Raw genomic sequence first — 71,619 nt, forward strand, 5'->3', positions numbered from 1 at the left:
CTATTTCAGCCTGCTTATAGCTGTGGTCTTCATACTTTAATTTAAACCATTTAACAAAATAGATGCAGGACCTGGATTTTTAAACTCATATGGTAGAGATATGTTTTAAGGAGTCCTGTATCATTCCGCAATTAACTGGTACAATGGGTAAATAGCATTTTTTGGATCCAGGTTAGGTAGTTGTTTTTTTTAACTCTGAATGGACTAGCACTATATTACCCAGATATATTTGGCATGAGTAGGTAAGCAATGTCATCTGACTACTGACATCTGTGTTCAAGGGGAAGTGGAAGGTAATGCAGACAAGAGTTTACTTTACAAAAAAGCATGAAATGGGAAATATTCATTGTCAAACCTGAAGGTAAGAGAGGTGGAAGCAAGTTTAGAAGGAGGACATAAAGCAAAGTCTATGTTAAATTGATTGTGTTGTAGATCAGTTGGAAAAAATTTGATGAATAGAGAAAAAGTACTACAGCTGATTCCAAGACCTATTTTGTTAGAAGCAAGGAACGTCTCAACTGTGCCGAAAGCCGGGATTGAACCAGGGACCTTTATATCTTCAGTCTAACGCTCTCCCAACTGAGCTATTTGGGCCTTCTGATAGCTGGGGTCTTCATACTTTAATTTGAACCATTTAACAAAATAGATGCAAGACCTGGATTTTTAACCTCATATGGTAGAGATATGTTTTAAGGAGTCCTGTATCATTCCCCAGTTAACTGGTGCAATGGGTAAATAGCATTTTTGGGATCCAGGTTAGGTAGTTGTTTTTTTAACTCTGAATGGACTAGCACTATATTACCCAGATATATTTGGCATGAGTAGGTAAGCAATGTCATCTGACTACTGACATCTGTGTTCAAGGGGAAGTGGAATGTGATGCAGACAAGAGTTTACTTTACAAAAAAGGACGAAATGGAAAACATTCATAGTCAAACCTGAAGGCAAGATAGGTGGAAGAAAGTTGAAAAGGAGGACAGAAAGCAAAGTCTATGTTGAATTGATCATTTTGTAGATCAGTTGATAAAAATGTTAATAGAGAAAAAAGTACTACAGCTGATTCCAAGACCTATTTTGTTAGAAGCAAGGAACCTCTCAACTGTGCCAAAACCCAGGATTGAACCAGGGACCTTTAGATCTTCACTCTAACGCTTTCCCAACTGAGCTATTTCGGCCTTCTGATAGCTGGGGTCTTCATACTTTAATTCGAACCATTTAACAAAATAGATGCAGGCCCTGGATTTTTAACCTCATATGGTAGAGATATGTTTTAAGGAGTCCTGTATCATTCCCCAGTTAACTGGTGCAATGGGTAAATAGCATTTTTGGGATCCAGGTTAGGTAGTTGTTTTTTTAACTCTGAATGCACTAGCACTATATTACCCAGATATATTTGGCATGAGTAGGTAAGCAATGTCATCTGACTACTGACATCTGTGTTCAAGGGGAAGTGGAATGTGATGCAGACAAGAGTTTACTTTACAAAAAAGGACGAAATGGAAAACATTCATAGTCAAACCTGAAGGCAAGATAGGTGGAAGAAAGTTTAAAAGGAGGACAGAAAGCAAAGTCTATGTTGGATTGATCATTTTGTAGATCAGTTGATAAAAAATTTGATAGAGAAAAAAGTACTACAGCTGATTCCAAGACCTATTTTGTTAGAAGCAAGGAACCTCTCAACTGTGCCGAAACCCAGGATTGAACCAGGGACCTTTAGATCTTCAGTCTAACGCTCTCCCAACTTAGCTATTTCAGCCTGCTTATAGCTGTGGTCTTCATACTTTAATTTGAACCATTTAACAAAATAGATGCAGGACCTGGATTTTTAACCTCATATGGTAGAGATATGTTTTAAGGAGTCCTGTAACATTCCCCAGTTAACTGGTGCAATGGGTAAATAGCATTTTTGGGATCCAGGTTAGGTAGTTGTTTTTTTAACTCTGAATGGACTAGCACTATATTACCCAGATATATTTGGCATGAGTAGGTAAGCAATGTCATCTGACTACTGACATCTGTGTTCAAGGGGAAGTGGAATGTGATGCAGACAAGAGTTTACTTTACAAAAAAGGACGAAATGGAAAACATTCATAGTCAAACCTGAAGGCAAGATAGGTGGAAGAAAGTTTAAAAGGAGGACAGAAAGCAAAGTCTATGTTGAATTGATCATTTTGTAGATCAGTTGATAAAAATGTTAATAGAGAAAAAAGTACTACAGCTGATTCCAAGACCTATTTTGTTAGAAGCAAGGAACCTCTCAACTGTGCCGAAACCCGGGATTGAACCAGGGACCTTTAGATCTTCAGTCTAACGCTCTCCCAACTGAGCTATTTCAGCCTGCTTATAGCTGTGGTCTTCATACTTTAATTTAAACCATTTAACAAAATAGATGCAGGACCTGGATTTTTAACCTCATATGGTAGAGATATGTTTTAAGGAGTCCTGTATCATTCCGCAATTAACTGGTACAATGGGTAAATAGCATTTTTTGGATCCAGGTTAGGTAGTTGTTTTTTTAACTCTGAATGGACTAGCACTATATTACCCAGATATATTTGGCATGAGTAGGTAAGCAATGTCATCTGACTACTGACATCTGTGTTTAAGGGGAAGTGGAAGGTAATGCAGACAAGAGTTTACTTTACAAAAAAGCATGAAATGGGAAATATTCATTGTCAAACCTGAAGGTAAGAGAGGTGGAAGCAAGTTTAGAAGGAGGACATAAAGCAAAGTCTATGTTAAATTGATTGTGTTGTAGATCAGTTGGAAAAAATTTGATGAATAGAGAAAAAGTACTACAGCTGATTCCAAGACCTATTTTGTTAGAAGCAAGGAACGTCTCAACTGTGCCGAAACCCGGGATTGAACCAGGGACCTTTAGATCTTCAGTCTAACGCTCTCCCAACTGAGCTATTTGGGCCTTCTGATAGCTGGGGTCTTCATACTTTAATTTGAACCATTTAACAAAATAGATGCAGGACCTGGATTTTTAACCTCATATGGTAGAGATATGTTTTAAGGAGTCCTGTATCATTCCCCAGTTAACTGGTGCAATGGGTAAATAGCATTTTTGGGATCCAGGTTAGGTAGTTGTTTTTTTAACTCTGAATGGACTAGCACTATATTACCCAGATATATTTGGCATGAGTAGGTAAGCAATGTCATCTGACTACTGACATCTGTGTTCAAGGGGAAGTGGAAAGTGATGCAGACAAGAGTTTACTTTACAAAAAAGGACGAAATGGAAAACATTCATAGTCAAACCTGAAGGCAAGATAGGTGGAAGAAAGTTTAAAAGGAGGACAGAAAGCAAAGTCTATGTTGAATTGATCATTTTGTAGATCAGTTGATAAAAATGTTAATAGAGAAAAAAGTACTACAGCTGATTCCAAGACCTATTTTGTTAGAAGCAAGGAACCTCTCAACTGTGCCGAAACCCGGGATTGAACCAGGGACCTTTAGATTTTCACTCTAACGCTCTCCCAACTGAGCTATTTCGGACTTCTGATAGCTGGGGTCTTCATACTTTAATTTGAACCATTTAACACAATAGATGCAGGACCTGGATTTTTAACCTCATATGGTAGAGATATGTTTTAAGGAGTCCTGTATCATTCCCCAGTTAACTGGTGCAATGGGTAAATAGCATTTTTGGGATCCAGGTTAGGTAGTTGTTTTTTTAACTCTGAATGGACTAGCACTATATTACCCAGATATATTTGGCATGAGTAGGTAAGCAATGTCATCTGACTACTGACATCTGTGTTCAAGGGGAAGTGGAATGTGATGCAGACAAGAGTTTACTTTACAAAAAAGGACATAATGGAAAACATTCATAGTCAAACCTGAAGGCAAGATAGGTGGAAGAAAGTTTAAAAGGAGGACAGAAAGCAAAGTCTATGTTGAATTGATCATTTTGTAGATCAGTTGATAAAAATGTTAATAGAGAAAAAAGTACTACAGCTGATTCCAAGACCTATTTTGTTAGAAGCAAGGAACCTCTCAACTGTGCCGAAACCCGGGATTGAACCAGGGACCTTTAGATCTTCACTCTAACACTCTCCCAACTGAGCTATTTCGGCCTTCTGATAGCTGGGGTCTTCATACTTTAATTTGAACCATTTAACAAAATAGATGCAGGACCTGGATTTTTAACCTCATATGGTAGAGATATTTTTTAAGGAGTCCTGTATCATTCCCCAGTTAACTGGTGCAATGGGTAAATAGCATTTTTGGGATCCAGGTTAGGTAGTTGTTTTTTTAACTCTGAATGGACTAGCACTATATTACCCAGATATATTTGGCATGAGTAGGTAAGCAATGTCATCTGACTACTGACATCTGTGTTCAAGGAGAAGTGGAATGTGATGCAGACAAGAGTTTACTTTACAAAAAAGGACGAAATGGAAAACATTCATAGTCAAACCTGAAGGCAAGATAGGTGGAAGAAAGTTTAAAAGGAGGACAGAAAGCAAAGTCTATGTTGAATTGATCATTTTGTAGATCAGTTGATAAAAATGTTGATAGAGAAAAAAGTACTACAGCTGATTCCAAGACCTATTTTGTTACAAGCAAGGAACCTCTCAACTGTGCCGAAACCCAGGATTGAACCAGGGACCTTTAGATCTTCAGTCTAACGCTCTCCCAACTTAGCTATTTCAGCCTGCTTATAGCTGTGGTCTTCATACTTTAATTTAAACCATTTAACAAAATAGATGCAGGACCTGGAGTTTTTAACCTCATATGGTGAGATATGTTTTAAGGAGTCCTGTATCATTCCGCAATTAACTGGTGCAATGGGTAAATAGCATTTTTGGGATCCAGGTTAGGTAGTTGTTTTTTTAACTCTGAATGGACTAGCACTATATTACCCAGATATATTTGGCATGAGTAGGTAAGCAATGTCATCTGACTACTGACATCTGTGTTCAAGGGGAAGTGGAAGGTAATGCAGACAAGAGTTTACTTTACAAAAAAGCATGAAATGGGAAATATTCATTGTCAAACCTGAAGGTAAGAGAGGTGGAAGCAAGTTTAGAAGGAGGATATAAAGCAAAGTCCATGTTAAATTGATTGTGTTGTAGATCAGTTGGAAAAAATTTGATGAATAGAGAAAAAGTACTACAGCTGATTCCAAGACCTATTTTGTTAGAAGCAAGGAACCTCTCAACTGTGCCGAAACCCGGGATTGAACCAGGGACCTTTAGATCTTCAGTCTAACGCTCTCCCAACTGAGCTATTTCGGCCTTCTGATAGCTGTGGTCTTCATACTTTAATTTGAACCATTTAACAAAATAGATGCAGGACCTGGATTTTTAACCTCATATGGTAGAGATATGTTTTAAGGAGTCCTGTATCATTCCCCAGTTAACTGGTGCAATGGGTAAATAGCATGTTTGTGATCCAGGTTAGGTAGTTGTTTTTTTAACTCTGAATGGACTAGCACTATATTACCTAGATATATTTGGCATGAGTAGGTAAGCAATGTCATCTGACTACTGACATCTGTGTTCAAGGGGAAGTGGAATGTGATGCAGACAAGAGTTTACTTTACAAAAAAGGACGAAATGGGAAACATTCATTGTCAAACCTGAAGGCAAGATAGGTGGAAGAAAGTTTAAAAAGAGGACAGAAAGCAAAGTCTATGTTGAATTGATCATTTTGTAGATCAGTTGATAAAAATGTTGATAGAGAAAAAAGTACTACAGCTGATTCCAAGACCTATTTTGTTAGAAGCAAGGAACCTCTCAACTGTGCCGAAACCCAGGATGGAACCAGGGACCTTTAGATCTTCAGTCTAACGCTCTCCCAACTGAGCTATTTCGGCCTGCTTATAGCTGTGGTCTTCATACTTTAATTTAAACCATTTAACAAAATAGATGCAGGACCTGGATTTTTAACCTCATATGGTAGAGATATGTTTTAAGGAGTCCTGTATCATTCCGCAATTAACTGGTACAATGGGTAAATAGCATTTTTTGGATCCAGGTTAGGTAGTTGTTTTTTTAACTCTGAATGGACTAGCACTATATTACCCAGATATATTTGGCATGAGTAGGTAAGCAATGTCATCTGACTACTGACATCTGTGTTCAAGGGGAAGGTAATTCAGACAAGAGTTTACTTTACAAAAAAGCATGAAATGGGAAATATTCATTGTCAAACCTGAAGGTAAGAGAGGTGGAAGCAAGTTTAGAAGAGGACATAAAGCAAAGTCTATGTTAAATTGATTGTGTTGTAGATCAGTTGGAACAAATTTGATGAATAGAGAAAAAGTACTACAGCTGATTCCAAGACCTATTTTGTTAGAAGCAAGGAACCTCTCATCTGTGCCGAAACCCGGGATTGAACCAGGGACCTTTAGATCTTCAGTCTAACGCTCTCCCAACTGAGCTATTTCGGCCTTCTGATAGCTGGTGTCTTCATACTTTAATTTGAACCATTTAACAAAATAGATGCAGGACCTGGATTTTTAACCTCATATGGTAGAGATATGTTTTAAGGAGTCCTGTATCATTCCCCAGTTAACTGGTGCAATGGGTAAATAGTATTTTTGGGATCCAGGTTAGGTAGTTGTTTTTTAACTCTGAATGGACTAGCACTATATTACCTAGATATATTTGGCATGAGTAGGTAAGCAATGTCATCTGACTACTGACATCTGTGTTCAAGGGGAAGTGGAATGTGATGCAGACAAGAATTTACTTTACAAAAAAGGACGAAATGGGAAACATTCATTGTGAAACCTGAAGGCAAGATAGGTGGAAGAAAGTTTAAAAGGAGGACAGAAAGCAAAGTCTATGTTGAATTGATCATTTTGTAGATCAGTTGATAAAAATGTTGATAGAGAAAAAAGTACTACAGCTGATTCCAAGACCTATTTTGTTAGAAGCAAGGAACCTCTCAACTGTGCCGAAACCCGGGACTGAACCAGGGACCTTTAGATCTTCAGTCTAACGCTCTCCCAACTGAGCTATTGCGGCCTGCTTATAGCTGTGGTCTTCATACTTTAATTTAAATCATTTAACAAAATAGATGCAGGACCTGGATTTTTAACCTCATATGGTAGAGATATGTTTTAAGGAGTCCTGTATCATTCCGCAATTAACTGGTGCAATGGGCAAATAGCATTTTTGGGATCCAGGTTAGGTAGTTGTTTTTTTAACTCTGAATGGACTAGCACTATATTACCCAGATATATTTGGCATGAGTAGGTAAGCAATGTCATCTGACTACTGACATCTGTGTTCAAGGGGAAGTGGAAGGTAATGCAGACAAGAGTTTACTTTACAAAAAAGCATGAAATGGGAAATATTCATTGTCAAACCTGAAGGTAAGAGAGGTGGAAGCAAGTTTAGAAGGAGGACATAAAGCAAAGTCTATGTTAAATTGATTGTGTTGTAGATCAGTTGGAAAAAATTTGATGAATAGAGAAAAAGTACTACAGCTGATTCCAAGACCTATTTTGTTAGAAGCAAGGAACCTCTCAACTGTGCCGAAACCCAGGATTGAACCAGGGACCTTTAGATCTTCAGTCTAATGCTCTCCCAACTGAGCTATTTCGGCCTGCTTACAGCTGTGGTCTTCATACTTTAATTTAAACCATTTAACAAAATAGATGCAGGACCTGGATTTTTAACCTCATATGGTAGAGATATGTTTTAAGGAGTCTTGTATCATTCCGCAATTAACTGGTGCAATGGGTAAATAGCATTTTTTGGATCCAGGTTAGGTAGTTGTTTTTTTACCTCTGAATGGACTAGCACTATATTACCCAGATATATTTGGCATGAGTAGGCAAGAAATGTCATCTGACTACTGACATCTGTGTTCAAGGGGAAGTGGAAGGTAATGCAGACAAGAGTTTACTTTACAAAAAAGCATGAAATGGGAAATATTCATTGTCAAACCTGAAGTTAAGAGAGGTGGAAGCAAGTTTAGAAGGAGGACATAAAGCAAAGTCTATGTTAAATTGATTGTGTTGTAGATCAGTTGGAAAAAATTTGATGAATAGAGAAAAAGTACTACAGCTGATTCCAAGACCTACTTTGTTAGAAGCAAGGAACCTCTCAACTGTGCCGAAACCCAGGATTGAACCAGGGACCTTTAGATCTTCAGTCTAACGCTCTCCCAACTGAGCTATTTCAGCATTCTGATAGCTGGGGTCTTCATACTTTAATTTGAACCATTTAACAAAATAGATGCAGGACCTGGATTTTTAACCTCATATGGTAGAGATATGTTTTAAGGAGTCCTGTATCATTCCCCAGTTAACTGGTGCAATGGGTAAATAGCATTTTTGGGATCCAGGTTAGGTAGTTGTTTTTTTAACTCTGAATGGACTAGCACTATATTACCTGGATATATTTGGCATGAGTAGGTAAGCAATGTCATCTGACTACTGACATCTGTGTTCAAGGGGAAGTGGAATGTGATGCAGACAAGAGTTTACTTTACAAAAAAGGACGAAGTGGGAAACATTCATTGTCAAACCTGAAGGCAAGATAGGTGGAAGAAAGTTTAAAAGGAGGACAGAAAGCAAAGTCTATGTTGAATTGATCATTTTATAGATCAGTTGATAAAAATGTTGATAGAGAAAAAAGTACTACAGCTGATTCCAAGACCTATTTTGTTAGAAGCAAGGAACCTCTCAACTGTGCCAAAACCCGGGATGGAACCAGGGACCTTTAGATCTTCAGTCTAATGCTCTCCTAACTGAGCTATTGCGGCCTGCTTATAGATGTGGTCTTCATACTTTAATTGAAACCATTTAACAAAATAGATGCAGGACCTGGATTTTTAACCTCATATGGTAGAGATATGTTTTAAGGAGTCCTGTATCATTCCGCAATTAACTGGTGCAATGGGCAAATAGCAGTTTTGGGATCCAGGTTAGGTAGTTGTTTTTTTAACTCTGAATGGACTAGCACTATATTACCCAGATATATTTGGCATGAGTAGGTAAGCAATGTCATCTGACTACTGACATCTGTATTCAAGGGGAGGTGGAAGGTAATGCAGACAAGAGTTTACTTTACAAAAAAGCATGAAATGGGAAATATTCATTGTCAGACCTGAAGGTAAGAGAGGTGGAAGCAAGTTTAGAAGGAGGACATAAAGCAAAGTCTATGTTAAATTGATTGTGTTGTAGATCAGTTGGAAAAAATTTGATGAATAGAGAAAAAGTACTACAGCTGATTCCAAGACCTATTTTGCTAGAAGCAAGGAACCTTTCAACTGTGCCGAAACCCGGGATTGAACCAGGGACATTTAGATCTTCAGTCTGACGCTCTCCCAACTGAGCTATTTCGGCCTGCTTATAGCTGTGGTCTTCATACTTTAATTTAAACCATTTAACAAAATAGATGCAGGACCTGGATTTTTAACCTCATATGGTAGAGATATGGTTTAAGGAGTCCTGTATCATTCCGCAATTAACTGGTACAATGGGTAAATAGCATTTTTTGGATCCAGGTTAGGTAGTTGTTTTTTTAACTCTGAATGGACTAGCACTATATTACCCAGATATATTTGGCATGAGTAGGTAAGCAATGTCATCTGACTACTGACATCTGTGTTCAAGGGGAAGTGGAAGGTAATGCAGACAAGAGTTTACTTTACAAAAAAGCATGAAATGGGAAATATTCATTGTCAAACCTGAAGGTAAGAGAGGTGGAAGCAAGTTTAGAAGGAGGACATAAAGCAAAGTCTATGTTGAATTGATCATTTTGTAGATCAGTTGATAAAAATGTTGATAGAGAAAAAAGTACTACAGATTATTCCAAGACCTATTTTGTTAGAAGCAAGGAACCTCTCAACTGTGCCGAAACCCGGGATTGAACCAGGGACCTTTAGATCTTCAGTCTAACGCTCTCCCAACTTAGCTATTTCGGCCTGCTTATAGCTGTGGTCTTCATACTTTAATTTAAACCATTTAACAAAATAGATGCAGGACCTGGATTTTTAACCTCATATGGTGAGATATGTTTTAAGGAGTCCTGTATCATTCTGCAATTAACTGGTGCAATGGGTAAATAGCATTTTTGGGATCCAGGTTAGGTAGTTGTTTTTTTAACTCTGAATGGACTAGCACTATATTACCCAGATATATTTGGCATGAGTAGGTAAGCAATGTCATCTGACTACTGACATCTGTGTTCAAGGGGAAGTGGAAGGTAATGCAGACAAGAGTTTACTTTACAAAAAAGCATGAAATGGGAAATATTCATTGTCAAACCTGAAGGTAAGAGAGGTGGAAGCAAGTTTAGAAGGAGGATATAAAGCAAAGTCTATGTTAAATTGATTGTGTTGTAGATCAGTTGGAAAAAATTTGATGAATAGAGAAAAAGTACTACAGCTGATACCAAGACCTATTTTGTTAGAAGCAAGGAACCTCTCAACTGTGCCGAAACCCGGGATTGAACCAGGGACCTTTAGATCTTCAGTCTAACGCTCTCCCAACTGAGCTATTTCGGCCTTCTGATAGCTGTGGTCTTCATACTTTAATTTGAACCATTTAACAAAATAGATGCAGGACCTGGATTTTTAACCTCATATGGTAGAGATATGTTTTAAGGAGTCCTGTATCATTCCCCAGTTAACTGGTGCAATGGGTAAATAGCATTTTTGGGATCCAGGTTAGGTAGTTGTTTTTTTAACTCTGAATGGACTAGCACTATATTACCTAGATATATTTGGCATGAGTAGGTAAGCAATGTCATCTGACTACTGACATCTGTGTTCAAGGGGAAGTGGAATGTGATGCAGACAAGAGTTTACTTTACAAAAAAGGACGAAATGGGAAACATTCATTGTCAAACCTGAAGGCAAGATAGGTGGAAGAAAGTTTAAAAAGAGGACAGAAAGCAAAGTCTATGTTGAATTGATCATTTTGTAGATCAGTTGATAAAAATGTTGATAGAGAAAAAAGTACTACAGCTTATTCCAAGACCTATTTTGTTCGAAGCAAGGAACCTCTCAACTGTGCCCAAACCCGGGATTGAACCAGGGACCTTTAGATCTTCAGTCTAACGCTCTCCCAACTGAGCTATTGCAGCCTGCTTATAGCTGTGGTCTTCATACTTTAATTTAAACCATTTAACAAAATAGATGCAGGACCTGGATTTTTAACCTCATATGGTAGAGATATGTTTTAAGGAGTCCTGTATCATTCCGCAATTAACTGGTGCAATGGGCAAATAGCAGTTTTGGGATCCAGGTTAGGTAGTTGTTTTTTTAACTCTGAATGGACTAGCACTATATTACCCAGATATATTTGGCATGAGTAGGTAAGCAATGTCATCTGACTACTGACATCTGTATTCAAGGGGAGGTGGAAGGTAATGCAGACAAGAGTTTACTTTACAAAAAAGCATGAAATGGGAAATATTCATTGTCAAACCTGAAGGTAAGAGAGGTGGAAGCAAGTTTAGAAGGAGGACATAAAGCAAAGTCTATGTTAAATTGATTGTGTTGTAGATCAGTTGGAAAAAATTTGATGAATAGAGAAAAAGTACTACAGCTGATTCCAAGACCTATTTTGTTAGAAGCAAGGAACCTCTCAACTGTGCCGAAACCCGGGATTGAACCAGGGACCTTTAGATCTTCATTCTAACACTCTCCCAACTGAGCTATTTCGGCCTGCTTATAGCTGTGGTCTTCATACTTTAATTTAAACCATTTAACAAAATAGATGCAGGACCTGGATTTTTAACCTCATATGGTAGAGATATGTTTTAAGGAGTCCTGTATCATTCCCCAGTTAACTGGTGCAATGGGTAAATAGCATTTTTGGGATCCAGGTTAGGTAGTTTTTTTTTTAACTCTGAATGGACTAGCACTATATTACCTAGAAATATTTGGCATGAGTAGGTAAGCAATGTCATCTGACTACTGACATCTGTGTTCAAGGGGAAGTGGAATGTGATGCAGACAAGAGTTTACTTTACAAAAAAGGACGAAATGGGAAACATTCATTGTCAAACCTGAAGGCAAGATAGGTGGAAGAAAGTTTAAAAGGAGGACAGAAAGCAAAGTCTATGTTGAATTGATCATTTTGTAGATCAGTTGATAAAAATGTTGATAGAGAAAAAAGTACTACAGCTGATTCCAAGACCTATTTTGTTAGAAGCAAGGAACCTCTCAACTGTGCCGAAAACCGGGATGGAACCAGGGACCTTTAGATCTTCAGTCTAACGCTCTCCCAACTGAGCTATTGCGGCCTGCTTATAGCTGTGGTCTTCATACTTTAATTTAAACCATTTAACAAAATAGATGCAGGACCTGGATTTTTAACCTCATATGGTAGAGATATGTTTTAAGGAGTCCTGTATCATTCCGCAATTAACTGGTGCAATGGGCAAATAGCAGTTTTGGGATCCAGGTTAGGTAGTTGTTTTTTTAACTCTGAATGGACTAGCACTATATTACCCAGATATATTTGGCATGAGTAGGTAAGCAATGTCATCTGACTACTGACATCTGTATTCAAGGGGAGGTGGAAGGTAATGCAGACAAGAGTTTACTTTACAAAAAAGCATGAAATGGGAAATATTCATTGTCAAACCTGAAGCTAAGAGAGGTGGAAGCAAGTTTAGAAGGAGGACATAAAGCAAAGTCTATGTTAAATTGATTGTGTTGTAGATCAGTTGGAAAAAATTTGATGAATAGAGAAAAAGTACTACAGCTGATTCCAAGACCTATTTTGTTAGAAGCAAGGAACCTCTCAACTGTGCCGAAACCCAGGATTGAACCAGGGACCTTTAGATCTTCAGTCTAACGCTCTCCCAACTGAGCTTTTTCGGCCTGCTTATAGCTGTGGTCTTCATACTTTAATTTAAACCATTTAACAAAATAGATGCAGGACCTGGATTTTTAACCTCATATGGTAGAGATATGTTTTAAGGAGTCCTGTATCATTCCGCAATTAACTGGTACAATGGGTAAATAGCATTTTTTGGATCCAGGTTAGGTAGTTGTTTTTTTAACTCTGAATGGACTAGCACTATATTACCCAGATATATTTGGCATGAGTAGGTAAGCAATGTCATCTGACTACTGACATCTGTGTTCAAGGGGAAGTGGAAGGGAATGCAGACAAGAGTTTACTTTACAAAAAGCATGAAATGGGAAATATTCATTGTCAAACCTGAAGGTAAGAGAGGTGGAAGCAAGTTTAGAAGGAGGACATAAAGCAAAGTCTATGTTAAATTGATTGTGTTGTAGATCAGTTGGAAAAAATTTGATGAATAGAGAAAAAGTACTACAGCTGATTCCAAGACCTATTTTGTTAGAAGCAAGGAACCTCTCAACTGTGCCGAAACCCGGAATTGAACCAGGGACCTTTAGATCTTCAGTCTAACGCTCTCCCAACTGAGCTATTTTGGCCTTCTGATAGCTGGAGTCTTCATACTTTAATTTGAACCATTTAACAAAATAGATGCAGGACCTGGATTTTTAACCTCATATGGTAGAGATATGTTTTAAGGAGTCCTGTATCATTCCCCAGTTAACTGGTGCAATGGGTAAATAGCATTTTTGGGATCCAGGTTAGGTAGTTGTTTTTTTAACTCTGAATGAACTAGCACTATATTACCTAGATATATTTGGCATGAGTAGGTAAGCAATGTCATCTGACTACTGACATCTGTGTTCAAGGGGAAGTGGAATGTGATGCAGACAAGAGTTTACTTTACAAAAAAGGACGAAATGGGAAACATTCATTGTCAAACCTGAAGGCAAGATAGGTGGAAGAAAGTTTAAAAGGAGGACAGAAAGCAAAGTCTATGTTGAATTGATCATTTTGTAGATCAGTTGATAAAAATGTTGATAGAGAAAAAAGTACTACAGCTGATTCCAAGACCTATTTTGTTAGAAGTAAGGAACCTCTCAACTGTGCCGAAACCCGGGATTGAACCAGGGACCTTTAGATCTTCAGTCTAATGCTCTCCCAACTGAGCTATTTCGCCCTGCTTACAGCTGTGGTCTTCATACTTTAATTTAAACCATTTAACAAAATAGATGCAGGACCTGGATTTTTAACCTCATATGGTAGAGATATGTTTTAAGGAGTTTTGTATCATTCCGCAATTAACTGGTGCAATGGGTAAATAGAATTTTTTGGATCCAGGTTAGGTAGTTGTTTTTTTAACTCTGAATGGACTAGCACTATATTACCCAGATATATTTGGCATGAGTAGGCAAGCAATGTCATCTGACTACTGACATCTGTGTTCAAGGGGAAGTGGAAGGTGATGCAGACAAGAGTTTACTTTACAAAAAAGCATGAAATGGGAAATATTCATTGTCAAACCTGAAGTTAAGAGAGGTGGAAGCAAGTTTAGAAGGAGGACATAAAGCAAAGTCTATGTTAAATTTATTGTGTTGTAGATCAGTTGGAAAAAATTTGATGAATAGAGAAAAAGTTCTACAGCTGAATCCAAGACCTATTTTGTTAGAAGCAAGGAACCTCTCAACTGTGCCGAAACCCGGGATTGAACCAGGGACCTTTAGATCTTCAGTCTAACGCTCTCCCAACTGAGCTATTTCGGCATTCTGATAGCTGGGGTCTTCATACTTTAATTTGAACCATTTAACAAAATAGATGCAGGACCTGGATTTTTAACCTCATATGGTAGAGATATGTTTTAAGGAGTCCTGTATCATTCCCCAGTTAACTGGTGCAATGGGTAAATAGCATTTTTGGGATCCAGGTTAGGTACTTGTTTTTTTAACTCTGAATGGACTAGCATTATATTACCCAGATATATTTGGCATGAGTAGGTAAGCAATGTCATCTGACTACTGACATCTGTGTTCAAGGGGAAGTGGAATGTGATTCAGACAAGAGTTTACTTTACAAAAAAGGACGAAATGGGAAACATTCATAGTCAAACCTGAAGGCAAGATAAGTGGAAGAAAGTTTAAAAGGAGGACAGAAAGCAAAGTCTTTTTTGAATTGATCATTTTGTGGATCAGTTGATAAAGAAAAAAGTACTACAGCTGATTCCAAGACTTATTTTGTGAGAAGCAAGGAACCTCTCAACAGTGCCGAAACCCGGGATTAAACCAGGGACCTTTAGATCTTCAGTCTAACGCTCTCCCAAATGAGCTATTTCTGCCTCCTGCTAGCTGTAGTCTTCATACTTTGATTTGAACCATTTAACAAAATAGATGCATGACCTGGATATTTGACCTTATAGGTTAGAGATATGTTTTAAGGAGTCCTGTATCATTCAGCAGTTAACTGGTGCAATGGGAAAATACTATTTTTGGGATCCAGGTTAGGTCATTTTTTTTTTAACTCCGAATGGACTAGCACTATATTACCCAGACGTATTTTGCCTGAGTCGGTAAGCAATGTCATCTGACCACTGACATCTGTGTTCAAGGGGAAGTGGAAGGTAATGCAGACCAGAGTTTACTTTACAAAAAAGCATGACATGGGAAACATTCATAGTCAAACCTGAAGGCAAGAGAGGTGGAAGCAAGTCTAGAAGGAGGACAGAAAGCAAAGTCTATGTTAAATTGATTGTGTTGTAGATCATTTGGAAAAAAATTGATGAATACAGAAAAAGGACAACAGCTGATTCTAAGACCTATTTTGTTAGAAGCAAGGAACCTCTCAACAGTGCCGAAACCCGGGATTGAACCAGGGACCTTTAGATCTTCAGTCTAACACTCTCCCAACTGAGCTATTTCGGCCTGCTGATATCTGTGGTCTTCATACTTTAATTTGAACCATTTAACAAAATAGATGCAGGACCTGGATTTCTAACCTCATATGGTAGTGATATGTTTTAAGGAGTCCTGTATCATTCCCCAGTTAACTGGTGCAATGGTTAAATAGCATATTTGGGATCCAGGTTAGGTAGTTGTTTTTTTAACTCTGAATGGACTAGCACTATATTACCCAGATATATTTGGCATGAGTAGGTAAGCAATGTCATCTGACTACTGACATCTGTGTTCAAGGGGAAGTGGAATGTGATGCAGACAAGAGTTTACTTTACAAAAAAGGACGAAATGGGAAACATTCATAGTCAAACCTGAAGGCAAGATAGGTGGAAGAAAGTTTAAAAGGAGGACAGAAAGCAAAGTCTATGTTTAATTGATCATTTTGTAGACCAGTTGATAAAAATGTTGATAGAGAAAAAAGTACTACAGCTGATTCCAAGACCTATTTTGTTAGAAGCAAGGAACCTCTCAACTGTGCCGAAACCCGGGATTGAAACAGGGACCTTTAGATCTTCAGTCTAACGCTCTCCCAACTGAGCTATTTCGGCCTGCTTATAGCTGTGGTCTTCATACTTTAATTTAAACCATTTAACAAAATAGATGCAGGACCTGGATTTTTAACCTCATATGGTAGAGATATGTTTTAAGGAGTCCTGTATCATTCCCCAGTTAACTGGTGCAATGAGTAAATAGCATTTTTGGGATCCAGGTTAGGTAGTTGTTTTTTTAAGTCTGAATGGACTAGCACTATATTACCCAGATATATTTGGCATGAGTAGGTAAGCAATGTCATCTGACTACTGACATCTGTGTTCAAGGGGAAGTGGAATGTGATGCAGACAAGAGTTTACTTTACAAAAAAGGACGAAATGGGAAACATTCATAGTCAAACCTGAAGGCAAGATAGGTGGAAGAAAGTTTAAAAGGAGGACAGAAAGCAACGTCTATGTTGAATTGATCACTTTGTAGATCAGTTGATAAAAATGTTGATAGAGAAAAAAGTACTACAGCTGATTCCAAGACTTACTTTGTTAGAAACAAGGAACCTCTCAACAGTGCCAAAACCCGGGATTGAACCAGGGACCTTTAGATCTTCAGTCTAACGCTCTCCCAAATGAAATATTTCGGCCTGCTGCTAGCTATAGTCTTTTTACCTTAATTTGAACCATTTAACTAAATAGATGCATGACCTGGATATTTGACCTTATATGTTAGAGATATGTTTTAAGGAGTCCTGTATCATTCAGCAGTTAACTGGTGCAATGGGTAAATAATATTTTTGGGATCCAGGTTAGGTCATTTTTTTTTTATCTCCGAATGGACTAGCACTATATCACCCAGACGTATTTGGCATGAGTAGGTAAGCAATGTCATCTGACTACTGACATCTGTGTTCAAGGGGAAGTGGAAGGTAATGCAGACAAGAATTTACTTCACAAAAAAGCATGAAATGGGAAATATTCATTGTCAAACCTGAAGGTAAGAGAGGTGGAAGCAAGTTTAGAAGGAGGACATAAAGCAAAGTCTATGTTAAATTGATTGTGTTGTAGATCAGTTGGAAAAAATTTGATGAATAGAGAAACAGTACTACAGCTGATTCCAAGACCTATTTTGTTAGAAGCAAGGAACCTCTCAACTGTGCCGAAACCCGGGATTGAACCTGGGACCTTTAGATCTTCAGTCTAACGCTCTCCCAACTGAGCTATTTCCGCCTTCTGATAGCTGGGGTCCTCATACTTTAATTTGAACCATTTAACAAAATAGATGCAGGACCTGGATTTTTAACCTCATATGGTAGAGATATGTTTTAAGGAGTCCTGTATCATTCCCAAGTTAACTGGTGCAATGGGTAAATAGCATTTTTGGGATCCAGGTTAGGTAGTTGTTTTTTTAACTCTGAATGGACTAGCACTATATTACCCAGATATATTTGGCATGAGTAGGTAAGCAATGTCATCTGACTACTGACATCTGTGTTCAAGGGGAAGTGGAATGTGATGCAGACAAGAGTTTACTTTACAAAAAAGGACGAAATGGGAAACATTCATAGTCAAACCTGAAGGCAAGATAGGTGGAAAAAAGTTTAAAAGGAGGACAGAAAGCAAAGTCTATGTTGAATTGATCATTTTGTAGATCAGTTGATAAAAATGTTGATAGAGAAAAAAGTACTACAGCTGATTCCAAGACTTATTTTGTGAGAAGCAAGGAACCTCTCAACAGTGCCGAAACCCGGGATTGAACCAGGGACCTTTAGATCTTCAGTCTAACGTTCTCCCAACTGAGCTATTTCGGCCTCCTGCTAGCTCTAGTCTTCATACTTTGATTTGAACCATTTAACAAAATAGATGCATGACCTGGACATTTGACCTTATAGGTTAGAGATATGGTTTAAGGAGTCCTGTATCATTCAGCAGTTAACTGGTGCAATGGGTAAATACTATTTTTGGGATCCAGGTTAGGTCATATTTTTTTTAACTCCGAATGGACTACAACTATATTACCCAGACGTACCTTGCCTGAGTAGGTAAGCAATGTCATCTGACCACTGACATCTGTGTTCAAGGGGAAGTGGAAGGTAATGCAGACCAGAGTTTACTTTACAAAAAAGCATGACATGGGAAACATTCATAGTCAAACCTGAAGGCAAGAGAGGTGGAAGCAAGTCTAGAAGGAGGACAGAAAGCAAAGTCTATGTTAAATTGATTGTGTTGTAGATCAGTTGGAATACATTTGATGAATAGAGAAACAGTACTACAGCTGATTCCAAGACCTATTTTGTTAGAAGCAAGGAACCTCTCAACTGTGCCGAAACCCGGGATTGAACCAGGGACCTTTAGATCTTCAGTCTAACGTTCGCCCAACTGAGCTATTTCGGCCTTCTGATAGCTGGGGTCTTCATACTTTAATTTGAACCATTTAACAAAATAGATGCAGGACCTTGATTTTTAACCTCATATGGTAGAGATATGTTTTAAGGAGTCCTGTATCATTCCCCAGTTAACTGGTGCAATGGGTAAATAGCATTTTTGGGATCCAGGTTAGGTAGTTGTTTTTTTAACTCTGAATGGACTAGCACTATATTACCCAGATATATTTGGCATGAGTAGGTAAGCAATGTCATCTGACTACTGACATCTGTGTTCAAGGGGAAGTGGAATGTGATGCAGACAAGAGTTTACTTTACAAAAAAGGACGAAATGGGAAACATTCATAGTCAAACCTGAAGGCAAGATAGGTGGAAGAAAGTTTAAAAGGAGGACAGAAAGCAAAGTCTATGTTGAATTGATCATTTTGTAGATCAGTTGATAAAAATGTTGATAGAGAAAAAAGTACTACAGCTGATTCCAAGACTAATTTTGTGAGAAGCAAGGAACCTCTCAACAGTGCCGAAACCCGGGATTGAACCAGGGACCTTTAGATCTTCAGTCTAACACTCTCCCAACTGAGCTATTTCGGCCTGCTGATATATGTGGTCTTCATACTTTAATTTGAACCATTTAACAAAATAGATGCAGGACCTGGATTTTTAACCTCATATGGTAGAGATATGTTTTAAGGAGTCCTGTATCATTCCCCAGTTAACTGGTGCAATGGGTAAATAGCATTTTTGGGATCCAGGTTAGGTAGTTGTTTTTTTAACTCTGAATGGACTAGCACTATATTACCCAGATATATTTGGCATGAGTAGGTAAGCAATGTCATCTGACTACTGACATCTGTGTTCAAGGGGAAGTGGAATGTGATGCAGACAAGAGTTTACTTTACAAAAAAGGACGAAATGGGAAACATTCATAGTCAAACCTGAAGGCAAGATAGGTGGAAGAAAGTTTAAAAGGAGGACAGAAAGCAAAGTCTATGTTGAATTGATCGTTTTGTAGATCAGTTGATAAAAATGTTGATAGAGAAAAAAGTACTACAGCTGATTCCAAGACTAATTTTGTGAGAAGCAAGGAACCTCTCAACAGTGCCGAAACCCGGGATTGAACCAGGGACCTTTAGATCTTCAGTCTAACGCTCTCCCAACTGAGCTATTTCGGCCTCCTGCTAGCTGTAGTCTTCATACTTTGATTTGAACCATTTAACAAAATAGATGCATGACCTGGATATTTGACCATATAGGTTAGAGATATGTTTTAAGGAGTCCTGCATCATTCAGCAGTTAACTGGTGCAATGGGTAAATACTATTTTTGGGATCCAGGTTAGGTAGTTGTTTTTTTAACTCTGAATGGACTAGCACTATATTACCCAGATATATTTGGCATGAGTAGGTAAGCAATGTGATCTGACTACTGACATCTGTGTTCAAGGGGAAGTGGAATGTGATGCAGACAAGAGTTTACTTTACAAAAAAGGACGAAATGGGAAATATTCATAGTCAAACCTGAAGGCAAGATAGGTGGAAGAAAGTTTAAAAGGAGGACAGAAAGCAAAGTCTATGTTGAATTGATCATTTTGTAGATCAGTTGATAAAAATGTTGATAGAGAAAAAAGTACTACATCTGATTCCAAGACCTATTTTGTTAGAAGCAAGGAACCTCTCAACTGTGCCGAAACCCAGGATTGAACCAGGGACCTTTAGATCTTCAGTCTAACGCTCTCCCAACTGAGCTATTTTGGCCTGCTTATAGCTGTGGTCTTCATACTCTAATTTAAACCATTTAACAAAATAGATGCAGGACCTGGATTTTTAACCTCATATGGTAGAGATATGTTTTAACGAGTCCTGTATCATTCCGCAATTAACTGGTGCAATGGGTAAATAGCATTTTTGGGATCCAGGTTAGCTAGTTGTTTTTTTAACTCTGAATGGACTAGCACTATATTACCCAGATATATTTGGCATGAGTAGGTAAGCAATGTCATCTGACTACTGACATCTGTGTTCAAGGGGAAGTGGAAGGTAATGCAGACAAGAGTTTACTTTACAAAAAAGCATGAAATGGGAAATATTCATTGTCAAACCTGAAGGTAGGATAGGTGGAAACAAGTTTAGAAGGAGGACATAAAGCAAAGTCTATGTTAAATTGATTGTGTTGTAGATCAGTTGAAAAAAATTTGATGAATAGAGAAAAAGTACTACAGCTGATTCCAAGATCTATTTTGTTAGAAGCAAGGAACCTCTCAACTGTGCCGAAACCCGGGATTGAACCAGGGACCTTTAGATCTTCAGTCTAACGCTCTCCCAACTGAGCATTTTCGGCCTGCTGCTAGCTGTAGTCTTCATACTTTGATTTGAACCATTTAATTTGACAATTTTTTATTAATAAACTGCATGATTACTTAAAATCTTTACAGTATAAAAGTGAAAAAAAGAATAAAAAGCTTTATGAACGTCCCGACTCCCCCACTCTCAAGTCCCATTCAAACATAAAAGTGAGAGTCACTTTAAGTTAAAATACTAACATATTAGTCCTGATTAGCTGTCCTAAACATGGTTCTTTTAAAAGGAGTGATGAATAGATTGTACAAGTGTTTCCCAGCTGATAAAGGGGGGCACATGAAAGTTTGGTAGAGTCAATTCATGTACCAAGGGCTGTTGACGAAAGATGGATTCTTCGTGGATCTTTAAACCAGCCCAAGTTAGGTAACTGCGGCAGGAGGCTTCCAGTTACTTTGCAGACAATGCCGTTAAGTGGGAGTCGAGTGCCATTTTTACCTGGTGTATACATTTCCCAACTCTGGCTATCAAACAGGTCGTGGAGACTGAGAGGCACCAGTCCGAGGCCTCTCTACAAGTTCTATAGGCCGTGTTACGTAAAATCGGAAGCAGCAAGCGATGGCGGTCATTGGCCAGCTTTGTGCAGCAGCACAGCAAGTGTAGCCAGGATTCTCTACGGTAATTGCATAGACGACAGGCCAAGGTGCCATCCGTACGGGCCCATTTGGGGTTGAAGTCCATGATCCTGAGGGCCAAAAGTCGAAAGTACAAAATTTTCTTTCTCGCGTAAGTGGATACTGGATCTTGCAGGTAAGGTTGGGGTTTACCTGGAATATATGATTTGTCCAGGGCCTGGGTTAGTGGATTTTGCCGAAGAGATGCAAGGTCAAGTCCAAAGGAGATGATCCGGACTTGGCGCTTAACAGCTTGGGCCCAGGCTGAGAAAGGAATTTCGTGCAGGGGCAAACTCCTTCTTTCGATTTTCAATGCTGCAATAGCTTGTCCTACCTTTGAGTACCAGGGGGAGCCCACCTCATCAAAGATTGATTTTAGGGAGTGCTTTAGCGAATGTTCTGGTGCTTTCAATACTCTAATATAGAGTTTTAAAAGGTCCCCCAATAATACCAGCTCCGGTCGCTTAAGGCCTATTTCTAGCCTTAATCTAGTGTTCCTTGCATATCTAGGGGCCTGTAGCACCAACTTGTAGGCTTTCGCCTGGGCTGCGTTGACCACTTTGTCAAATGCACCAGGGTAGGCTATGTGCCCATATGCAATGGCAGGGATCAGTTTTGCCCTGAGCACTGTCAACATTGGTTCTGCTGAGGGACTGTCCAAGCGGTGGCATAAGCGTCTTAGCGACAGAATGGTTTTGTCAATTTTAGGTTTAAGCTCCTTCAGATGTTTGGCTGCAGAGGCACTCTCAGAGACCCAGGTGCCCAGATAGTTGTAGGATGGGGCAGTGACGATACGGTGCTCCCCCAGGGACCATGAAGCTTCTTTTTTGTGGGGGTATTTGCCAAAAATGACAATTTTGGTCTTGCCCACATTGATCCGTAAGTCATTTGACTTATTGTATAATGCCAAACTGCTTAAGGCTCTTTGGAGCCCCACCCTAGTGTGGTCCATGATCACCGTGTCGTCTGCATACTGGAGTGTTCCCAAGACGAGCCTCCCCAGTTTTAACTAAATAGATGCATGACCTGGATATTTGACCTTATATGTTAGAGATATGTTTTAAGGAGTCCTGTATCATTCAGCAGTTAACTGGTGTAATGGGTAATTAATATTTTTGGGATCCAGGTTAGGTCATTTTTTTTTTTTACTCCGAATGGACTAGCACTATATTACCCAGACGTATTTGGCATGAGTAGGTAAGCAATGTCATCTGACTACTGACATCTGTGTTCAAGGGGAAGTGGAAGGTAATGCAGACAAGAGTTTACTTTACAAAAAAGCATGAAATGGGAAATATTCATAGTCAAACCTGAAGGTAAGAGAGGTGGAAGCAAGTTTAGAAGGAGGACATAAAGCAAAGTCTATGTTAAATTGATTGTGTTGTAGATCAGTTGGAAAAAATTTGATGAATAGAGAAAAAGTACTACAGCTGATTCCAAGACCTACTTTGTGAGAAGCAAGGAACCTCTCAACTGTGCCGAAACCCGGGATTGAAGCAGGGACCTTTAGATCTTCAGTCTAACGCTCTCCCAACTGAGCTATTTCGGCCTTCTGATAGCTGGGGTCTTCATACTTTAATTTGAACCATTTAACAAAATAGATGCAGGACCTGGATTTTTAACCTCATATGGTAGAGATATGTTTTAAGGAGTCCTGTATCATTCCGCAGTTAACTGGTGCAATGGGTAAATAGCATTTTTGGGATCCAGGTTAGGTAGTTGTTTTTTTTAACTCTGAATGGACTAGCACTATATTACCCAGATATATTTGGCATGAGTAGGTAAGCAATGTCATCTGACTACTGACATCTGTGTTCAAGGGGAAGTGGAATGTGATGCAGACAAGAGTTTACTTTACAAAAAAGGATGAAATGGGAAACATTCATAGTCAAACCTGAGGGCAAGATAGGTGGAAGAAATTTTAAAAGGAGGACAGAAAGCAACGTTTATGTTGAATTGATCATTTTGTAGATCAGTTGATAAAAATGTTGATAGAGACAAAAGTACTACAGCTGATTCCAAGACTTACTTTGTGAGAAACAAGGAACCTCTCAACAGTACCGGAACCCGGGATTTAACCAGGGACCTTTAGATCTTCAGTCTAACGCTCTCCCAACTGAGCTATTTCGGCCTGCTGCTAGCTGTAGTCTTCATACTTTGATTTGAACCATTTAACTAAATGGATGCATGACCTGGATATTTGACCTTATATGTTAGAGATATGTTTTAAGGAGTCCTGTATCATTCAGCAGTTAACTGGTGCAATGGGTAAATAATATTTTTGGGATCCAGGTTAGGTCATTTTTTTTTTTTAACTCCGAATGGACTAGCACTATATTACCCAGACGTATTTGGCATGAGTAGGTAAGCAATGTTATCTGACTACTGACATCTGTGTTCAAGGGGAAGTGGAATGTAATGCAGACAAAAGTTTACTTTACAAAAAAGCATGAAATGGGAAATATTCATTGTCAAACCTGAAGGTAAGAGAGGTGGAAGCAAGTTTAAAAGGAGGACATAAAGCAAAGTCCATGTTAAATTGATTGTGTTGTAGATCAGTTGGAAAAAATTTGATGAATAGAGAAAAAGTACTACAGCTGATTCCAAGACCTATTTTGTTAGAAGCAAGGAACCTCTCAACTGTGCCGAAACCCGGGATTGAACCACAGACCTTTAGATCTTCAGTCTAACGCTCTCCCAACTGAGCTATTTCGGCCTGCTTATAGCTGTGGTCTTCATACTTTAATTTAAACCATTTAACAAAATAGATGCAGGACCCGGATTTTTAACCTCATATGGTAGAGATATGTTTTAAGGAGTCCTGTATCATTCCGCAATTAACTGGTGCAATGGGTAAATAGCATTTTTGGGATCCAGGTTAGGTAGTTGTTTTTTAACTCTGAATGGACTAGCACTATATTACCCAGATATATTTGGCATGAGTAGGTAAGCAATGGCATCTGACTACTGACATCTGTGTTCAAGGGGAAGAGGAAGGTAATGCAGACAAGAGTTTACTTTACAAAAAAGCATGAAATGGGAAATATTCATTGTCAAACCTGAAGGTAAGAGAGGTGGAAGCAAGTTTAGAAGGAGGACATAAAGCAAAGTCTATGTTAACTTGATTGTGTTGTAGATCAGTTGGAAAAAATTTGATGAATAGAGAAAAAGTACTACAGCTGATTCCAAGACCTATTTTGTTAGAAGCAAGGAAACTGTCAACTGTGCCGAAATCCGGGATTGAACCAGGGACCTTTAGATCTTCAGTCTAACGCTCTCCCAACTGAGCTATTTCGGCCTTCTGATAACTGGGGTCTTCATACTTTAATTTGAACCATTTAACAAAATAGATGCAGGACCTGGATTTTTAACCTCATATGGTAGAGATATGTTTTAAGGAGTCCTGTATCATTCCCCAGTTAACTGGTGCAATGGGTAAATAGCATTTTTGGGATCCAGGTTAGGTAGTTGTTCTTTTAACTCTGAATGGACTAGCACTATATTACCCAGATATATTTGGCATGAGTAGGTAAGCAATGTCATCTGACTACTGACATCTGTGTTCAAGGGGAAGTGGAATGTGATGCAGACAAGAGTTTACTTTACAAAAAAGGACAAAATGGGAAACATTCATAGTCAAACCTGAAGGCAAGATAGGTGGAAGAAAGTTTAAAAGGAGGACAGAAAGCAAAGTCTATGTTGAATTGATCATTTTGTAGATCAGTTGATAAAAATGTTAATAGAGAAAAAAGTACTACAGCTGATTCCAAGACCTATTTTGTTAGAAGCAAGGAACCTCTCAACTGTGCCGAAACCCGGGATTGAACCAGGGACCTTTAGATCTTCAGTCTAATGCTCTCCCAACTGAGCTATTTCAGCCTGCTTTTAGCTGTAGTCTTCATACTTTGATTTGAACCATTCAACAAAATAGATGCATGACCTGGATATTTGACCTTATATGTTAGAGATATGTTTTAAGGAGTCCTGTATCATTCAGCAGTTAACTGGTGCAATGGGTAAATAATATTTTTGGGATCCAGGTTAGGTCTTTTTTTTTTTTAACTCCGAATGGACTAGCAATATATTACCCAGACGTATTTGGCATCAGTAGGTAAGCAATGTCATCTGACTACTGACATCTGTGTTCAAGGGGCAGTGGATGGTAATGCAGACAAGAGTTTACTTTACAAAAAAGCATGAAATGGGAAATATTCATTGTCAAACCTGAAGGTAAGAGAGGTGGAAGCAAGTTTAGAAGGAGGACATAAAGCAAAGTCTATGTTAAATTGATTGTGTTGTAGATCAGTTGGAAAAAATTTGATGAATAGAGAAAAAGTACTACAGCTGATTCCAAGACCTATTTTGTTAGAAGCAAGGAACGTCTCAACTGTGCCGAAACCGGGGATTGAACCAGGGACCTTTAGATCTTCAGTCTAACGCTCTCCCAACTGAGCTATTTCGGCCTGCTGCTAGCTATAGTCTTCATACCTTAATTTGAACCATTTAACTAAATAGATGCATGACCTGGATATTTGACCTTATATGTTAGAGATATGTTTTAAGGAGTCCTGTATCATTCAGCAGTTAACTGGTGCAATGGGTAAATAATATTTTTGGGATCCAGGTTAGGTCATTTTTTTTTTAACTCCGAATGGACTAGCACTATATCACCCAGACGTATTTGGCATGAGTAGGTAAGCAATATCATCTGACTACTGACATCTGTGTTCAAGGGGAAGTGGAAGGTAATGCAGACAAGAATTTACTTCACAACAAAGCATGAAATGGGAAATATTCATTGTCAAACCTGAAGGTAAGAGAGGTGGAAGCAAGTTTAGAAGGAGGACATAAAGCAAAGTCTATGTTAAATTGATTGTGTTGTAGATTAGTTGGAAAAAATTTCATGAATAGAGAAAAAGTACTACAGCTGATTCCAAGACCTATTTTGTTAGAAGCAAGGAACCTCTCAACTGTGCCGAAACCCGGGATTGAACCAGGGACCTTTAGATCTTCAGTCCAACGCTCTCCCAACTGAGCTATTTCCGCCTTCTGATAGCTGGGGTCTTCATACTTTAATTTGAACCATTTAACAAAATAGATGCAGGACCTGGATTTTTAACCTCATATGGTAGAGATATGTTTTAAGGAGTCCTGTATCATTCCCAAGTTAACTGGTGCAATGGGTAAATAGCATTTTTGGGATCCAGGTTAGGTAGTTGTTTTTTTAACTCTGAATGGACTAGCACTATATTACCCAGATATATTTGGCATGAGTAGGTAAGCAATGTCATCTGACTACTGACATCTGTGTTCAAGGGGAAGTGGAATGTGATGCAGACAAGAGTTTACTTTACAAAAAAGGACAAAATGGGAAACATTCATAGTCAAACCTGAAGGCAAGATAGGTGGTAGCAAGTTTAAAAGGAGGACAGAAAGCAAAGTCTATGTTGAATTGATCATTTTGTAGATCAGTTGATAAAGAAAAAAGTACTACAGCTGATTCCAAGACCTATTTTGTTAGAAGCAAGGAACCTCTCAACTGTGCCGAAACCCAAGATTGAACCAGGGACCTTTAGATCTTCAGTCTAACGCTCTCCCAACTGAGCTATTTCGGCCTGCTTATAGCTGTGGTCTTCATACTTTAATTTAAACCATTTAACAAAATAGATGCAGGACCTGGATTTTTAACCTCATATGGTAGAGATATGTTTTTAGGAGTCCTGTATCATTCCGCAATTAACTGGTGCAATGGGTAAATAGCATTTTTGGGATCCAGGTTAGGTAGTTGTTTTTTTAACTCTGAATGGACTAGCACTATATTACCCAGATATATTTGGCATGAGTAGGTAAGCAATGTCATCTGACTACTGACAGCTGTGTTCAAGGGGAAGTGGAAGGTAATGCAGACAAGAGTTTACTTTACAAAAAAGCCTGAAATCGGAAATATTCATTGTCAAACCTGAAGGTAAGAGGGGTGGAAGCAAGTTTAGAAGGAGGACATAAAGCAAAGTCTATGTTAAATTGATTGTGTTGTAGATCAGTTGGAACAAATTTGATGAATAGAGAAAAAGTACTACAGCTGATTCCAAGACCTATTTTGTAGAAACAAGGAACCTCTCAACTGTGCCGAAACCCGGGATTGAACCAGGGACCTTTAGATCTTCAGTCTAACGCTCTCCCAACTGAGCTATTTCAGCCTGCTTATAGCTGTGGTCTTCATACTTTAATTTAAACCATTTAACAAAATAGATGCAGGACCTGGATTTTTAACCTCATATGGTAGAGATATGTTTTAAGGAGTCCTGTATCATTCCGCAGTTAACTGGTGCAATGGGTAAATAGCATTTTTGGGATCCAGGTTAGGTAGTTGTTTTTTTAACTCTGAATGGACTAGCACTATATTACCCAGATATATTTGGCATGAGTAGGTAAGCAATGTCATCTGACTACTGACATCTGTGTTCAAGGGGAAGTGGAAGGTAATGCAGACAAGAGTTTACTTTACAAAAAAGCATGAAATGGGAAATATTCTTTGTCAAACCTGAAGGTAAGAGAGGTGGAAGCAAGTTTAGAAGGAGGACATAAAGCAAAGTCTATGTTTAATTGATTGTGTTGTAGATCAGTTGGAAAAAATTTGATGAATATAGAAACAGTACTACAGCTGATTCCAAGACCTATTTTGTAAGAAGCAAGGAAACTCTCAACTGTGCCGAAACCCGGGATTGAACCAGGGACCTTTAGATCTTCAGTCTAACGCTCGCCCAACTGAGCTATTTCGGCCTTATGATAGCTGGGGTCTTCATACTTTAATTTGAACCATTTAACAAAATAGATGCAGGACCTTGATTTTTAACCTCATATGGTAGAGATATGTTTTAAGGAGTCCTGTATCATTCCCCAGTTAACTGGTGCAATGGGTAAATAGCATTTTTGGGATCCAGGTTAGGTAGTTGTTTTTTTAACTCTGAATGGACTAGCACTATATTACCCAGATATATTTGGCATGAGTAGGTAAGCAATGTCATCTGACTACTGACATCTGTGTTCAAGGGGAAGTGGAATGTGATGCAGACAAGAGTTTACTTTACAAAAAAGGACGAAATGGGAAACATTCATAGTCAAACCTGAAGGCAAGATAGGTGGAAGAAAGTTTAAAAGGAGGACAGAAAGCAAAGTCTATGTTGAATTGATCATTTTGTAGATCAGTTGATCAAAATGTTGATAGAGAAAAAAGTACTACAGCTGATTCCAAGACTTATTTTGTGAGAAGCAAGGAACCTCTCAACAGTGCCGAAATCCGAGATTGAACCAGGGACCTTTAGATCTTCAGTCTAACGCTCTCCCAACTGAGCTATTTCGGCCTCCTGCTAGCTGTAGTCTTCATACTTTGATTTGAACCATTTAACAAAATAGATGCATGACCTGGATATTTGACCTTATAGGTTAGAGATATGGTTTAAGGAGTCCTGTATCATTCAGCAGTTAACTGGTGCAATGGGTAAATACTATTTTTGGGATCCAGGTTAGGTCATTTTTTTTTAACTCCGAATGGACTAGCACTGTATTACCCAGACGTACTTTGCCTCAGTAGGTAAGCAATGTCATCTGACCACAGACATCTGTGTTCAAGGGGAAGTGGAAGGTAATGCAGACCAGAGTTTACTTTACAAAAAAGCATGACATGGGAAACATTCATAGTCAAACCTGAAGGCAAGAGAGGTGGAAGCAAGTCTAGAAGGAGGACAGAAAGCAAAGTCTATGTTAAATTGATTGTGTTGTAGATCAGTTGGAATAAATTTGATGAATACAGAAAAAGGACTACAGCTGATTCCAAGACCTATTTTGTTAGAAGCAAAGAACGTCTCAACAGTGCCGAAACCCGGGATTGAACCAGGGACCTTTAGATCTTCAGTCTAACACTCTCCCAACTGAGCTATTTCAGCCTGCTGATATCTGTGGTCTTCATACTTTAATTTGAACCATTTAACAAAATAGATGCAGGACCTGGATTTTTAACCTCATATGGTAGAGATATGTTTTAAGGAGTCCTGTATCATTCCCCAGTTAACTGGTGCAATGGGTAAATAGCATTTTTGGGATCCAGGTTAGGTAGTTGTTTTTTTAACCTTGAATGGACTAGCACTATATTACCCAGATATATTTGGCATGAGTAGGTAAGCAATGTCATCTGACTACTGACATCTGTGTTCAAGGGGAAGTGGAATGTGATGCAGACAAGAGTTTACTTTACAAAAAAGGACGAAATGGGAAACATTCATAGTCAAACCTGAAGGCAAGATAGGTGGAAGAAAGTTTAAAAGGAGGACAGAAAGCAAAGTCTATGTTGAATTGATCATTTTGTAGATCAGTTGATAAAAATGTTGATAGAGAAAAACGTACTACAGCTGATTCCAAGACCTATTTTGTTAGAAGCAAGGAACCTCTCAACTGTGCCGATACCCGGGATTGAAACAGGGACATTTAGATCTTCAGTCTAACGCTCTCCCAACTGAGCTACTTCGGCCTGCTTACAGCTGTGGTCTTCATACTTTAATTTAAACCATTTAACAAAATAGATGCAGGACCTGGATTTTTAACCTCATATGGTAGAGATATGTTTTAACGAGTCCTGTATCATTCCGCAATTAACTGGTGCAATCGGTAAATAGCATTTTTGGGATCCAGGTTAGGTAGTTGTTTTTTTAACTCTGAATGGGCTAGCACTATATTACCCAGATATATTTGGCATGAGTAGGTAAGCAATGTTAGCTGACTACTGACATCTGTGTTCAAGGGGAAGTGGAAGGTAATGCAGACAAGAGTTTACTTTACAAAAAAGCATGAAATGGGAAATATTCATTGTCAAACCTGAAGGTAAGAGAGGTGGAAGCAAGTTTAGAAGGAGGACATAAAGCAAAGTCTATGTTAAATTGATTGTGTTGTAGATCAGTTGGAAAAAATTTGATGAATGGAGAAAAAGTACTACAGCTGATTCCAAGACCTATTTTGTTAGAAGCAAGGAACGTCTCGACTGTGCCCGAAACCCAGGATTGAAACAGGGACCTTTAGATTTTCAGTCTAACGCTCTCCCAACTGAGCTATTTCGGCCTTCTGATAGCTGGGGTCTTCATACTTTAATTTGAACCATTTAACAAAATAGATGCAGGACCTGGATTTTTAACCTCATATGGTAGAGATATGTTTTAAGGAGTACTGTATCATTCCCCAGTTAACTGGTGCAATGGGTAAATAGCATTTTTGGGATCCAGGTTAGGTAGTTGTTTTTTTAACTCTGAATGGACTAGCACTATATTACCCAGATATATTTGGCATGAGTAGGTAAGCAATGTCATCTGACTACTGACATCTGTGTTCAAGGGGAAGTGGAATGTGATGCAGACAAGAGTTTACTTTACAAAAAAGGACAAAATGGGAAACATTCATAGTCAAACCTGAAGGCAAGATAGGTGGAAGAAAGCTTAAAAGGAGGACAGAAAGCAAAGTCTATGTTGAATTGATCATTTTGTAGATCAGTTGATAAAAATGTTGATAGAGAAAAAAGTACTACAGCTGATTCCAAGACCTATTTTGTTAGAAGCAGGGAACCTCTCAACTGTGCCGAAACCCGGGATTGAACCAGGGACCTTTAGATCTTCAGTCTAACGCTCTCCCAACTGAGCTATTTCGGCCTCCTGCTAGCTGTAGTCTTCATACTTTGATTTGAACCATTTAACAAAATAGATGCATGACCTGGATATTTGACCTTATAGGTTAGAGATATGTTTTAAGGAGTCCTGTATCATTCAGCAGTTAACTGGTGCAATGGGTAAATACTATTTTTGGGATCCAGGTTAGGTCATTTTTTTTTTAACTCCGAATGGACTAGCACTATATTACCCAGACGTATTTTGCCTGAGTAGGTAAGCAATGTCATCTGACCACTGACATCTGTGTTCAAGGGGATATGGAAGGTAATGCAGACCAGAGTTTACTTTACAAAAAAGCATGACATGGGAAACATTCATAGTCAAACCTGAAGGCAAGAGAGGTGGAAGCAAGTCTAGAAGGAGGACAGAAAGCAAAGTCTATGTTAAATTGATTGTGTTGTAGATCAGTTGGAAAAAATTTGATGAATACAGAAAAAGGACTACAGCTGATTCCAAGACCTATTTTGTTAGAAGCAAAGAACCTCTCAACAGTGCCGAAACCCAGGATTGAACCAGGGACCTTTAGATCTTCAGTCTAACACTCTCCCAAATGAGCTATTTCGGCCTGCTGATGTCTGTGGTCTTCATACTTTAATTTGAACCATTTAACAAACTAGATGCAGGACCTGGATTTTTAACCTCATATGGTAGAGATATGTTTTAAGGAGTCCTGTATCATTCCCCAGTTAACTGGTGCAATGGGTAAATAGCATTTTTGGGATCCAGGTTAGGTAGTTGTTTTTTTAACTCTGAATGGACTAGCAGTATATTACCCAGATATATTTGGCATGAGTAGGTAAGCAATGTCATCTGACTACTGACATCTGTTTTCAAGGGGAAGTGGAATGTGATGCAGACAAGAGTTTACTTTACAAAAAAGGACGAAATGGGAAACATTCATAGTCAAACCTGAAGGCAAGATAGGTGGAAGAAAGTTTAAAAGGAGGACAGAAAGCAAAGTCTATGTTGAATTGATCATTTTGTAGATCAGTTGATAAAAATGTTGATAGAGAAAAAAGTACTACAGCTGATTCCAAGACCTATTTTGTTAGAAGCAAGGAACCTCTCAACTGTGGCGAAACCCGGGATTGAAACAGGGACCTTTAGATCTTCAGTCTAACGCTCTCCCAACTGACCTATTTCGGCCTACTTGTAGCTGTGGTCTTCATACTTTAATAAACCATTTAACAAAATAGATGCAGGACCTGGATTTTTAACCTCATATGGTAGAGATATGTTTTAATGAGTCCTGTATCATTCCCAATTAACTGGTGCAATGGGTAAACAGCATTTTTGGGATCCAGGTTAGGTAGTTGTTTTTTTAACTCTGAATGGGCTAGCACTATATTACCCAGATATATTATGCATGAGTAGGTAAGCAATGTCAGCTGACTACTGACATCTGTGTTCAAGGGGAAGTGGAAGGTAATGCAGACAAGAGTTTACTTTACAAAAAAGCATGAAATGGGAAATATTCATTGTCAAACCTGAAGGTAAGAGAGGTGGAAGCAAGTTTAGAAGGAGGACATAAAGCAAAGTCTATGTTAAATTGATTGTGTTGTAGATCAGTTGGAAAAAATTTGATGAATAGAGAAACAGTACTACAGCTGATTCCAAGACCTATTTTGTTAGAAGCAAGGAACCTCTCAACTGTGCCAAAACCTGGGATTGAACCAGGGACCTTTAGATCTTCAGTCTAACGCTCTCCCAACTGAGCTATTTCGGCCTTCTGATAGCTGGGGTCTTCATACTTTAATTTGAACCATTTAACAAAATAGATGCAGGACCTTGATTTTTAACCTCATATGGTAGAGATATGTTTTAAGGAGTCCTGTATCATTCCCCAGTTAACTGGTGCAATGGGTAAATAGCATTGTTGGGATCCAGGTTAGGTAGTTGTTTTTTTAACTCTGAATGGACTAGCACTATATTACCTAGATATATTTGGCATGAGTAGGTAAGCAATGTCATCTGACTACTGACATCTGTGTTCAAGGGGAAGTGGAATGTGATGCAGACAAGAGTTTACTTTACAAAAAAGGACGAAATGGGAAACATTCATTGTCAAACCTGAAGGCAAGATAGGTGGAAGAAAGTTTAAATGGAGGACAGAAAGCAAAGTCTATGTTGAATTGATCATTTTGTAGATCAGTTGATAAAAATATTGATAGAGAAAAAAGTACTACAGCTGATTCCAAGACCTATTTTGTTAGAAGCAAGGCACCTCTCAACTATGCCGAAACCCGGGATTGAACCAGGGACCTTTAGATCTTCAGTCTAACGCTCTCCCAACTGAGCTATTGCGGCCTGCTTATAGCTGTGGTCTTCATACTTTAATTTAAACCATTTAACAAAATAGATGCAGGACCTGGATTTTTAACCTCATATGGTAGAGATATGTTTTAAGGAGTCCTGTATCATTCCGCAATTAACTGGTGCAATGAGCAAATAGCATTTTTGGGATCCAGGTTAGGTAGTTGTTTTTTTAACTGTGAATGGACTAGCACTATATTACCCAGATATATTTGGCATGAGTAGGTAAGCAATGTCATCTGACTACTGACATCTGTGTTCAAGGGGAAGTGGAAGGTAATGCAGACAAGAGTTTACTTTACAAAAAAGCATGAAATGGGAAATATTCATTGTCAAACCTGAAGGTAAGAGAGGTGGAAGCAAGTTTAGAAGGAGGACATAAAGCAAAGTCTATGTTAAATTGATTGTGTTGTAGATCAGTTGGAAAAAAATTGATGAATAGAGAAAAAGTACTACAGCTGATTCCAAGACCTATTTTGTTAGAAGCAAGGAACCTCTCAACTGTGCCGAAACCCGGGATTGAACCAGGGACCTTTAGATCTTCAGTCTAACGCTCTCCCAACTGAGCTATTTCGGCCTGCTTATAGCTGTGGTCTTCATACTTTAATTTAAACCATTTAACAAAATAGATGCAGGACCTGGATTTTTAACCTCATATGGTAGAGATATGTTTTAAGGAGTCCTGTATCATTCCGCAATTAACTGGTGCAATGGGTAAATAGCATTTTTGGGATCCAGGTTAGGTAGTTGTTTTTTTAACTCTGAATGGGCTAGCACTATATTACCCAGATATATTTGGCATGAGTAGGTAAGCAATGTCATCTGACTACTGACATCTGTGTTCAAGGGGAAGTGGAATGTGATGCAGACAAGAGTTTACTTTACAAAAAAGGACGAAATGGGAAACATTCATAGTCAAACCTGAAGGCCAGATAGGTGGAAGAAAGTTTAAAAGGAGGACAGAAAGCAAAGTCTATGTTGAATTGATCATTTTGTAGATCAGTTGATAAAAATGTTGCTAGAGAAAAAAGAACTACAGCTGATTCCAAGACTTATTTTGTGAGAAGCAAGGAACCTCTCAACAGTGCCGAAACCCGGGATTGAACCAGGGACCTTTACATCTTCAGTCTAACGCTCTCCCAACTGAGCTATTTCGGCCTCCTGCTAGCTGTAGTCTTCATACTTTGATTTGAACCATTTAACAAAATAGATGCATGACCTGGATATTTGACCTTATAGGTTAGAGATATGTTTTAAGGAGTCCTGTATCATTCAGCAGTTAACTGGTGCAATGGGTAAATACTATTTTTGGGATCCAGGTTAGGTCATTTTTTTTTTAACTCCGAATGGACTAGCACTATATTACCCAGACGTATTTTGCCTGAGTAGGTAAGCAATGTCATCTGACCACTGACATCTGTGTTCAAGGGGAAATGGAAGGTAATGCAGACCAGAGTTTACTTTACAAAAAAGCATGACATGGGAAACATTCATAGTCAAACCTGAAGGCAAGAGAGGTGGAAGCAAGTCTAGAAGGAGGACAGAAAGCAAAGTCTATGTTAAATTGATTGTGTTGTAGATCAGTTGGAAAAAATTTGATGAATACAGAAAAAGGACTACAGCTGATTCCAAGACCTATTTTGTTAGAAGCAAAGAACCTCTCAACAGTGCCAAAACCCGGGATTGAACCAGGGACCTTTAGATCTTCAGTCTAACACTCTCCCAAATGAGCTATTTCGGCCTGCTGATGTCTGTGGTCTTCATACTTTAATTTGAACCATTTAACAAACTAGATGCAGGACCTGGATTTTTAACCTCATATGGTAGAGATATGTTTTAAGGAGTCCTGTATCATTCCCCAGTTAACTGGTGCAATGGGTAAATAGCATTTTTGGGATCCAGGTTAGGTAGTTGTTTTTTTAACTCTGAATGGACTAGCAGTATATTACCCAGATATATTTGACATGAGTAGGTAAGCAATGTCATCTGACTACTGACATCTGTGTTCAAGGGGAAGTGGAATGTGATGCAGACAAGAGTTTACTTTACAAAAAAGGACGAAATGGGAAACATTCATAGTCAAACCTGAAGGCAAGATAGGTGGTAGCAAGTTTAAAAGGAGGACAGAAAGCAAAGTCTATGTTGAATTGATCATTTTGTAGATCAGTTGATAAAGAAAAAAGTACTACAGCTGATTCCAAGACCTATTTTGTTAGAAGCAAGGAACCTCTCAACTGTGCCGAAACCCAAGATTGAACCAGGGACCTTTAGATCTTCAGTCTAACGCTCTCCCAACTGAGCTATTTCGGCCTGCTTATAGCTGTGGTCTTCATACTTTAATTTAAACCATTTAACAAAATAGATGCAGGACCTGGATTTTTAACCTCATATGGTAGAGATATGTTTTTAGGAGTCCTGTATCATTCCGCAATTAACTGGTGCAATGGGTAAATAGCATTTTTGGGATCCAGGTTAGGTAGTTGTTTTTTTAACTCTGAATGGACTAGCACTATATTACCCAGATATATTTGGCATGAGTAGGTAAGCAATGTCATCTGACTACTGACAGCTGTGTTCAAGGGGAAGTGGAAGGTAATGCAGACAAGAGTTTACTTTACAAAAAAGCATGAAATGGGAAATATTCATTGTCAAACCTGAAGGTAAGAGGGTGGAAGCAAGTTTAGAAGGAGGACATAAAGCAAAGTCTATGTTAAATTGATTGTGTTGTAGATCAGTTGGAACAAATTTGATGAATAGAGAAAAAGTACTACAGCTGATTCCAAGACCTATTTTGTAGAAACAAGGAACCTCTCAACTGTGCCGAAACCCGGGATTGAACCAGGGACCTTTAGATCTTCAGTCTAACGCTCTCCCAACTGAGCTATTTCAGCCTGCTTATAGCTGTGGTCTTCATACTTTAATTTAAACCATTTAACAAAATAGATGCAGGACCTGGATTTTTAACCTCATATGGTAGAGATATGTTTTAAGGAGTCCTGTATCATTCCGCAGTTAACTGGTGCAATGGGTAAATAGCATTTTTGGGATCCAGGTTAGGTAGTTGTTTTTTTAACTCTGAATGGACTAGCACTATATTACCCAGATATATTTGGCATGAGTAGGTAAGCAATGTCATCTGACTACTGACATCTGTGTTCAAGGGGAAGTGGAAGGTAATGCAGACAAGAGTTTACTTTACAAAAAAGCATGAAATGGGAAATATTCTTTGTCAAACCTGAAGGTAAGAGAGGTGGAAGCAAGTTTAGAAGGAGGACATAAAGCAAAGTCTATGTTTAATTGATTGTGTTGTAGATCAGTTGGAAAAAATTTGATGAATATAGAAACAGTACTACAGCTGATTCCAAGACCTATTTTGTAAGAAGCAAGGAAACTCTCAACTGTGCCGAAACCCGGGATTGAACCAGGGACCTTTAGATCTTCAGTCTAACGCTCGCCCAACTGAGCTATTTCGGCCTTATGATAGCTGGGGTCTTCATACTTTAATTTGAACCATTTAACAAAATAGATGCAGGACCTTGATTTTTAACCTCATATGGTAGAGATATGTTTTAAGGAGTCCTGTATCATTCCCCAGTTAACTGGTGCAATGGGTAAATAGCATTTTTGGGATCCAGGTTAGGTAGTTGTTTTTTTAACTCTGAATGGACTAGCACTATATTACCCAGATATATTTGGCATGAGTAGGTAAGCAATGTCATCTGACTACTGACATCTGTGTTCAAGGGGAAGTGGAATGTGATGCAGACAAGAGTTTACTTTACAAAAAAGGACGAAATGGGAAACATTCATAGTCAAACCTGAAGGCAAGATAGGTGGAAGAAAGTTTAAAAGGAGGACAGAAAGCAAAGTCTATGTTGAATTGATCATTTTGTAGATCAGTTGATAAAAATGTTGATAGAGAAAAAAGTACTACAGCTGATTCCAAGACTTATTTTGTGAGAAGCAAGGAACCTCTCAACAGTGCCGAAATCCGAGATTGAACCAGGGACCTTTAGATCTTCAGTCTAACGCTCTCCCAACTGAGCTATTTCGGCCTCCTGCTAGCTGTAGTCTTCATACTTTGATTTGAACCATTTAACAAAATAGATGCATGACCTGGATATTTGACCTTATAGGTTAGAGATATGGTTTAAGGAGTCCTGTATCATTCAGCAGTTAACTGGTGCAATGGGTAAATACTATTTTTGGGATCCAGGTTAGGTCATTTTTTTTTAACTCCGAATGGACTAGCACTATATTACCCAGACGTACTTTGCCTCAGTAGGTAAGCAATGTCATCTGACCACAGACATCTGTGTTCAAGGGGAAGTGGAAGGTAATGCAGACCAGAGTTTACTTTACAAAAAAGCATGACATGGGAAACATTCATAGTCAAACCTGAAGGCAAGAGAGGTGGAAGCAAGTCTAGAAGGAGGACAGAAAGCAAAGTCTATGTTAAATTGATTGTGTTGTAGATCAGTTGGAATAAATTTGATGAATACAGAAAAAGGACTACAGCTGATTCCAAGACCTATTTTGTTAGAAGCAAAGAACGTCTCAACAGTGCCGAAACCCGGGATTGAACCAGGGACCTTTAGATCTTCAGTCTAACACTCTCCCAACTGAGCTATTTCAGCCTGCTGATATCTGTGGTCTTCATACTTTAATTTGAACCATTTAACAAAATAGATGCAGGACCTGGATTTTTAACCTCATATGGTAGAGATATGTTTTAAGGAGTCCTGTATCATTCCCCAGTTAACTGGTGCAATGGGTAAATAGCATTTTTGGGATCCAGGTTAGGTAGTTGTTTTTTTAACCTTGAATGGACTAGCACTATATTACCCAGATATATTTGGCATGAGTAGGTAAGCAATGTCATCTGACTACTGACATCTGTGTTCAAGGGGAAGTGGAATGTGATGCAGACAAGAGTTTACTTTACAAAAAAGGACGAAATGGGAAACATTCATAGTCAAACCTGAAGGCAAGATAGGTGGAAGAAAGTTTAAAAGGAGGACAGAAAGCAAAGTCTATGTTGAATTGATCATTTTGTAGATCAGTTGATAAAAATGTTGATAGAGAAAAACGTACTACAGCTGATTCCAAGACCTATTTTGTTAGAAGCAAGGAACCTCTCAACTGTGCCGATACCCGGGATTGAAACAGGGACATTTAGATCTTCAGTCTAACGCTCTCCCAACTGAGCTACTTCGGCCTGCTTACAGCTGTGGTCTTCATACTTTAATTTAAACCATTTAACAAAATAGATGCAGGACCTGGATTTTTAACCTCATATGGTAGAGATATGTTTTAACGAGTCCTGTATCATTCCGCAATTAACTGGTGCAATCGGTAAATAGCATTTTTGGGATCCAGGTTAGGTAGTTGTTTTTTTAACTCTGAATGGACTAGCACTATATTACCCAGATATATTTGGCATGAGTAGGTAAGCAATGTTAGCTGACTACTGACATCTGTGTTCAAGGGGAAGTGGAAGGTAATGCAGACAAGAGTTTACTTTACAAAAAAGCATGAAATGGGAAATATTCATTGTCAAACCTGAAGGTAAGAGAGGTGGAAGCAAGTTTAGAAGGAGGACATAAAGCAAAGTCTATGTTAAATTGATTGTGTTGTAGATCAGTTGGAAAAAATTTGATGAATGGAGAAAAAGTACTACAGCTGATTCCAAGACCTATTTTGTTAGAAGCAAGGAACGTCTCGACTGTGCCCGAAACCCAGGATTGAAACAGGGACCTTTAGATTTTCAGTCTAACGCTCTCCCAACTGAGCTATTTCGGCCTTCTGATAGCTGGGGTCTTCATACTTTAATTTGAACCATTTAACAAAATAGATGCAGGACCTGGATTTTTAACCTCATATGGTAGAGATATGTTTTAAGGAGTACTGTATCATTCCCCAGTTAACTGGTGCAATGGGTAAATAGCATTTTTGGGATCCAGGTTAGGTAGTTGTTTTTTTAACTCTGAATGGACTAGCACTATATTACCCAGATATATTTGGCATGAGTAGGTAAGCAATGTCATCTGACTACTGACATCTGTGTTCAAGGGGAAGTGGAATGTGATGCAGACAAGAGTTTACTTTACAAAAAAGGACGAAATGGGAAACATTCATAGTCAAACCTGAAGGCAAGATAGGTGGAAGAAAGCTTAAAAGGAGGACAGAAAGCAAAGTCTATGTTGAATTGATCATTTTGTAGATCAGTTGATAAAAATGTTGATAGAGAAAAAAGTACTACAGCTGATTCCAAGACCTATTTTGTTAGAAGCAGGGAACCTCTCAACTGTGCCGAAACCCGGGATTGAACCAGGGACCTTTAGATCTTCAGTCTAACGCTCTCCCAACTGAGCTATTTCGGCCTCCTGCTAGCTGTAGTCTTCATACTTTGATTTGAACCATTTAACAAAATAGATGCATGACCTGGATATTTGACCTTATAGGTTAGAGATATGTTTTAAGGAGTCCTGTATCATTCAGCAGTTAACTGGTGCAATGGGTAAATACTATTTTTGGGATCCAGGTTAGGTCATTTTTTTTTTAACTCCGAATGGACTAGCACTATATTACCCAGACGTATTTTGCCTGAGTAGGTAAGCAATGTCATCTGACCACTGACATCTGTGTTCAAGGGGATGTGGAAGGTAATGCAGACCAGAGTTTACTTTACAAAAAAGCATGACATGGGAAACATTCATAGTCAAACCTGAAGGCAAGAGAGGTGGAAGCAAGTCTAGAAGGAGGACAGAAAGCAAAGTCTATGTTAAATTGATTGTGTTGTAGATCAGTTGGAAAAAATTTGATGAATACAGAAAAAGGACTACAGCTGATTCCAAGACCTATTTTGTTAGAAGCAAAGAACCTCTCAACAGTGCCGAAACCCAGGATTGAACCAGGGACCTTTAGATCTTCAGTCTAACACTCTCCCAAATGAGCTATTTCGGCCTGCTGATGTCTGTGGTCTTCATACTTTAATTTGAACCATTTAACAAACTAGATGCAGGACCTGGATTTTTAACCTCATATGGTAGAGATATGTTTTAAGGAGTCCTGTATCATTCCCCAGTTAACTGGTGCAATGGGTAAATAGCATTTTTGGGATCCAGGTTAGGTAGTTGTTTTTTTAACTCTGAATGGACTAGCAGTATATTACCCAGATATATTTGGCATGAGTAGGTAAGCAATGTCATCTGACTACTGACATCTGTTTTCAAGGGGAAGTGGAATGTGATGCAGACAAGAGTTTACTTTACAAAAAAGGACGAAATGGGAAACATTCATAGTCAAACCTGAAGGCAAGATAGGTGGAAGAAAGTTTAAAAGGAGGACAGAAAGCAAAGTCTATGTTGAATTGATCATTTTGTAGATCAGTTGATAAAAATGTTGATAGAGAAAAAAGTACTACAGCTGATTCCAAGACCTATTTTGTTAGAAGCAAGGAACCTCTCAACTGTGGCGAAACCCGGGATTGAAACAGGGACCTTTAGATCTTCAGTCTAACGCTCTCCCAACTGACCTATTTCGGCCTACTTGTAGCTGTGGTCTTCATACTTTAATAAACCATTTAACAAAATAGATGCAGGACCTGGATTTTTAACCTCATATGGTAGAGATATGTTTTAATGAGTCCTGTATCATTCCCAATTAACTGGTGCAATGGGTAAACAGCATTTTTGGGATCCAGGTTAGGTAGTTGTTTTTTTAACTCTGAATGGGCTAGCACTATATTACCCAGATATATTATGCATGAGTAGGTAAGCAATGTCAGCTGACTACTGACATCTGTGTTCAAGGGGAAGTGGAAGGTAATGCAGACAAGAGTTTACTTTACAAAAAAGCATGAAATGGGAAATATTCATTGTCAAACCTGAAGGTAAGAGAGGTGGAAGCAAGTTTAGAAGGAGGACATAAAGCAAAGTCTATGTTAAATTGATTGTGTTGTAGATCAGTTGGAAAAAATTTGATGAATAGAGAAACAGTACTACAGCTGATTCCAAGACCTATTTTGTTAGAAGCAAGGAACCTCTCAACTGTGCCAAAACCTGGGATTGAACCAGGGACCTTTAGATCTTCAGTCTAACGCTCTCCCAACTGAGCTATTTCGGCCTTCTGATAGCTGGGGTCTTCATACTTTAATTTGAACCATTTAACAAAATAGATGCAGGACCTGGATTTTTAACCTCATATGGTAGAGATATGTTTTAAGGAGTCCTGTATCATTCCCCAGTTAACTGGTGCAATGGGTAAATAGCATTGTTGGGATCCAGGTTAGGTAGTTGTTTTTTTAACTCTGAATGGACTAGCACTATATTACCTAGATATATTTGGCATGAGTAGGTAAGCAATGTCATCTGACTACTGACATCTGTGTTCAAGGGGAAGTGGAATGTGATGCAGACAAGAGTTTACTTTACAAAAAAGGACGAAATGGGAAACATTCATTGTCAAACCTGAAGGCAAGATAGGTGGAAGAAAGTTTAAATGGAGGACAGAAAGCAAAGTCTATGTTGAATTGATCATTTTGTAGATCAGTTGATAAAAATATTGATAGAGAAAAAAGTACTACAGCTGATTCCAAGACCTATTTTGTTAGAAGCAAGGCACCTCTCAACTGTGCCGAAACCCGGGATTGAACCAGGGACCTTTAGATCTTCAGTCTAACGCTCTCCCAACTGAGCTATTGCGGCCTGCTTATAGCTGTGGTCTTCATACTTTAATTTAAACCATTTAACAAAATAGATGCAGGACCTGGATTTTTAACCTCATATGGTAGAGATATGTTTTAAGGAGTCCTGTATCATTCCGCAATTAACTGGTGCAATGAGCAAATAGCATTTTTGGGATCCAGGTTAGGTAGTTGTTTTTTTAACTCTGAATGGACTAGCACTATATTACCCAGATATATTTGGCATGAGTATGTAAGCAATGTCATCTGACTACTGACATCTGTGTTCAAGGGGAAGTGGAAGGTAATGCAGACAAGAGTTTACTTTACAAAAAAGCATGAAATGGGAAATATTCATTGTCAAACCTGAAGGTAAGAGAGGTGGAAGCAAGTTTAGAAGGAGGACATAAAGCAAAGTCTATGTTAAATTGATTGTGTTGTAGATCAGTTGGAAAAAATTTGATGAATAGAGAAAAAGTACTACAGCTGATTCCAAGACATATTTTGTTAGAAGCAAGGAACCTCTCAACTGTGCCGAAACCCAGGATTGAACCAGGGACCTTTAGATCTTCAGTCTGACGCTCTCCCAACTGAGCTATTCCGGCCTGCTTATAGCTGTGGTCTTCATACTTTAATTTAAACCATTTAACAAAATAGATGCAAGACCTGGATTTTTAACCTCATATGGTAGAGATATGTTTTAAGGAGTCCTGTATCATTCCGCAATTAACTGGTGCAATGGGTAAATAGCATTTTTTGGATCCAGGTTAGGTAGTTGTTTTTTTAACTGTGAATGGACTAGCACTATATTACCCAGATATATTTGGCATGAGTAGGTAAGCAATGTCATCTGACTACTGACATCTGTGTTCAAGGGGAAGTGGAAGGTAATGCAGACAAGAGTTTACTTTACAAAAAAGCATGAAATGGGAAATATTAATTGTCAAACCTGAAGGTAAGAGAGGTGGAAGCAAGTTTAGAAGGAGGACATAAAGCAAAGTCTATGTTAAATTGATTGTGTTGTAGATCAGTTGGAAAAAAATTGATGAATAGAGAAAAAGTACTACAGCTGATTCCAAGGCCTATTTTGTTAGAAGCAAGGAACCTCTCAACTGTGCCGAAACCCGGGATTGAACCAGGGACCTTTAGATCTTCAGTCTAACGCTCTCCCAACTGAGCTATTTCGGCCTGCTTATAGCTGTGGTCTTCATACTTTAATTTAAACCATTTAACAAAATAGATGCAGGACCTGGATTTTTAACCTCATATGGTAGAGATATGTTTTAAGGAGTACTGTATCATTCCGCAATTAACTGGTACAATGGGTAAATAGCATTTTTTGGATCCAGGTTAGGTAGTTGTTTTTTTAACTCTGAATGGACTAGCACTATATTACCCAGATATATTTGGCATGAGTAGGTAAGCAATGTCATCTGACTACTGACATCTGTGTTCAAGGGGAAGTGGAAGGTAATGCAGACAAGAGTTTACTTTACAAAAAAGCATGAAATGGGAAATATTAATTGTCAAACCTGAAGGTAAGAGAGGTGGAAGCAAGTTTAGAAGGAGGACAGAAAGCAAAGTCTATGTTGAATTGATCATTTTGTAGATCAGTTGATAAAGAAAAAAGTACTACAGCTGATTCCAAGACCTATTTTGTTAGAAGCAAGGAACCTCTCAACTGTGCCGAAACCCGGGATTGAACCAGGGACCTTTAGATCTTCAGTCTAACACTCTCCCAACTGAGCTATTGCGACCTGCTTATAGCGGTGGTCTTCATACTTTAATTTAAACCATTTAACAAAATAGATGCAGGACCTGGATTTTTAACCTCATATGGTAGAGATATGTTTTAAGGAGTCCTGTATCATTCCGCAATTAACTGGTGCAATGGGCACATAGCATTTTTGGGATCCAGGTTAGGTAGTTGTTTTTTTAACTCTGAATGGACTAGCACTATATTACCCAGATATATTTGGCATGAGTAGGTAAGCAATGTCATCTGACTACTGACATCTGTGTTCAAGGGGAAGTGGAAGGTAATGCAGACAAGAGTTTACTTTACAAAAAAGCATGAAATGGGAAATATTAATTGTCAAACCTGAAGGTAAGAGAGGTGGAAGCAAGTTTAGAAGGAGGACATAAAGCAAAGTCTATGTTAAATTGATTGTGTTGTAGATCAGTTGGAAAAAATTTGATGAATAGAGAAAAAGTACTACAGCTGATTCCAAGACCTATTTTGTTAGAAGCAAGGAACCTCTCAACTGTGCCGAAACCCGGGATTGAACCAGGGACCTTTAGATCTTCAGTCTAACGCTCTCCCAACTGAGCTATTTCGGCCTTCTGATAGCTGTGGTCTTCATACTTTAATTTGAACCATTTAACAAAATAGATGCAGGACCTGGATTTTTAACCTCATGTGGTAGAGATATGTTTTAAGGAGTCCTGTATCATTCCCCAGTTAACTGGTGCAATGGGTAAAAAGCATTTTTGGGATCCAGGTTAGGTAGTTGTTTTTTTAACTCTGAATGGACTAGCACTATATTACCTAGATATATTTGGCATGAGTAGGTAAGCAATGTCATCTGACTACTGACATCTGTGTTCAAGGGGAAGTGGATTGTGATGCAGACAAGAGTTTACTTTACAAAAAAGGACGAAATGGGAAACATTCATTGTCAAACCTGAAGGCAAGATAGGTGGAAGAAAGTTTAAAAGGAGGACAGAAAGCAAAGTCTATGTTGAATTGATCATTTTGTAGATCAGTTGATAAAAATGTTGATAGAGAAAAAAGTACTACAGCTGATTCCAAGACCTATTTTGTTAGAAGCAAGGCACCTCTCAACTGTGCCGAAACCCAGGATTGAACCAGGGACCTTTAGATCTTCAGTCTAACGCTCTCCCAACTGAGCTATTTCGGCCTGCTTATAGCTGTGGTCTTCATACTTTAATTTAAACCATTTAACAAAATAGATGCAGGACCTGGATTTTTAACCTCATATGGTAGAGATATGTTTTAAGGAGTCCTGTATCATTCCGCAATTAACTGGTGCAATGGGCACATAGCATTTTTGGGATCCAGGTTAGGTAGTTGTTTTTTTAACTCTGAATGGACTAGCACTATATTACCCAGATATATTTGGCATGAGTAGGTAAGCAATGTCATCTGACTACTGACATCTGTGTTCAAGGGGAAGTGGAAGGTAATGCAGACAAGAGTTTACTTTACAAAAAAGCATGAAATGGGAAATATTAATTGTCAAACCTGAAGGTAAGAGAGGTGGAAGCAAGTTTAGAAGGAGGACATAAAGCAAAGTCTATGTTAAATTGATTGTGTTGTAGATCAGTTGGAAAAAATTTGATGAATAGAGAAAAAGTACTACAGCTGATTCCAAGACCTATTTTGTTAGAAGCAAGGAACCTCTCAACTGTGCCGAAACCCGGGATTGAACCAGGGACCTTTAGATCTTCAGTCTAACGCTCTCCCAACTGAGCTATTTCGGCCTGCTTATAGCTGTGGTCTTCATACTTTAATTTAAACCATTTAACAAAATAGATGCAGGACCTGGATTTTTAACCTCATATGGTAGAGATATGTTTTAAGGAGTCCTGTATCATTCCGCAATTAACTGGTACAATGGGTAAATAGCATTTTTTGGATCCAGGTTAGGTAGTTGTTTTTTTAACTGTGAATAGACTAGCACTATATTACCCAGATATATTTGGCATGAGTAGGTAAGCAATGTCATCTGACTACTGACATCTGTGTTCAAGGGGAGGTGGAAGGTAATGCAGACAAGAGTTTACTTTACAAAAAAGCATGAAATGGGAAATATTCATTGTCAAACCTGAAGGTAAGAGAGGTGGAAGCAAGTTTAGAAGGAGGACATAAAGCAAAGTCTATGTTAAATTGATTGTGTTGTAGATCAGTTGGAAAAAATTTGATGAATAGAGAAAAAGTACTACAGCTGATTCCAAGACCTATTTTGTTAGAAGCAAGGAACATCTCAACTGTGCCGAAACCCGGGATTGAACCAGGGACCTTTAAATCTTCAGTCTAACGCTCTCCCAACTGAGCTATTTCGGCCTTCTGATAGCTGGGGTCTTCATACTTTAATTTGAACCATTTAACAAAATAGATGCAGGACCTGGATTTTTAACCTCATATGGTAGAGATATGTTTTAAGGAGTCCTGTATCATTCCCCAGTTAACTGGTGCAATTGGTAAATAGCATTTTTGGGATCCAGGTTAGGTAGTTGTGTTTTTTAACTCTGAATGGACTAGCACTATATTACCTAGATATATTTGGCATGAGTAGGTAAGCAATGTCATCTGACTACTGACATCTGTGTTCAAGGGGAAGTGGAATGTGATGCAGACAAGAGTTTACTTTACAAAAAAGGACGAAATGGGAAACATTCATTGTCAAACCTGAAGGCTAGATAGGTGGAAGAAAGTTTAAAAGGAGGACAGAAAGCAAAGTCTATGTTGAATTGATCATTTTGTAGATCAGTTGATAAAAATGTTGATAGAGAAAAAAGTACTACAGCTGATTCCAAGACCTATTTTGTTAGAAACAAGGAACCTCTCAACTGTGCCGAAACCCGGGATTGAACCAGGGACCTTTAGATCTTCAGTCTAACGCTCTCCCAACTGAGCTATTGCGGCCTGCTTATAGCTGTGGTCTTCATACTTTAATTTAAACCATTTAACAAAATAGATGCAGGACCTGGATTTTTAACCTCATATGGTAGAGATATGTTTTAAGGAGTCCTGTATCATTCCGCAATTAACTGGTGCAATGAGCAAATAGCATTTTTGGGATCCAGGTTAGGTAGTTGTTTTTTTTTAACTCTGAATGGACTAGCACTATATTACCCAGATATATTTGGCATGAGTAGGTAAGCAATGTCATCTGACTACTGACATCTGTGTTCAAGGGGAAGTGGAAGGTAATGCAGACAAGAGTTTACTTTACAAAAAAGCATGAAATGGGAAATATTCATTGTCAAACCTGAAGGTAAGAGAGGTGGAAGCAAGTTTAGAAGGAGGACATAAAGCAAAGTCTATGTTAAATTGATTGTGTTGTAGATCAGTTGGAAAAAATTTGATGAATAGAGAAAAAGTACTACAGCTGATTCCAAGACCTATTTTGTTAGAAGCAAGGAACCTCTCAACTGTGCCGAAACCCGGGATTGAACCAGGGACCTTTAGATCTTCAGTCTAACGCTCTCCCAACTGAGCTATTTCGGCCTGCTTATAGCTGTGGTCTTCATACTTTAATTTAAACCATTTAACAAAATAGATGCAGGACCTGGATTTTTAACCTCATATGGTAGAGATATGTTTTAAGGAGTCCTGTATCATTCCGCAATTAACTGGTACAATGGGTAAATAGCATTTTTTGGATCCAGGTTAGGTAGCTGTTTTTTTAACTGTGAATGGACTAGCACTATATTACCCAGATATATTTGGCATGAGTAGGTAAGCAATGTCATCTGACTACTGACATCTGTGTTCAAGGGGAAGTGGAAGGTAATGCAGACAAGAGTTTACTTTACAAAAAAGCATGAAATGGGAAATATTCATTGTCAAACCTGAAGGTAAGAGAGGTGGAAGCAAGTTTAGAAGGAGGACATAAAGCAAAGTCTATGTTAAATTGATTTTGTTGTAGATCAGTTGGAAAAAATTTGATGAATAGAGAAAAAGTACTACAGCTGATTCCAAGACCTATTTTGTTAGAAGCAAGGAACCTCTCAACTGTGCAGAAACCCGGGATTGAACAAGGGACCTTTAGATCTTCAGTCTAACGCTCTCCCAACTGAGCTATTTCGGCCTTCTCATAGCTGGGGTCTTCATACTTTAATTTGAACCATTTAACAAAATAGATGCAGGACCTGGATTTTTAACCTCATATGGTAGAGATATGTTTTAAGGAGTCCTGTATCATTCCCCAGTTAACTGGTGCAATGGGTAAATAGCATTTTTGGGATCCAGGTTAGGTAGTTGTGTTTTTTAACTCTGAATGGACTAGCACTATATTACCTAGATATATTTGGCATGAGTAGGTAAGCAATGTCATCTGACTACTGACATCTGTGTTCAAGGGGAAGTGGAATGTGATGCAGACAAGAGTTTACTTTACAAAAAAGGACGAAATGGGAAACATTCATTGTCAAACCTGAAGGCAAGATAGGTGGAAGAAAGTTTAAAAGGAGGACAGAAAGCAAAGTCTATGTTGAATTGATCATTTTGTAGATCAGTTGATAAAAATGTTGATAGAGAAAAAAGTACTACAGCTGATTCCAAGACCTATTTTGTTAGAAGCAAGGAACCTCTCAACTGTGCCGAAACCCGGGATTGAACCAGGGACCTTTAGATCTTCAGTCTAACGCTCTCCCAACTGAGCTATTGCGGCCTGCTTATAGCTGTGGTCTTCATACTTTAATTTAAACCATTTAACAAAATAGATGCAGGACCTGGATTTTTAACCTCATATGGTAGAGATATGTTTTAAGGAGTCCTGTATCATTCCGCAATTAACTGGTGCAATGAGCAAATAGCATTTTTGGGATCCAGGTTAGGTAGTTGTTTTTTTAACTCTGAATGGACTAGCACTATCTTACCCAGATATATTTGGCATGAGTAGGTAAGCAATGTCATCTGACTACTGACATCTGTGTTCAAGGGGAAGTGGAAGGTAATGCAGACAAGAGTTTACTTTACAAAAAAGCATGAAATGGGAAATATTCATTGTCAAACCTGAAGGTAAGAGAGGTGGAAGCAAGTTTAGAAGGAGGACATAAAGCAAAGTCTATGTTAAATTGATTGTGTTGTAGATCAGTTGGAAAAAATTTGATGAATAGAGAAAAAGTACTACAGCTGATTCCAAGACCTATTTTGTTAGAAGCAAGGAACCTCTCAACTGTGCCGAAACCCGGGATTGAACCAGGGACCTTTAGAACTTCAGTCTGACGCTCTCCCAACTGAGCTATTTCAGCCTGCTTATAGCTGTGGTCTTCATACTTTAATTTAAACCATTTAACAAAATAGATGCAGGACCTGGATTTTTAACCTCATATGGTAGAGATATGTTTTAAGGAGTCCTGTATCATTCCGCAATTAACTGGTGCAATGGGTAAATAGCATTTTTTGGATCCAGGTTAGGTAGTTGTTTTTTTAACTGTGAATGGACTAGCACTATATTACCCAGATATATTTGGCATGAGTAGGTAAGCAATGTCATCTGACTACTGACATCTGTGTTCAAGGGGAAGTGGAAGGTAATGCAGACAAGAGTTTACTTTACAAAAAAGCATGAAATGGGAAATATTCATTGTCAAACCTGAAGGCAAGATAGGTGGAAGAAAGTTTAAAAGGAGGACAGAAAGAAAAGTCTATGTTGAATTGATCATTTCGTAGATCAGTTGATAAAAATGTTGATAGAGAAAAAAGTACTACAGCTGATTCCAAGACCTATTTTGTTAGAAGCAAGGAACCTCTCAACTGTGCTGAAACCCGGGATTGAACCAGGGACCTTTAGATCTTCAATCTAACGCTCTTCCAACTTAGCTTTTTCGGCCTGCTTATAGCTGTGGTCTTCATACTTTAATTTAAACCATTTAACAAAATAGATGCAGGACCTGGATTTTTAACCTCATATGGTAGAGATATGTTTTAAGGAGTCCTGTATCATTCCGCAATTAACTGGTGCAATGGGTAAATAGCATTTTTGGGATCCAGGTTAGGTAGTTGTTTTTTTAACTCTGAATGGACTAGCACTATATTACCCAGATATATTTGGCATGAGTAGGTAAGCAATGTCATCTGACTACTGACATCTGTGTTCAAGGGGAAGTGGAAGGTAATGCAGACAAGAGTTTACTTTACAAAAAAGCATGAAATGGGAAATATTCATTGTCAAACCTGAAGGTAAGAGAGGTGGAAGCAAGTTTAGAAGGAGAATATAAAGCAAAGTCTATGTTAAATTGATTGTGTTGTAGATCAGTTGGAAAAAATTTGATGAATAGAGAAAAAGTACTACAGCTGATTCCAAAACCTATTTTGTTAGAAGCAAGGAACCTCTCAACTGTGCCGAAACCCGGGATTGAACCAGGGACCTTTAGATCTTCAGTCTAACGCTCTCCCAACTGAGCTATTTCGGCCTTCTGATAGCTGGGGTCTTCATACTTTAATTTGAACCATTTAACAAAATAGATGCAGGACCTGGATTTTTAACCTCATATGGTAGAGATATGTTTGGAGGAGTCCTGTATCATTCCCCAGTTAACTGGTGCAATGGGTAAATAGCATTTTTGGGATCCAGGTTAGGTAGTTGTGTTTTTTAACTCTGAATGGACTAGCACTATATTACCTAGATATATTTGGCATGAGTAGGTAAGCAATGTCATCTGACTACTGACATCTGTGTTCAAGGGGAAGTGGAATGTGATGCAGACAAGAGTTTACTTTACAAAAAAGGACGAAATGGGAAACATTCATTGTCAAACCTGAAGGCAAGATAGGTGGAAGAAAGTTTAAAAGGAGGACAGAAAGCAAAGTCTATGTTGAATTGATCATTTTGTAGATCAGTTGATAAAAATGTTGATAGAGAAAAAAGTACTACAGCTGATTCCAAGACCTATTTTGTTAGAAGCCAGGAACCTCTCAACTGTGCCGAAACCCGGGATTGAACCAGGGACCTTTAGATCTTCAGTCTAATGCTCTCCCAACTGAGCTATTGCGGCCTGCTTATAGCTGTGGTCTTCATACTTTAATTTAAACCATTTAACAAAATAGATGCAGGACCTGGATTTTTAACCTCATATGGTAGAGATATGTTTTAAGGAGTCCTGTATCATTCCGCAATTAACTGGTGCAATGAGCAAATAGCATTTTTGGGATCCAGGTTAGGTAGTTGTTTTTTTAACTCTGAATGGACTAGCACTATATTACCCAGATATATTTGGCATGAGTAGGTAAGCAATGTCATTTGACTACTGACATCTGTGTTCAAGGGGAAGTGGAAGGTAATGCAGACAAGAGTTTACTTTACAAAAAAGCATGAAATGGGAAAAATTTATTGTCATACCTGAAGGTAAGAGAGGTGGAAGCAAGTTTAGAAGGAGGACATAAAGCAAAGTCTATGTTAAATTGATTGTGTTGTAGATCAGTTGGAAAAAATTTGATGAATAGAGAAAAAGTACTACAGCTGATTCCAAGACCTATTTTGTTAGAAGCAAGGAACCTCTCAACTGTGCCGAAACCCGGGATTGAACCAGGGACCTTTAGAACTTCAGTCTGACGCTCTCCCAACTGAGCTATTTCGGCCTGCTTATAGCTGTGGTCTTCATACTTTAATTTAAACCATTTAACAAAATAGATGCAGGACCTGGATTTTTAACCTCATATGGTAGAGATATGTTTTAAGGAGTCCTGTATCATTCCGCAATTAACTGGTGCAATGGGTAAATAGCATTTTTTGGATCCAGGTTAGGTAGTTGTTTTTTTAACTGTGAATGGACTAGCACTATATTACCCAGATATATTTGGCATGAGTAGGTAAGCAATGTCATCTGACTACTGACATCTGTGTTCAAGGGGAGGTGGAAGGTAATGCAGACAAGAGTTTACTTTACAAAAAAGCATGAAATGGGAAATATTCATTGTCAAACCTGAAGGTAAGAGAGGTGGAAGCAAGTTTAGAAGGAGGACATAAAGCAAAGTCTATGTTAAATTGATTGTGTTGTAGATCAGTTGGAAAAAATTTGATGAATAGAGAAAAAGTACTACAGCTGATTCCAAGACCTATTTTGTTAGAAGCAAGGAACATCTCAACTGTGCCGAAACCCGGGATTGAACCAGGGACCTTTAAATCTTCAGTCTAACGCTCTCCCAACTGAGCTATTTCGGCCTTCTGATAGCTGGGGTCTTCATACTTTAATTTGAACCATTTAACAAAATAGATGCAGGACCTGGATTTTTAACCTCATATGGTAGAGATATGTTTTAAGGAGTCCTGTATCATTCCCCAGTTAACTGGTGCAATTGGTAAATAGCATTTTTGGGATCCAGGTTAGGTAGTTGTGTTTTTTAACTCTGAATGGACTAGCACTATATTACCTAGATATATTTGGCATGAGTAGATAAGCAATGTCATCTGACTACTGACATCTGTGTTCAAGGGGAAGTGGAATGTGATGCAGACAAGAGTTTACTTTACAAAAAAGGACGAAATGGGAAACATTCATTGTCAAACCTGAAGGCAAGATAGGTGGAAGAAAGTTTAAAAGGAGGACAGAAAGCAAAGTCTATGTTGAATTGATCATTTTGTAGATCAGTTGATAAAAATGTTGATAGAGAAAAAAGTACTACAGCTGATTCCAAGACCTATTTTGTTAGAAACAAGGAACCTCTCAACTGTGCCGAAACCCGGGATTGAACCAGGGACCTTTAGATCTTCAGTCTAACGCTCTCCCAACTGAGCTATTGCGGCCTGCTTATAGCTGTGGTCTTCATACTTTAATTTAAACCATTTAACAAAATAGATGCAGGACCTGGATTTTTAACCTCATATGGTAGAGATATGTTTTAAGGAGTCCTGTATCATTCCGCAATTAACTGGTGCAATGAGCAAATAGCATTTTTGGGATCCAGGTTAGGTAGTTGGTTTTTTTTAACTCTGAATGGACTAGCACTATATTACCCAGATATATTTGGCATGAGTAGGTAAGCAATGTCATCTGACTACTGACATCTGTGTTCAAGGGGAAGTGGAAGGTAATGCAGACAAGAGTTTACTTTACAAAAAAGCATGAAATGGGAAATATTCATTGTCAAACCTGAAGGTAAGAGAGGTGGAAGCAAGTTTAGAAGGAGGACATAAAGCAAAGTCTATGTTAAATTGATTGTGTTGTAGATCAGTTGGAAAAAATTTGATGAATAGAGAAAAAGTACTACAGCTGATTCCAAGACCTATTTTGTTAGAAGCAAGGAACCTCTCAACTGTGCCGAAACCCGGGATTGAACCAGGGACCTTTAGATCTTCAGTCTAACGCTCTCCCAACTGAGCTATTTCGGCCTGCTTATAGCTGTGGTCTTCATACTTTAATTTAAACCATTTAACAAAATAGATGCAGGACCTGGATTTTTAACCTCATATGGTAGAGATATGTTTTAAGGAGTCCTGTATCATTCCGCAATTAACTGGTACAATGGGTAAATAGCATTTTTTGGATCCAGGTTAGGTAGTTGTTTTTTTAACTCTGAATGGACTAGCACTATATTACCCAGATATATTTGGCATGAGTAGGTAAGCAATGTCATCTGACTACTGACATCTGTGTTCAAGGGGAAGTGGAAGGTAATGCAGACAAGAGTTTACTTTACAAAAAAGCATGAAATGGGAAATATTCATTGTCAAACCTGAAGGTAAGAGAGGTGGAAGCAAGTTTAGAAGGAGGACATAAAGCAAAGTCTATGTTAAATTGATCATTTTGTAGATCAGTTGATAAAAATGTTAATAGAGAAAAAAGTACTACAGCTGATTCCAAGACCTATTTTGTTAGAAGCAAGGAACAACTCAACTGTGCCGAAACCCAGGATTGAACCAGGGACCTTTAGATCTTCAGTCCAACACTCTCCCAACTGAGATATTGCGGCCTGCTTACAGCTGTGGTCTTCATACTTTAATTTAAACCATTTAACAAAATAGATGCAGGACCTGGATTTTTAACCTCATATGGTAGAGATATGTTTTAAGGAGTCCTGTATCATTCCGCAATTAACTGGTGCAATGGGCAAATAGCATTTTTGGGATCCAGGTTAGGTAGTTGTTTTTTTTACTCTGAATGTACTAGCACTATATTACCCAGATATATTTGGCATGAGTAGGTAAGCAATGTCATCTGACTACTGACATCTGTGTTCAAGGGGAAGTGGAAGGTAATGCAGACAAGAGTTTACTTTACAAAAAAGCATGAAATGGGAAATATTCATTGTCAAACCTGAAGGTAAGAGAGGTGGAAGCAAGTCTAGAAGGAGGACAGAAAGCAAAGTCTATGTTAAATTGATTGTGTTGTAGATCAGTTAAAAAAAATTTGATGAATACAGAAAAAGGACTACAGCTGATTCCAAGACCTATTTTGTTAGAAGCGAAGAACCTCTCAACTGTGCCGAAACCCGGGATTGAACCAGGGACCTTTAGATCTTCAGTCTAACACTCTGCCAACTGAGCAATTTCAGCCTGCTGATATCTGTGGTCTTCATACTTTAATTTGAACCATTTAACAAAATAGATGCAGGACCTGGATTTTTAACCTCATATGGTAGAGATATGTTTTAAGGAGTCCTGCATCATTCCGCAATTAACTGGTGCAATGGGTAAATAGCATTTTTGGGATCCAGGTTAGGTAGTTGTTTTTTTAACTCTGAATGGACTAGCACTATATTACCCAGATATATTTGGCATGAGTAGGTAAGCAATGTCATCTGACTACTGACATCTGTGTTCAAGGGGAAGTGGAAGGTAATGCAGACAAGAGTTTACTTTACAAAAAAGCATGAAATGGGAAATATTCATTGTCAAACCTGAAGGTAAGAGAGGTGGAAGCAAGTTTAGAAGGAGGACATAAAGCAAAGTCTATGTTAAATTGATTGTGTTGTAGATCAGTTGGAAAAAATTTGATGAATAGAGAAAAAGAACTACAGCTGATTCCAAGACCTATTTTGTTAGAAGCAAGGAACCTCTCAACTGTGCCGAAACCCAGGATTGAACCAGGGACCTTTAGATCTTCAGTCTAACGCTCTCCCAACTGAGCTATTTCGGCCTTCTGATAGCTGGGGTCTTCATACTTTAATTTGAACCATTTAACAAAATAGATGCAGGACCTGGATTTTTAACCTCATATGGTAGAGATATGTTTTAAGGAGTCCTGTATCATTCCCCAGTTAACTGGTGCAATGGGTAAATAGCATTTTTGGGATCCAGGTTAGGTAGTTGTTTTTTTAACTCTGAATGGACTAGCACTATATTACCCAGATATATTTGGCATGAGTAGGTAAGCAATGTCATCTGACTACTGACATCTGTTTTCAAGGGGAAGTGGAATGTGATGCAGACAAGAGTTTACTTTACAAAAAAGGACGAAATGGAAAACATTCATAGTCAAACCTGAAGGCAAGATAGGTGGAAGAAAGTTTAAAAGGAGGACAGAAAGCAAAGTCTATGTTGAATTGATCATTTTGTAGATCAGTTGATAAAAATGTTAATAGAGAAAAAAGTACAACAGCTTATTCCAAGACCTATTTTGTTAGAAGCAAGGAACCTCTCAACTGTGCCGAAACCCGGGATTGAACCAGGGAACTTTAGATCTTCAGTCCAACACTCTCCCAACTGAGATATTGCGGCCTGCTTACAGCTGTGGTCTTCATACTTTAATTTAAACCATTTAACAAAATAGATGCAGGACCTGGATTTTTAACCTCATATGGTAGAGATATGTTTTAAGGAGTCCTGTATCATTCCGCAATTAACTGGTGCAATGGGCAAATAGCATTTTTGGGATCCAGGTTAGGTAGTTGTTTTTTTAACTCTGAATGTACTAGCACTATATTACCCAGATATATTTCGCATGAGTAGGTAAGCAATGTCATCTGACTACTGACATCTGTGTTCAAGGGGAAGTGGAAGGTAATGCAGACAAGAGTTTACTTTACAAAAAAGCATGAAATGGGAAATATTCATTGTCAAACCTGAAGGTAAGAGAGGTGGAAGCAAGTCTAGAAGGAGGACAGAAAGCAAAGTCTATGTTAAATTGATTGTGTTGTAGATCAGTTAAAAAAAATTTGATGAATACAGAAAAAGGACTACAGCTGATTCCAAGACCTATTTTGTTAGAAGCAAAGAACCTCTCAACTGTGCCAAAACCCGGGATTGAACCAGGGACCTTTAGATCTTCAGTCTAACGCTCTGCCAACTGAGCTATTTCAGCCTGCTGATATCTGTGGTCTTCATACTTTAATTTGAACCATTTAACAAAATAGATGCAGGACCTGGATTTTTAACCTCATATGGTAGAGATATGTTTTAAGGAGTCCTGCATCATTCCGCAATTAACTGGTGCAATGGGTAAATAGCATTTTTGGGATCCAGGTTAGGTAGTTGTTTTTTTAACTCTGAATGGACTAGCACTATATTACCCAGATATATTTGGCATGAGTAGGTAAGCAATGTCATCTGACTACTGACATCTGTGTTCAAGGGGAAGTGGAAGGTAATGCAGACAAGAGTTTACTTTACAAAAAAGCATGAAATGGGAAATATTCATTGTCAAACCTGAAGGTAAGAGGGGTGGAAGCAAGTTTAGAAGGAGGACATAAAGCAAAGTCTATGTTAAATTGATTGTGTTGTAGATCAGTTGGAAAAAATTTGATGAATAGAGAAAAAGAACTACAGCTGATTCCAAGACCTATTTTGTTAGAAGCAAGGAACCTCTCAACTGTGCCGAAACCCAGGATTGAACCAGGGACCTTTAGATCTTCAGTCTAACGCTCTCCCAACTGAGCTATTTCGGCCTTCTGATAGCTGGGGTCTTCATACTTTAATTTGAACCATTTAACAAAATAGATGCAGGACCTGGATTTTTATCTCATATGGTAGAGATATGTTTTAAGGAGTCCTGTATCATTCCCCAGTTAACTGGTGCAATGGGTAAATAGCATTTTTGGGATCCAGGTTAGGTAGTTGTTTTTTTAACTCTGAATGTACTAGCACTATATTACCCAGATATATTTGGCATGAGTAGGTAAGCAATGTCATCTGACTACTGACATCTGTGTTCAAGGGGAAGTGGAAGGTAATGCAGACAAGAGTTTACTTTACAAAAAAGCATGAAATGGGAAATATTCATTGTCAAACCTGAAGGTAAGAGAGGTGGAAGCAAGTCTAGAAGGAGGACAGAAAGCAAAGTCTATGTTAAATTGATTGTGTTGTAGATCAGTTAAAAAAACTTTGATGAATACAGAAAAAGGACTACAGCTGATTCCAAGACCTATTTTGTTAGAAGCAAAGAACCTCTCAACTGTGCCGAAACCCGGGATTGAACCAGGGACCTTTAGATCTTCAGTCTAACACTCTGCCAACTGAGCTATTTCAGCCTGCTGATATCTGTGGTCTTCATACTTTAATTTGAACCATTTAACAAAATAGATGCAGGACCTGGATTTTTAACCTCATATGGTAGAGATATGTTTTAAGGAGTCCTGCATCATTCCGCAATTAACTGGTGCAATGGGTAAATAGCATTTTTGGGATCCAGGTTAGGTAGTTGTTTTTTTAACTCTGAATGGACTAGCACTATATTACCCAGATATATTTGGCATGAGTAGGTAAGCAATGTCATCTGACTACTGACATCTGTGTTCAAGGGGAAGTGGAAGGTAATGCAGACAAGAGTTTACTTTACAAAAAAGCATGAAATGGGAAATATTCATTGTCAAACCTGAAGGTAAGAGAGGTGGAAGCAAGTTTAGAAGGAGGACATAAAGCAAAGTCTATGTTAAATTGATTGTGTTGTAGATCAGTTGGAAAAAATTTGATGAATAGAGAAAAAGAACTACAGCTGATTCCAAGACCTATTTTGTTAGAAGCAAGGAACCTCTCAACTGTGCCGAAACCCAGGATTGAACCAGGGACCTTTAGATCTTCAGTCTAACGCTCTCCCAACTGAGCTATTTCGGCCTTCTGATAGCTGGGTTCTTCATACTTTAATTTGAACCATTTAACAAAATAGATGCAGGACCTGGATTTTTAACCTCATATGGTAGAGATATGTTTTAAGGAGTCCTGTATCATTCCCCAGTTAACTGGTGCAATGGGTAAATAGCATTTTTGGGATCCAGGTTAGGTAGTTGTTTTTTTAACTCTGAATGGACTAGCACTATATTACCCAGATATATTTGGCATGAGTAGGTAAGCAATGTCATCTGACTACTGACATCTGTGTTCAAGGGGAAGTGGAATGTGATGCAGACAAGAGTTTACTTTACAAAAAAGGACGAAATGGAAAACATTCATAGTCAAACCTGAAGGCAAGATAGGTGGAAGAAAGTTTAAAAGGAGGACAGAAAGCAAAGTCTATGTTGAATTGATCATTTTGTAGATCAGTTGATAAAAATGTTAATAGAGAAAAAAGTACTACAGCTGATTCCAAGACCTATTTTGTTAGAAGCAAGGAACCTCTCAACTGTGCCGAAACCCAGGATTGAACCAGGGACCTTTAGATCTTCAGTCTAACACTCTCCCAACTGAGATATTGCGGCCTGCTTACAGCTGTGGTCTTCATACTTTAATTTAAACCATTTAACAAAATAGATGCAGGACCTGGATTTTTAACCTCATATGGTAGAGATATGTTTTAAGGAGTCCTGTATCATTCCGCAATTAACTGGTGCAATGGGCAAATAGCATTTTTGGGATCCAGGTTAGGTAGTTGTTTTTTTAACTCTGAATGTACTAGCACTATATTACCCAGATATATTTGGCATGAGTAGGTAAGCAAAGTCAACTGACTACTGACATCTGTGTTCAAGGGGAAGTGGAAGGTAATGCAGACAAGAGTTTACTTTACAAAAAAGCATGAAATGGGAAATATTCATTGTCAAACCTGAAGGTAAGAGAGGTGGAAGCAAGTCTAGAAGGAGGTCAGAAAGCAAAGTCTATGTTAAATTGATTGTGTTGTAGATCAGTTAAAAAAAATTTGATGAATACAGAAAAAGGACTACAGCTGATTCCAAGACATATTTTGTTAGAAGCAAAGAACCTCTCAACTGTGCCGAAACCCGGGATTGAACCAGGGACCTTTAGATCTTCAGTCTAACACTCTGCCAACTGAGCTATTTCAGCCTGCTGATATCTGTGGTCTTCATACTTTAATTTGAACCATTTAACAAAATAGATGCAGGACCTGGATTTTTAACCTCATATGGTAGAGATATGTTTTAAGGAGTCCTGCATCATTCCGCAATTAACTGGTGCAATGGGTAAATAGCATTTTTGGGATCCAGGTTAGGTAGTTGTTTTTTTAACTCTGAATGGACTAGCACTATATTACCCAGATATATTTGGCATGAGTAGGTAAGCAATGTCATCTGACTACTGACATCTGTGTTCAAGGGGAAGTGGAAGGTAATGCAGACAAGAGTTTACTTTACAAAAAAGCATGAAATGGGAAATATTCATTGTCAAACCTGAAGGTAAGAGAGGTGGAAGCAAGTTTAGAAGGAGGACATAAAGCAAAGTCTATGTTAAATTGATTGTGTTGTAGATCAGTTGGAAAAAATTTGATGAATAGAGAAAAAGAACTACAGCTGATTCCAAGACCTATTTTGTTAGAAGCAAGGAACCTCTCAACTGTGCCGAAACCCAGGATTGAACCAGGGACCTTTAGATCTTCAGTCTAACGCTCTCCCAACTGAGCTATTTCAGCCTTCTGATAGCTGGGTTCTTCATACTTTAATTTGAACCATTTAACAAAATAGATGCAGGACCTGGATTTTTAACCTCATATGGTAGAGATATGTTTTAAGGAGTCCTGTATCATTCCCCAGTTAACTGGTGCAATGGGTAAATAGCATTTTTGGGATCCAGGTTAGGTAGTTGTTTTTTTAACTCTGAATGGACTAGCACTATATTACCCAGATATATTTGGCATGAGTAGGTAAGCAATGTCATCTGACTACTGACATCTGTGTTCAAGGGGAAGTGGAATGTGATGCAGACAAGAGTTTACTTTACAAAAAAGGACGAAATGGAAAACATTCATAGTCAAACCTGAAGGCAAGATAGGTGGAAGAAAGTTTAAAAGGAGGACAGAAAGCAAAGTCTATGTTGAATTGATCATTTTGTAGATCAGTTGATAAAAATGTTAATAGAGAAAAAAGTACTACAGCTGATTCCAAGACCTATTTTGTTAGAAGCAAGGAACCTCTCAACTGTGCCGAAACCCAGGATTGAACCAGGGACCTTTAGATCTTCAGTCTAACACTCTCCCAACTGAGATATTGCGGCCTGCTTACAGCTGTGGTCTTCATACTTTAATTTAAACCATTTAACAAAATAGATGCAGGACCTGGATTTTTAACCTCATATGGTAGAGATATGTTTTAAGGAGTCCTGTATCATTCCGCAATTAACTGGTGCAATGGGCAAATAGCATTTTTGGGATCCAGGTTAGGTAGTTGTTTTTTTAACTCTGAATGTACTAGCACTATATTACCCAGATATATTTGGCATGAGTAGGTAAGCAATGTCAACTGACTACTGACATCTGTGTTCAAGGGGAAGTGGAAGGTAATGCAGACAAGAGTTTACTTTACAAAAAAGCATGAAATGGGAAATATTCATTGTCAAACCTGAAGGTAAGAGAGGTGGAAGCAAGTCTAGAAGGAGGTCAGAAAGCAAAGTCTATGTTAAATTGATTGTGTTGTAGATCAGTTAAAAAAAATTTGATGAATACAGAAAAAGGACTACAGCTGATTCCAAGACATATTTTGTTAGAAGCAAAGAACCTCTCAACTGTGCCGAAACCCGGGATTGAACCAGGGACCTTTAGATCTTCAGTCTAACACTCTGCCAACTGAGCTATTTCAGCCTGCTGATATCTGTGGTCTTCATACTTTAATTTGAACCATTTAACAAAATAGATGCAGGACCTGGATTTTTAACCTCATATGGTAGAGATATGTTTTAAGGAGTCCTGCATCATTCCGCAATTAACTGGTGCAATGGGTAAATAGCATTTTTGGGATCCAGGTTAGGTAGTTGTTTTTTTAACTCTGAATGGACTAGCACTATATTACCCAGATATATTTGGCATGAGTAGGTAAGCAATGTCATCTGACTACTGACATCTGTGTTCAAGGGGAAGTGGAAGGTAATGCAGACAAGAGTTTACTTTACAAAAAAGCATGAAATGGGAAATATTCATTGTCAAACCTGAAGGTAAGAGAGGTGGAAGCAAGTTTAGAAGGAGGACATAAAGCAAAGTCTATGTTAAATTGATTGTGTTGTAGATCAGTTGGAAAAAATTTGATGAATAGAGAAAAAGAACTACAGCTGATTCCAAGACCTATTTTGATAGAAGCAAGGAACCTCTCAACTGTGCCGAAACCCAGGATTGAACCAGGGACCTTTAGATCTTCAGTCTAACGCTCTCCCAACTGAGCTATTTCGGCCTTCTGATAGCTGGGTTCTTCATACTTTAATTTGAACCATTTAACAAAATAGATGCAGGACCTGGATTTTTAACCTCATATGGTAGAGATATGTTTTAAGGAGTCCTGTATCATTCCCCAGTTAACTGGTGCAATGGGTAAATAGCATTTTTGGGATCCAGGTTAGGTAGTTGTTTTTTTTAACTCTGAATGGACTAGCACTATATTACCCAGATATATTTGGCATGAGTAGGTAAGCAATGTCATCTGACTACTGACATCTGTGTTCAAGGGGAAGTGGAATGTGATGCAGACAAGAGTTTACTTTACAAAAAAGGACGAAATGGAAAACATTCATAGTCTAACCTGAAGGCAAGATAGGTGGAAGAAAGTTTAAAAGGAGGACAGAAAGCAAAGTCTATGTTGAATTGATCATTTTGTAGATCAGTTGATAAAAATGTTAATAGAGAAAAAAGTACTACAGCTGATTCCAAGACCTATTTTGTTAGAAGCAAGGAACAACTCAACTGTGCCGAAACCCAGGATTGAACCAGGGACCTTTAGATCTTCAGTCCAACACTCTCCCAACTGAGATATTGCGGCCTGCTTACAGCTGTGGTCTTCATACTTTAATTTAAACCATTTAACAAAATAGATGCAGGACCTGGATTTTTAACCTCATATGGTAGAGATATGTTTTAAGGAGTCCTGTATCATTCCGCAATTAACTGGTGCAATGGGCAAATAGCATTTTTGGGATCCAGGTTAGGTAGTTGTTTTTTTTACTCTGAATGTACTAGCACTATATTACCCAGATATATTTGGCATGAGTAGGTAAGCAATGTCATCTGACTACTGACATCTGTGTTCAAGGGGAAGTGGAAGGTAATGCAGACAAGAGTTTACTTTACAAAAAAGCATGAAATGGGAAATATTCATTGTCAAACCTGAAGGTAAGAGAGGTGGAAGCAAGTCTAGAAGGAGGACAGAAAGCAAAGTCTATGTTAAATTGATTGTGTTGTAGATCAGTTAAAAAAAATTTGATGAATACAGAAAAAGGACTACAGCTGATTCCAAGACCTATTTTGTTAGAAGCGAAGAACCTCTCAACTGTGCCGAAACCCGGGATTGAACCAGGGACCTTTAGATCTTCAGTCTAACACTCTGCCAACTGAGCAATTTCAGCCTGCTGATATCTGTGGTCTTCATACTTTAATTTGAACCATTTAACAAAATAGATGCAGGACCTGGATTTTTAACCTCATATGGTAGAGATATGTTTTAAGGAGTCCTGCATCATTCCGCAATTAACTGGTGCAATGGGTAAATAGCATTTTTGGGATCCAGGTTAGGTAGTTGTTTTTTTAACTCTGAATGGACTAGCACTATATTACCCAGATATATTTGGCATGAGTAGGTAAGCAATGTCATCTGACTACTGACATCTGTGTTCAAGGGGAAGTGGAAGGTAATGCAGACAAGAGTTTACTTTACAAAAAAGCATGAAATGGGAAATATTCATTGTCAAACCTGAAGGTAAGAGAGGTGGAAGCAAGTTTAGAAGGAGGACATAAAGCAAAGTCTATGTTAAATTGATTGTGTTGTAGATCAGTTGGAAAAAATTTGATGAATAGAGAAAAAGAACTACAGCTGATTCCAAGACCTATTTTGTTAGAAGCAAGGAACCTCTCAACTGTGCCGAAACCCAGGATTGAACCAGGGACCTTTAGATCTTCAGTCTAACGCTCTCCCAACTGAGCTATTTCGGCCTTCTGATAGCTGGGGTCTTCATACTTTAATTTGAACCATTTAACAAAATAGATGCAGGACCTGGATTTTTAACCTCATATGGTAGAGATATGTTTTAAGGAGTCCTGTATCATTCCCCAGTTAACTGGTGCAATGGGTAAATAGCATTTTTGGGATCCAGGTTAGGTAGTTGTTTTTTTAACTCTGAATGGACTAGCACTATATTACCCAGATATATTTGGCATGAGTAGGTAAGCAATGTCATCTGACTACTGACATCTGTGTTCAAGGGGAAGTGGAATGTGATGCAGACAAGAGTTTACTTTACAAAAAAGGACGAAATGGAAAACATTCATAGTCAAACCTGAAGGCAAGATAGGTGGAAGAAAGTTTAAAAGGAGGACAGAAAGCAAAGTCTATGTTGAATTGATCATTTTGTAGATCAGTTGATAAAAATGTTAATAGAGAAAAAAGTACAACAGCTTATTCCAAGACCTATTTTGTTAGAAGCAAGGAACCTCTCAACTGTGCCGAAACCCGGGATTGAACCAGGGAACTTTAGATCTTCAGTCCAACACTCTCCCAACTGAGATATTGCGGCCTGCTTACAGCTGTGGTCTTCATACTTTAATTTAAACCATTTAACAAAATAGATGCAGGACCTGGATTTTTAACCTCATATGGTAGAGATATGTTTTAAGGAGTCCTGTATCATTCCGCAATTAACTGGTGCAATGGGCAAATAGCATTTTTGGGATCCAGGTTAGGTAGTTGTTTTTTTAACTCTGAATGTACTAGCACTATATTACCCAGATATATTTCGCATGAGTAGGTAAGCAATGTCATCTGACTACTGACATCTGTGTTCAAGGGGAAGTGGAAGGTAATGCAGACAAGAGTTTACTTTACAAAAAAGCATGAAATGGGAAATATTCATTGTCAAACCTGAAGGTAAGAGAGGTGGAAGCAAGTCTAGAAGGAGGACAGAAAGCAAAGTCTATGTTAAATTGATTGTGTTGTAGATCAGTTAAAAAAAATTTGATGAATACAGAAAAAGGACTACAGCTGATTCCAAGACCTATTTTGTTAGAAGCAAAGAACCTCTCAACTGTGCCAAAACCCGGGATTGAACCAGGGACCTTTAGATCTTCAGTCTAACGCTCTGCCAACTGAGCTATTTCAGCCTGCTGATATCTGTGGTCTTCATACTTTAATTTGAACCATTTAACAAAATAGATGCAGGACCTGGATTTTTAACCTCATATGGTAGAGATATGTTTTAAGGAGTCCTGCATCATTCCGCAATTAACTGGTGCAATGGGTAAATAGCATTTTTGGGATCCAGGTTAGGTAGTTGTTTTTTTAACTCTGAATGGACTAGCACTATATTACCCAGATATATTTGGCATGAGTAGGTAAGCAATGTCATCTGACTACTGACATCTGTGTTCAAGGGGAAGTGGAAGGTAATGCAGACAAGAGTTTACTTTACAAAAAAGCATGAAATGGGAAATATTCATTGTCAAACCTGAAGGTAAGAGAGGTGGAAGCAAGTTTAGAAGGAGGACATAAAGCAAAGTCTATGTTAAATTGATTGTGTTGTAGATCAGTTGGAAAAAATTTGATGAATAGAGAAAAAGAACTACAGCTGATTCCAAGACCTATTTTGTTAGAAGCAAGGAACCTCTCAACTGTGCCGAAACCCAGGATTGAACCAGGGACCTTTAGATCTTCAGTCTAACGCTCTCCCAACTGAGCTATTTCGGCCTTCTGATAGCTGGGGTCTTCATACTTTAATTTGAACCATTTAACAAAATAGATGCAGGACCTGGATTTTTAACCTCATATGGTAGAGATATGTTTTAAGGAGTCCTGTATCATTCCCCAGTTAACTGGTGCAATGGGTAAATAGCATTTTTGGGATCCAGGTTAGGTAGTTGTTTTTTTAACTCTGAATGGACTAGCACTATATTACCCAGATATATTTGGCATGAGTAGGTAAGCAATGTCATCTGACTACTGACATCTGTGTTCAAGGGGAAGTGGAATGTGATGCAGACAAGAGTTTACTTTACAAAAAAGGACGAAATGGAAAACATTCATAGTCAAACCTGAAGGCAAGATAGGTGGAAGAAAGTTTAAAAGGAGGACAGAAAGCAAAGTCTATGTTGAATTGATCATTTTGTAGATCAGTTGATAAAAATGTTAATAGAGAAAAAAGTACTACAGCTGATTCCAAGACCTATTTTGTTAGAAGCAAGGAACCTCTCAACTGTGCCGAAACCCAGGATTGAACCAGGGACCTTTAGATCTTCAGTCCAACACTCTCCCAACTGAGATATTGCGGCCTGCTTACAGCTGTGGTCTTCATACTTTAATTTAAACCATTTAACAAAATAGATGCAGGACCTGGATTTTTAACCTCATATGGTAGAGATATGTTTTAAGGAGTCCTGTATCATTCCGCAATTAACTGGTGCAATGGGCAAATAGCATTTTTGGGATCCAGGTTAGGTAGTTGTTTTTTTAACTCTGAATGTACTAGCACTATATTACCCAGATATATTTGGCATGAGTAGGTAAGCAATGTCATCTGACTACTGACATCTGTGTTCAAGGGGAAGTGGAAGGTAATGCAGACAAGAATTTACTTTACAAAAAAGCATGAAATGGGAAATATTCATTGTCAAACCTGAAGGTAAGAGAGGTGGAAGCAAGTCTAGAAGGAGGACAGAAAGCAAAGTCTATGTTAAATTGATTGTGTTGTAGATCAGTTAAAAAAAATTTGATGAATACAGAAAAAGGACTACAGCTGATTCCAAGACCTATTTTGTTAGAAGCAAAGAACCTCTCAACTGTGCCGAAACCCGGGATTGAACCAGGGACCTTTAGATCTTCAGTCTAACACTCTGCCAACTGAGCTATTTCAGCCTGCTGATATCTGTGGTCTTCATACTTTAATTTGAACCATTTAACAAAATAGATGCAGGACCTGGATTTTTAACCTCATATGGTAGAGATATGTTTTAAGGAGTCCTGCATCATTCCGCAATTAACTGGTGCAATGGGTAAATAGCATTTTTGGGATCCAGGTTAGGTAGTTGTTTTTTTAACTCTGAATGGACTAGCACTATATTACCCAGATATATTTGGCATGAGTAGGTAAGCAATGTCATCTGACTACTGACATCTGTGTTCAAGGGGAAGTGGAAGGTAATGCAGACAAGAGTTTACTTTACAAAAAAGCATGAAATGGGAAATATTCATTGTCAAACCTGAAGGTAAGAGAGGTGGAAGCAAGTTTAGAAGGAGGACATAAAGCAAAGTCTATGTTAAATTGATTGTGTTGTAGATCAGTTGGAAAAAATTTGATGAATAGAGAAAAAGAACTACAGCTGATTCCAAGACCTATTTTGTTAGAAGCAAGGAACCTCTCAACTGTGCCGAAACCCAGGATTGAACCAGGGACCTTTAGATCTTCAGTCTAACGCTCTCCCAACTGAGCTATTCGGCCTTCTGATAGCTGGGGTCTTCATACTTTAATTTGAACCATTTAACAAAATAGATGCAGGACCTGGATTTTTAACCTCATATGGTAGAGATATGTTTTAAGGAGTCCTGTATCATTCCCCAGTTAACTGGTGCAATGGGTAAATAGCATTTTTGGGATCCAGGTTAGGTAGTTGTTTTTTTAACTCTGAATGGACTAGCACTATATTACCCAGATATATTTGGCATGAGTAGGTAAGCAATGTCATCTGACTACTGACATCTGTGTTCAAGGGGAAGTGGAATGTGATGCAGACAAGAGTTTACTTTACAAAAAAGGACGAAATGGAAAACATTCATAGTCAAACCTGAAGGCAAGATAGGTGGAAGAAAGTTTAAAAGGAGGACAGAAAGCAAAGTCTATGTTGAATTGATCATTTTGTAGATCAGTTGATAAAAATGTTGATAGAGAAAAAAGTACTACAGCTGATTCCAAGACCTATCTTGTTAGAAGCAAGGAACGTCTCAACTGTGCCGAAACCCGGGATTGAACCAGGGACCTTTATATCTTCAGTGTAACGCTCTCCCAACTTAGCTATTTCGGCCTTCTTATAGCTGTGGTCTTCATACTTTAATTTAGACCATTTAACAAAATAGATGCAGGACCTGGATTTTTAACCTCATATGGTGAGATATGTTTTAAGGAGTCCTGTATCATTCCGCAATTAACTGGTGCAATGGGTAAATAGCATTTTTGGGATCCAGGTTAGGTAGTTGTTTTTTTAACTCTGAATGGACTAGCACTATATTACCCAGATATATTTGGCATGAGTAGGTTAGCAATGTCATCTGACTACTGACATCTGTGTTCAAGGGGAATTGGAAGGTAATGCAGACAAGAGTTTACTTTACAGAAAAGCATGAAATGGGAAATATTCATTGTCAAACCTGAAGGTAAGAGAGGTGGAAGCAAGTTTAGAAGGAGGATATAAAGCAAAGTCTATGTTAAATTGATTGTGTTGTAGATCAGTTGGAAAAAATTTGATGAACAGAGAAAAAGTACTACAGCTGATTCCAAGACCTATTTTGTTAGAAGCAAGGAACCTCTCAACTGTGCCGAAACCCGGGATTGAACCAGTGACCTTTAGATCTTCAGTCTAACGCTCTCCCAACTGAGCTATTTCGGCCTTCTGATAGCTGGGGTCTTCATACTTTAATTTGAACCATTTAACAAAATAGATGCAGGACCTGGATTTTTAACCTCATATGGTAGAGATATGTTTTAAGGAGTCCTGTATCATTCCCCAGTTAACTGGTGCAATGGGTAAATAGCATTTTTGGGATCCAGGTTAGGTAGTTGTTTTTTTAACTGTGAATGGACTAGCACTATATTACCCAGATATATTTGGCATGAGTAGGTAAGCAATGTCATCTGACTACTGACATCTGTGTTCAAGGGGAAGTGGAAGGTAATGCAGACAAGAGTTTACTTTACAAAAAAGCATGAAATGGGAAATATTAATTGTCAAACCTGAAGGTAAGAGAGGTGGAAGCAAGTTTAGAAGGAGGACATAAAGCAAAGTCTATGTTAAATTGATTGTGTTGTAGATCAGTTGGAAAAAAATTGATGAATAGAGAAAAAGTACTACAGCTGATTCCAAGACCTATTTTGTTAGAAGCAAGGAACCTCTCAACTGTGCCGAAACCCGGGATTGAACCAGGGACCTTTAGATCTTCAGTCTAACGCTCTCCCAACTTAGCTTTTTCTGCCTGCTTATAGCTGTGGTCTTCATACTTTAATTTAAACCATTTAACAAAATAGATGCAGGACCTGGATTTTTAACCTCATATGATAGAGATATGTTTTAAGGAGTCCTATATCATTACGCAATTAACTGGTGCAATGGGTAAATAGCATTTTTGGGATCCAGGTTAGGTAGTTGTTTTTTTAACTCTGAATGGACTAGCACTATATTACCCAGATATATTTGGCATGAGTAGGTAAGCAATGTCATCTGACTACTGACATCTGTGTTCAAGGGGAAGTGGAAGGTAATGCAGACAAGAGTTTACTTTACAAAAAAGCATGAAATGGGAAATATTCATTGTCAAACCTGAAGGTAAGAGAGGTGGAAGAAAGTTTAAAAGGAGGACAGAAAGCAAAGTCTATGTTGAATTGATCATTTTGTAGATCAGTTGATAAAAATGTTAATAGAGAAAAAAGTACTACAGCTGATTCCAAGACCTATTTTGTTAGAAGCAAGGAACCTCTCAACTGTGCCGAAACCCAGGATTGAACCAGGGACCTTTAAATCTTCAGTCTAACACTCTCCCAACTGAGATATTGCGGCCTGCTTACAGCTGTGGTCTTCATACTTTAATTTAAACCATTTAACAAAATAGATGCAGGACCTGGATTTTTAACCTCATATGGTAGAGATATGTTTTAAGGAGTCCTGTATCATTCCGCAATTAACTGGTGCAATGGGCAAATAGCATTTTTGGGATCCAGGTTAGGTAGTTGTTTTTTTAACTCTGAATGGACTAGCACTATATTACCCAGATATATTTGGCATGAGTAGGTAAGCAATGTCATCTGACTACTGACATCTGTGTTCAAGGGGAAGTGGAAGGTAATGCAGACAAGAGTTTACTTTACAAAAAAGCATGAAATGGGAAATATTCATTGTCAAACCTGAAGGTAAGAGAGGTGGAAGCAAGTCTAGAAGGAGGACAGAAAGCAAAGTCTATGTTAAATTGATTGTGTTGTAGATCAGTTAAAAAAAATTTGATGAATACAGAAAAAGGACTACAGCTGATTCCAAGACCTATTTTGTTAGAAGCGAAGAACCTCTCAACTGTGCCGAAACCCGGGATTGAACCAGGGACCTTTAGATCTTCAGTCTAACACTCTGCCAACTGAGCAATTTCAGCCTGCTGATATCTGTGGTCTTCATACTTTAATTTGAACCATTTAACAAAATAGATGCAGGACCTGGATTTTTAACCTCATATGGTAGAGATATGTTTTAAGGAGTCCTGCATCATTCCGCAATTGACTGGTGCAATGGGTAAATAGCATTTTTGGGATCCAGGTTAGGTAGTTGTTTTTTTAACTCTGAATGGACTAGCACTATATTACCCAGATATATTTGGCATGAGTAGGTAAGCAATGTCATCTGACTACTGACATCTGTGTTCAAGGGGAAGTGGAAGGTAATGCAGACAAGAGTTTACTTTACAAAAAAGCATGAAATGGGAAATATTCATTGTCAAACCTGAAGGTAAGAGAGGTGGAAGCAAGTTTAGAAGGAGGACATAAAGCAAAGTCTATGTTAAATTGATTGTGTTGTAGATCAGTTGGAAAAAATTTGATGAATAGAGAAAAAGAACTACAGCTGATTCCAAGACCTATTTTGTTAGAAGCAAGGAACCTCTCAACTGTGCCGAAACCCAGGATTGAACCAGGGACCTTTAGATCTTCAGTCTAACGCTCTCCCAACTGAGCTATTTCGGCCTTCTGATAGCTGGGGTCTTCATACTTTAATTTGAACCATTTAACAAAATAGATGCAGGACCTGGATTTTTAACCTCATATGGTAGAGATATGTTTTAAGGAGTCCTGTATCATTCCCCAGTTAACTGGTGCAATGGGTAAATAGCATTTTTGGGATCCAGGTTAGGTAGTTGTTTTTTTAACTCTGAATGGACTAGCACTATATTACCCAGATATATTTGGCATGAGTAGGTAAGCAATGTCATCTGACTACTGACATCTGTGTTCAAGGGGAAGTGGAATGTGATGCAGACAAGAGTTTACTTTACAAAAAAGGACGAAATGGAAAACATTCATAGTCAAACCTGAAGGCAAGATAGGTGGAAGAAAGTTTAAAAGGAGGACAGAAAGCAAAGTCTATGTTGAATTGATCATTTTGTAGATCAGTTGATAAAAATGTTAATAGAGAAAAAAGTACAACAGCTTATTCCAAGACCTATTTTGTTAGAAGCAAGGAACCTCTCAACTGTGCCGAAACCCGGGATTGAACCAGGGAACTTTAGATCTTCAGTCCAACACTCTCCCAACTGAGATATTGCGGCCTGCTTACAGCTGTGGTCTTCATACTTTAATTTAAACCATTTAACAAAATAGATGCAGGACCTGGATTTTTAACCTCATATGGTAGAGATATGTTTTAAGGAGTCCTGTATCATTCCGCAATTAACTGGTGCAATGGGCAAATAGCATTTTTGGGATCCAGGTTAGGTAGTTGTTTTTTTAACTCTGAATGTACTAGCACTATATTACCCAGATATATTTCGCATGAGTAGGTAAGCAATGTCATCTGACTACTGACATCTGTGTTCAAGGGGAAGTGGAAGGTAATGCAGACAAGAGTTTACTTTACAAAAAAGCATGAAATGGGAAATATTCATTGTCAAACCTGAAGGTAAGAGAGGTGGAAGCAAGTCTAGAAGGAGGACAGAAAGCAAAGTCTATGTTAAATTGATTGTGTTGTAGATCAGTTAAAAAAATTTTGATGAATACAGAAAAAGGACTACAGCTGATTCCAAGACCTATTTTGTTAGAAGCAAAGAACCTCTCAACTGTGCCGAAACCCGGGATTGAACCAGGGACCTTTAGATCTTCAGTCTAACGCTCTGCCAACTGAGCTACTTCAGCCTGCTGATATCTGTGGTCTTCATACTTTAATTTGAACCATTTAACAAAATAGATGCAGGACCTGGATTTTTAACCTCATATGGTAGAGATATGTTTTAAGGAGTCCTGCATCATTCCGCAATTAACTGGTGCAATGGGTAAATAGCATTTTTGGGATCCAGGTTAGGTAGTTGTTTTTTTAACTCTGAATGGACTAGCACTATATTACCCAGA

General features: G+C 38.4%; 16 non-coding genes across 16 annotated transcripts; all 16 read right to left on the minus strand.

Moving 5' to 3' along the window:
* Positions 1-5,173: 5,173 nt before the first annotated feature.
* On the minus strand, positions 5,174-5,246 carry TRNAF-GAA (transfer RNA phenylalanine (anticodon GAA)). Its single transcript has one exon. It is a non-coding gene; the product is annotated as a tRNA-Phe (tRNA).
* A 1,084-nt stretch (positions 5,247-6,330) lies between these two features.
* TRNAF-GAA (transfer RNA phenylalanine (anticodon GAA)) lies at positions 6,331-6,403 on the minus strand. Its single transcript has one exon. It is a non-coding gene; the product is annotated as a tRNA-Phe (tRNA).
* Positions 6,404-10,403: 4,000 nt separating this feature from the next.
* On the minus strand, positions 10,404-10,476 carry TRNAF-GAA (transfer RNA phenylalanine (anticodon GAA)). The gene has a single exon. It is a non-coding gene; the product is annotated as a tRNA-Phe (tRNA).
* A 4,001-nt stretch (positions 10,477-14,477) lies between these two features.
* Positions 14,478-14,550, minus strand: TRNAF-GAA (transfer RNA phenylalanine (anticodon GAA)). Its single transcript has one exon. It is a non-coding gene; the product is annotated as a tRNA-Phe (tRNA).
* A 5,150-nt stretch (positions 14,551-19,700) lies between these two features.
* Positions 19,701-19,773, minus strand: TRNAF-GAA (transfer RNA phenylalanine (anticodon GAA)). The gene has a single exon. It is a non-coding gene; the product is annotated as a tRNA-Phe (tRNA).
* An 11,411-nt stretch (positions 19,774-31,184) lies between these two features.
* Positions 31,185-31,257, minus strand: TRNAF-GAA (transfer RNA phenylalanine (anticodon GAA)). Its single transcript has one exon. It is a non-coding gene; the product is annotated as a tRNA-Phe (tRNA).
* Positions 31,258-32,928: 1,671 nt separating this feature from the next.
* TRNAF-GAA (transfer RNA phenylalanine (anticodon GAA)) lies at positions 32,929-33,001 on the minus strand. Its single transcript has one exon. It is a non-coding gene; the product is annotated as a tRNA-Phe (tRNA).
* A 1,091-nt stretch (positions 33,002-34,092) lies between these two features.
* Positions 34,093-34,165, minus strand: TRNAF-GAA (transfer RNA phenylalanine (anticodon GAA)). The gene has a single exon. It is a non-coding gene; the product is annotated as a tRNA-Phe (tRNA).
* A 5,733-nt stretch (positions 34,166-39,898) lies between these two features.
* Positions 39,899-39,971, minus strand: TRNAF-GAA (transfer RNA phenylalanine (anticodon GAA)). Its single transcript has one exon. It is a non-coding gene; the product is annotated as a tRNA-Phe (tRNA).
* A 1,671-nt stretch (positions 39,972-41,642) lies between these two features.
* TRNAF-GAA (transfer RNA phenylalanine (anticodon GAA)) lies at positions 41,643-41,715 on the minus strand. Its single transcript has one exon. It is a non-coding gene; the product is annotated as a tRNA-Phe (tRNA).
* A 1,674-nt stretch (positions 41,716-43,389) lies between these two features.
* On the minus strand, positions 43,390-43,462 carry TRNAF-GAA (transfer RNA phenylalanine (anticodon GAA)). Its single transcript has one exon. It is a non-coding gene; the product is annotated as a tRNA-Phe (tRNA).
* A 1,079-nt stretch (positions 43,463-44,541) lies between these two features.
* On the minus strand, positions 44,542-44,614 carry TRNAF-GAA (transfer RNA phenylalanine (anticodon GAA)). The gene has a single exon. It is a non-coding gene; the product is annotated as a tRNA-Phe (tRNA).
* Positions 44,615-45,705: 1,091 nt separating this feature from the next.
* On the minus strand, positions 45,706-45,778 carry TRNAF-GAA (transfer RNA phenylalanine (anticodon GAA)). The gene has a single exon. It is a non-coding gene; the product is annotated as a tRNA-Phe (tRNA).
* A 1,677-nt stretch (positions 45,779-47,455) lies between these two features.
* Positions 47,456-47,528, minus strand: TRNAF-GAA (transfer RNA phenylalanine (anticodon GAA)). The gene has a single exon. It is a non-coding gene; the product is annotated as a tRNA-Phe (tRNA).
* A 2,839-nt stretch (positions 47,529-50,367) lies between these two features.
* On the minus strand, positions 50,368-50,440 carry TRNAF-GAA (transfer RNA phenylalanine (anticodon GAA)). The gene has a single exon. It is a non-coding gene; the product is annotated as a tRNA-Phe (tRNA).
* Positions 50,441-53,282: 2,842 nt separating this feature from the next.
* Positions 53,283-53,355, minus strand: TRNAF-GAA (transfer RNA phenylalanine (anticodon GAA)). The gene has a single exon. It is a non-coding gene; the product is annotated as a tRNA-Phe (tRNA).
* Positions 53,356-71,619: the final 18,264 nt, after the last annotated feature.

Source organism: Lissotriton vulgaris, chromosome 8, assembly GCF_964263255.1.
Source record: "Lissotriton vulgaris chromosome 8, aLisVul1.2, whole genome shotgun sequence".
Classification (NCBI taxonomy): Eukaryota; Metazoa; Chordata; class Amphibia; order Caudata; family Salamandridae; genus Lissotriton; species Lissotriton vulgaris.